The sequence below is a fragment of the Anguilla rostrata genome, chromosome 4 (assembly GCF_018555375.3).
Source record: "Anguilla rostrata isolate EN2019 chromosome 4, ASM1855537v3, whole genome shotgun sequence".
NCBI classification, from domain to species: Eukaryota; Metazoa; Chordata; class Actinopteri; order Anguilliformes; family Anguillidae; genus Anguilla; species Anguilla rostrata.
The window spans coordinates 4,482,354-4,554,442 of record NC_057936.1 but is presented as its reverse complement, the minus strand read 5'-3'; the positions used below and the strand labels follow the sequence as shown (position 1 = coordinate 4,554,442).

Sequence of the window (72,089 nt, the reverse complement as noted above, 5' to 3'; positions counted from 1 at the left end):
GTTTCACTCTTAAGTGAGTCTCAACTGAGTCTTAATTGAGTCTTAACTGAGATGGTACGTCATCCTCAAACAAAACCGGAAACTGGCACATAAGAGACAGAAACTTGTTTACGGTTGATGGATATATGTGTATACGTCTCAGAAACGTGGAATGAAAGAGCTGTCTGAAAAGGTTACTTCTTCATATCCCCCAGTGATAAACTGCAATGAAAAAAAAAAAAAAAAGATTTATTCAGGCTGCACACACACACAACAGGAACCATTATCACATAATGAATAAGAACTGCAGAAACGTGGTAAAACTAGAATGTTCTGGGGAAGAAAAAAAAAACACTTGAGTCACAGTGACCCAGGAGACGGTAGTCAGACAGAGTCAGAGCTCGACTGCTCCAAACGCACTTTCATCGCTATAAGATGGCACCTCTGGCTCTCCGTAACCACGCTGGAAAAACTCTCAAACCGTCAGCCTGCTCCCGGGATGTCCCAGCTCGCTCTGTATTAGCGATCGATCGATCGGTCGCGGAGCGAGCTCGTGGACCGGGCCGGGGCGCGGTCGGTCCGAGAGAGAGAGAGAGAGGCCGGAAGGGTTCCGTCTCTCACCGACGCTCCTTTAAGCTCCGCCCCCTTCAGGGCGTGCGGTGCCGTGCCGTTAACCGGTAGCGAGACACAGCCGCCCATCTCTCAGGCCACCGACCCACTCACTCCATTCCAAATCAACGGTTAGACCCAGAAATCACGGACACCCCGAGATCAGGCTGACATCGCGACACCCCGAAATCAGACTAACATCATGGACACCCCGAGATCAGGCTGACATCGCGGACACCCTGAGATCAGGGTGACATCACAGACACCCCGAGATCAGGCTGACATCAAGAGCAATGGAGGGGAGTACTGCATTGCGCTGCTGAAAGCCACCTCTCAGACGAGATAAAGGACGTCCACTATTTTATAGTTCGGCAACAAAATCGTTTATTTCTTTTGTTCGAGTGCTTTTTTTTTTTTAAGGCTTGGCAGCAATGAAGGAATTTAATTTCCTTGAGGGGATAATTTTGGCACAATTCACCATCTCGTTCTCTTTTATACACACGGTGGGCTAAACGCCATCGGCGCAGAACATAGCGCTCATAGCGCGTTAAAGCGTACGGCGCAGAGCGACCGCGTTTGCGCTTCACACGAGAGGACGCACAGTCAGAATCCTTCGCAGCGTTAAAGCAGACAGAAAGAGAGAGACCGGTTTCAGTGGAGCGCACACAGGAACGCCTCTTTAAACAGCAGAAACAGGAAGCGCATGCAACTGCCACCGTATGTCACATCCTGTTTACCGCGCAACGGCGCGCTTCGCCCCCCAGACCGCAGCAGGTGTCGCCGAACGAGCGCGAACGTGACTTGGGAAAACCGCCGCTCGCACATCTGCTCGAGCCGAAGCTCTCTTTTCCCGCCAAAAATAGAAGCGAAGCCAATTACGCGGCGGCTTCCTGCGGAGTTTATTTCCAGCGGAAGCCCCTCAGGGCTTCGGCTAAATTAGCCAGCGGTTCCCCTGGAAACCGTAAGTTCATTTTCGGGGGGGGGGGGAGAAAAAAATCACTGACGGATTCTCGTCCTTGTCCTTAACGTGCAATAGGAGAAGGCCAGACTGAAAGTTGCTAATTTAAAATAAAAAAAATAAAAATAAAAAAAATGGAACAGAAATGGAACAGGGACTTACTTGTTAAATGAATCGTCCTGGAGGTTCAGAACCAAACTGTCTGCGCTCAGGTACACCTTGTTCTGTGATGCCGCCACCTGGAATGTACACACACACACACACTTAATACACCACCTGCTAGGGACATTAAACCAGGTCTGCAGTTCCAAGCACTGCCTGACACAAGCGGGACAAAACTAGCTCCAACAGCAACACAAACACGCCAAGTCTAATACATCCGGAGAGCAGGTGCAATCCCAAAAAAAACAATGAATATGAAATGGGGTTCTGTCACACTGCAGCCTGCCTTCTTAAACGGAACTCGAGGCATTCATCCCGATTGCCTGGTTCCTTCGTCCTCATCTCCTCGGTCCTCACGTGACCCAGAAAGCGTTTCGAGTCTCGCCATCTTCAAGGACTTTCCAAATCTTTCAAATGCTCCTTGGAGGAGCGAGGAGGGTCCTGGAGGATGCTTCAGTGAGGAAACACGAGCGGGAGTGTTTTTTGTCAGAACGCGTGACGTGTAAATGATCCACTTGTGGGTCCGCCTGTCCACACATGCGATTGACGTTTCTTCAGACTGACACTCGACTAAGCAGGGACGTTCCATTTGACTAACACCCGTCGCCTCGATTCCACCGTCCTCTTCGCCTCTCTTCCTCGTTGGGTGGAGCGAAGGAGCGAAGGAAAGGACGCGAGGAGGAGACGCAACGAGGTAAAATAAGCGACGGGAACGAACCCAAGCGGGTCGAAAGCTTTACAAATGGCCGCCTTCCTCTGGGGCCCTCCGACGGCGTCAGCAAAGGGACGGCACTCGCAGGCGTCCCGTTCGCGTAGCTTCTCACCGCTTCAGAGAGGAGGACGAGGATGAGATTTACGGAAGAAAGGAACAGAGTCGTCCCTTTTTCCCCCTCCTCTTCCAGTACTCGTCTCCTTCGCCCTTTCGCTCTCTCCACATCGCTGCACGCGGCCTCGTTTCCGCCGTGACGGGCGGCGCTGAAAGGCGTGTAATCCACTCCGCCGCGTCACGTCAAGGCCCGGTCCCGCAGCCTTGAGTTACGGCCTTCCGACGCGCTTCACCCGCCAGCCGGCCGCTGGGAACACCCGGGCCCTCGCAACAGAGCCGCGAAATTCCGCAGGGAATCGCATCGCAATCCCTCGCCCCCCCCCTCGAAGAAAGAGAAAACAGCTGGAGAGAGCCGGAACAGCTGGAGAAAGGTTACGCCGACTCACCGTGCGGATTTCCGACGGGACTAGTTAAAGGGAAACGAACGGAGAACGCTACCCCCCCCTTGCGCAAAACCGCAGTCCGCTCAGTTCGACAACTTCACAGGGCCGAGAAAAAAAGTGAAGGTTGGTATTTTAAGGAGCAAAAAATAAATAAATAAATTTGAATGACAAAAGAACCGATCTGTTGACAGCACAAGCTCGGAAATAAAAAGACCCGTTTTCATAAATGCCTTTAAATAACAACAAAGCGCTCTGCGGATAAAAGAGGGAAAGAAAAAGAGAGAAGGAGAGCCGTGAAAGGAGAGAGAGGCCGGGTCTGAACAATGACACACACTCAAGCTTTCAGGCACCAAAGCAATTAATGAAAGTCATTTCAATCTAATCTGATCTCATCTAATTCAGCGCAGGCAGAAGGACGGCCCTCACACACGTCCTCTGGTCTCTCGCTCTGCGGGAAACGCAGACGATAGCGGTCCCAGTTTTTTCCACTTTTTACTTCTTAGCGGGACTGGCTTGAGGGGGAGCTAACAATCTACGGCTAAAGTTTCCCCCCCCCCAACCCCTCCCCGGATTCCTAGTCAAAATCAAATAGGTCCTGCAACATGCAGCCCGGCTGGGATTAGTCTGGGCCCGCCGAAATTAATCAGACCCTCGGCGTTCCTTATTGGCCAGGAAACCATCAGTTTCCCCAAAAGAAGCCTGGCAGAGCGTCTTTCACCCGTACCTGAAACAGGAAGCTCAATTTGATTTCTAAATGTACACGCCCGCCCCGTAACTCCATCTGCGATCAACTCCGAGACTGAACTGCTGACTGCAGATTTAGATGCGCTGTTTGTTTAAGAGGAAATGCATTATATAGAGTGATATATGGGGGGGGGCATCATAAAAAAACAGCAAGGACAACCTATGCAACGACATTCAAATGCACTTCAACAAGCAAAAAGCAACATATTGACTGCAGCAAGAGCAATTTACACGGACCCACCCCAGGAACTGGCAAACTGCTCTGTATTTGAGTAAAAATGACTGGACTGCCGTCACTCTGCGATATTTGCGGTTGTACTGTAAAGCAGAGTTGGAGGCCACCTCCAGAGGCGGTCCCTACGTACCGTCTTGGCGATATTCTGGGCTGCTCTGATTCGTCGGAGTTTCAGGTAGCCGGGGTTCTTGGTCACGGCCTCTCCCAACTGTCAGTCAAAAGAAGAAGAAGAAGAAAAAAGAAGCTTTAATTCCTTTAACTCATTTCCACATTGAATATAAACCGTCAACGTCCAATGAGGGACCGGTGTTGGTAATGAGCACTATCTGTAAATACAGACAATCGATATGTGCAATGACAAAAGCTTGTCTCAGACACATGAAATAATGATCAACATAATTTCTGAAAGTTATTGTTATTGACGAGAACAGTTCCGGGAGGGGGGTTTGGGGGGGGTAGGGGCATTTACCATTTTGGCAGCTTCAGCCTCTCCCTCAGCCTGGATGATCTTCTGCCGCTGGTCCTGCTTGGCCTTCTCCACATAGAACTGAGCCCTCTGGGCCTCCTGCTGGGCTGTGGACACACAAACATGCAGTCTCACGAATGAGCAAACACACACACACACACACACACACACACACATACATACGCACGCACACAATGAACGCAAACACAGCACACACCACACAAACACACACATAGCGCACGCACACTGCACGCACGCATGCACACACAAAACACTCTCGCACGCACACGACGCACGCAGCACACACAACACTTGCACACGCACACAGCACAGACAACACACTGCGGCACACACCACACACATGACACACACTCACACACACATGCATGCACACACGCACACACACACACACACAGCTGGGAGAAGCCTGGAGTGTGTGTGCCAGGTCTCTGAGCTCCAAGAGAGCTCCAATCACGCACCTTTCATCCTCTTAGAATGCTGTGCAAAATCACTGGTCTAATCTGCCACACAAAACACCTGATTCAGGCATTATAGCGTTACAAAATCATTACTGTGCTCCTTTTACTGCTCGTTTTGCAACCCTTTTTGCTCAACCAAAACCTTCATTTTAAGGTTCCATTGTAATCTTCTTTTCAAAAGAAATTCTACAACAAAAAAAAAACCCCTTTAAATTGCATGGTGCTAACAATGCCCTATCAAGGGCAAAGCTCTTTGTAAAGTCAACACAAGTTTAAGTTGAATTACCTAAAATGACAGGAATCGAGGCAGAAATTTTACTCCCACCGATTAGCATTATCGTCAAAAAATACACAAAAGAAAAAGCCACCGAAAGACGAGCCATCCTGAAGCTGCTGGGTGGCTCATTCGGTTAAGGCGCCATGCTGTGGCGCATGAACAAACCCCACAGATTCATATCTAAACCGGACTGCGCCAGAGCCACTGCGGCCGGTAGATCCACAAGGGCAACCCGCTGTTGGCGACTGCTTTGCCTAAGGTACGGGAGGGTTCAGGTGGTTAGGGGGTCCACGTTTCATTGCTCTCTAGCGACCCCCGCTGGTCGATGGGGCGCCTGTGGACTGCATGCTAGAGCAGCATATGAAAAGTCTTCCTCTGGCTCCACTCTGCGAGAGCTTAGCTGTAGTCTGCGATGTGCAAAGAAGCAGACTGACAACACCACGTGTTTCGGAGGAGAACCGCGAACGCCTACACTCTTCCAAATCGGGTGGGAACCGCACATACTCAGCCCTGCGTTGGGCACCAAATTAATTGTTTTTTTAAAATGAATAAATAAGCCATCCAATTAAAGTATATATTACAGACTGAGGACATGGCATACACACAAGTTCAGAGCACCTGATCACTGGACAAATCAACTTCTAACATAAATTAATGTTTGATGCATGCCTCCAACAAAGCACACCTTTTCAGAGAAACAGCGACCTCTACTGGTCAGAAATATTATCTGCACCCTAAATCTCAAGACCTGGTTTTCAATTAAGACCTGGTTACAATCAAACACACACATATCTGTATTAATTCAACTTAATCGAAACATAAATTATTTAGTATTAGTTCATTCTGGAATTAAATATTTTATGCTTTGTATATTGCCCATTTCTTATTAAATAAGCCATTTGTTCACTGTAACCCAAGAGAAGATCACATTTACCACATTTAAACTAACTCTTTTTGCATGCTTTATTGTGAGGGGGGCTGTTTTATAGCTTGTTTCAAAATGAATTCTTATTTTTTAGGAAAGGAAATTGAAAATGGTGAGGATTATTTCTCTTTGTAAACACTTCCCTTTTCTTGTAAAAAAAAACCTTTTCAATCAGTTTGTAAATATTTACATTGAAAAATACACAAAGCAAGTCCAAAAAGAAGGAATTTCTTGTATTTTGCAGAGGGGGAGAGCACCTGCACTTCTACAGAAATGTTTAACCCTTTTAAAGAATTTTCATTTGTACATGAATGCATTTGCATTTGTATATACAAATGCATTTGAGGCCAAGACAGCTCTAGAGAAGAGCAGGTAGAGAGTACAGAACACTGCACCACTGATCTTATTTCACATGCTGTTCATGGCCTAAAGTAATCTGAAAAGAAACTTGATTTAACCTTGACTTAATAGACGCTCGAGTAAACTCCAGTAATTCTTCCCAGATCTGTGTTAATCCACTCAGTAAAATTGTTTCATGTTCTTGTTTGAATTGACGACTATGAACTGATCACTATCTTGTGTTATAAACAGGAACAACAGGGCATCATCCAGGGCATCATCCTAGTATATGAATGTAGGGCTAGCAAGGTGCTAACAGAAACACTATTACATGAATGCAGGGCTAGCGAGGTGCTAACAGAAGCACAGTCCTATATGAATGTAGGGTTAGCGAGGGGCTAACAGTAGCACTGGTCTATATGAATGTAGGGCTAGCGAGGTGCTAACAGTAGCACTGGTCTATATGAATGTAGGGCTAGCGAGGGGCTAACAGTAGCGCTGGTCTATATGAATGTAGGGTTAGCGAGGGGCTAACAGTAGCACTGGTCTATATGAATGTAGGGCTAGCGAGGTGCTAACAGTAGCACTGGTCTATATGAATGCAGGGCTAGCGAGGGGCTAACAGTAGCACCGTGCGCGGTTAGCATAAGCGAGAGAGAGAGAGACGCGGTCACACACCGACTTGCTTGGCCTCCACGGCGGCCGTGTACTCCCTGCTGAAGCTCAGCTCGGTGATGGCCACGTCGTCCAGGATGATGTTGAAGTCCTTGGCCCGCTCGAACAGCTCCCGGCGAATCAGCAAGGACACCTGGGGGGAGGGGGAGGAGGAGGGAGAGTGAAGGACTGTGGGCCGGCCAGCCAAACCCAGCCCCGCGCCTCTACGGCTCGATAGAGCCGTCTGCAAGCGGAAAACAGAGCAGCGAAAATACACGCCAGGGACCAAACTGGGTGGAACACCACCAACATTCGTCACCAGACAGATGAGCCTTAAAAAACATCAGGAGGATTAGGATGAGAGAGATCCAAGCAACACACTTAGTGTAAACCCCTTTTCTTCACATCTTTTAAGTATGATGCCATAGTACAGCACACTGTGGCTTTTCCACATTATACTCATGGCTTTTTCTTTTATTATTCTTTTTTCACCTCTGTGGCTGGCTTTTTGGAGTTGTTTTGCATTTCCACTGTAAAGCATCTTTGTGACAGTGCCTCTGTCAAATGAGCTATACAAATAAAGTTGGACTGAATTGAACTTAAGGTGCATCGAGAAGGTATGCTAACAAAAAGTTAGTGGATACATTTTTACTTGCACTTGCACACAATAAAGCCACTTTGGTTCCCCCCGAGCAACCTCCTTCTACAGGCTACCACCTACACGTAACTCCAAGCCATCCTGAATGTAACTTTTTTTCCCCTTTTACTTTCTAAGGGGACTGCACTTTGCTATTTTTAATGTGTTTAACCAGCTCTGGTTGGACTTGAAACTGTGTGCTTGTGCAGTTATTGAGTAACAAGCATTGGCGGGTGCGGTTCGAGCAGACTCCATAATGTTTGCCGTCATTTCACAACACTCTGACCCAACTACAATGGACCCTTGGGGGAAAAACAAATGTGTATTTTGTTGAGCTGAATTACATCACAGGGGCAGGATTGCTTGGACAGAAGTCCAAGTTTTTCCAAAGTCCAGGAAAAACAGTGACCCTAAGATGGCGGCAGCGTGGCTGCATTTTCACAGTCAGGTCAGCCAGGTAGAGCGGACAGCTCTGGCAGGTCTGTGTTTAAAACTGAGTGCCCAAAGCTCTTGACTCCTGGCCCAGTTTGGGCCTCGGAGGTGCCAGTCGGTCTAAATCCCTCCCGATGGTGCATTCTCTCAGCGAAACAGCCACGTCCCACAGTAAAATGGCAGCTAACTTACCCCACCCTTGGCCATAACCACGCCCCTTAAAACCCCGATTGGCCCGGAAGAGGACCCAGTGGATAAAAAATGCCATGCATTTGCCGGCGGTGGACCCACAGCTAGCCCTGGCGTTGCAGCCCAGCTAGCCTCGGCCGCCCCCGCCACCCCCCTGTTTACCTGGGCTCTCTGCGTGATGAGCTGCGAGGCGTTGAACTTGGCCACCACGCTCTTCAGCACCTCGTTGACGATGGAGGGCAGCACGCGCTCGTCGTAGTCCTTCCCCAGCTGCTGGTACATGGCGGGCAGGTTGGAGGCCACCGGCCGGGACAGCACGCGGAGGGCGATGTTCACCATCTGCAGATCTGCGTCAAACACCGCCAGCGTTCAGCGTTCAGCGCCCGCGCTCGTCCCTCAACGCCCACACAACTTACATTCCTAACACGAGGTCCGTCTGCACAGCTGGGTCAACCAGCAACCCCAAAAAATCCCCAGCTTCCTACATTACTTTTTTTTTTTTTTCCTCACAAACCCTAACCATTATATCACACTGCCGCCACACTCACCTTTGCTTCCAGTGAGGGAGGAGATCTTCCTGGGCTTGGCCCTGATGTCATAAATGATGGGATACTGGAACCATGGTATCCTAACAGGCAAAAATAAAGCACAACACAAACACTTATCCCAAGTTATTTTGCCTGTGTACAGTCACTGCTGATGTGGCTGAAGTGTAATGTCAACCTATGTGAAACATACAGGCCTAAATCCTGCATCTCTCACCAACAAAATAATATATAACTTAAGGTTTTCAGAACAAATGTGTAGAAAAGATGGTTTACAGTCGGTAAATGCTTTTTCTATTCACAGGGTAGTGTACGGTTAACTTGAAGTGAAATATTAATTTTATTTTGAATTTTCACGTGTGAAAATTTGAATTCTGCACTTAGGACCTCCACAGCCAATGCATGAGGAATCCAAAACAGAACTGCAAGCCAACATGTAGCGAGGCCTGAATGCACAGGGTCTAAAAGACTAAACCGTGGAAAAAACACGCTTGTCAGACCATACCTGAAGTGCAGCCCTTCAGCGAGGACAGTGTCCATCTGCATCCCTCCGATTCTGTTGAAGATAATCGCCCGCTGCCCACCTTCCACTGGGAACGAATCAAAAACAGCCGTCAGTATTCCAGACCCCACTGGGAACCAATCAAAAACAGCCGTCAGCATTCCAGACCCCAGAGCTAACGGTGGAGCGGCCCTACCGAGAGTCCACCCCCTGAACAACGCGTCTGTTTCAGCACATTACATTCCATAAATGGTAAAATGGTAAATGGGCTGCATTTATATAGCGCTTTTATCCAAAGCGCTTTACAATTGATGCCTCTCATTCACCAGAGCAGTTAGAGGTTAGGGGTTAGGTGTCTTGCTCAAGGACACTTCGACATGCCCAGGGCGGGGTTTGAACCGGCAACCCTCCGACTGCCAGACAATCGGTCTTACCTCCTGAGCTATGTCGCCCCCTTACATTACAGGCATTTAGCAGACGCTCTTATCCAGAGCGACATGCATTGTATCCAGTCATAGAGCTGGATATATACTGGAGCAATGCAGGTTAAGTACCTTTGCTCAAGGGTACAACGGCAGTGGCCTACCGGGGGAATCGAACCTGCAAACTTTCGGTTACAAGACCAACTCCTTACCCATTATGCTACACTGCTGCCCACAGATTGGACTGGGGGGGTCAATTCCTGTCCACTGACGTGGCTCAAGGGATTAAATAAAATCACTTTATACTGGGGGGGGGGACAACCAGCAAGAGCGTCTCCACTACTTTGTGCTTAAAGTCATGATTTTGTGCCAGACCCTTCGGAGTCGGGAAAGTGCAAAATTGGTTTCCTGCAATTTGATTGGTTCATGTGAGTCTCAGCCAGTGCTGCATTGTTAGGTCAATGGTTAGCCTCAACGGCTGTCTCCAGACAGATTTCCACCAACAGAGGATTCTGATTTGTCAAAACAGGTAACCAACGGATCGTTATTAAATAAGCACATCCCACATTTCTCTCTCAGCAATGTCAATAGTCAGGCTCATAATACCCAAGGTCAAGTAAAGGCAAGCAGGACCATTACTGGTGTACTTCCTCCCTTTAGAACAAGACTACGCTTTGTGTACCATTGTGTGCTCGGGAACACTAGTGCCTTTTCTTTCACTGACAGCTGAACATCAGGTGCATGGAGTGGCAGCTGGCAGCATACTGCTTGCGCAGATGTTGCAATGCAATAGTGTGCGCCATTAGCAATCATTTTATAACCTTACTTTATAACTTTACTTTTACCGTGCCAGGTCTGTCTGAGTCACAGAGAGCAGCTTTACACATGCACGATTTCCCTAAACCTGGATTTCTAAAATTTACTTTTTTAATGCTTTACCCTCATCATCCTCCAAATTTGGAAAGCCCAGTTTGTGGGTCCTTGCCCTTTGCATTGCTCCTCTGCCGATGCGGGAATGGTCGGAAAATAAAGCTTTCGTCTCCCTTGACGACGAGGCACTGCTTATTTTCAGTCCACGTTCCACCAGCTCAGCTCGCACGTAGACTGAGGAAGAGGAGGGTACTACCCCCTGGTGTACCCAGGACAAGCCGACCGCGGGCGCCTAATCTACCAGAGGGCTGTCGCTGGTGTTTAACGAGATAAGGGCGTCTGGTCCACTGAGATCTCTCTGTTACCAGGGCGATGCCACAGCCAGCCGCGGAACAGTCCGGACTCAATACCAGACCGTGGGGACCGGCCACACACTACAACAGGGCCTTCAATCAATCAATCAAATTTTATTTATATAGTGTATTTCACAGCAATTGTCACAATATGCTTCACAGACAACCCCGACCTAGACCCCCACAGGAGCAAGCCTAAAGCAACAGAGGCAAGGACAAACTCCCATCTGTGGCAGATGGGGAAAAAACCTCTGAAGAAGGGCTACCCCAGAAACCACAACCTTTTTAATCTCCTGTAAAAAAATAAATAAAATTTAATAACCGAAAACAAACGGCGCACCGGCCATTACCTGTATACGTGGCTTCTTTGACCCCATACGCAAGCGCGCCGGCCCCAATGAGCAGCTTGACTCCAAGGCCAGCTCCCCGCGAGCCGGAGGACATCCTGCTGGCAATGTCCCGCAGGTGCTGCAAAAATCTCTAACAGGGAGGAAGAAGGTTTTAGTCACCAATCCTTATACACTTGACATCTGTCCAATAATTAACTAAAGTGATCACAGTCCCTCCTATGCTCATTAATTTACCTCTAATTTACCTCTTTCACTAGACAGTACGGGGAAGCAATATTATTCCAATTCAATTAAGTATTCACTGATGAAATCAACGATTTCAATAAGTGATAAATCGTTCTAGAAGGTTTTGTTTCAGCGATGACCTGGAACTATTACCGAACTACAAGAAACACTGGCGTGACCGAGTACCCCATCTTGCGGTCATTATTTATACTGAAGAACCAGTTGCTAGTGGCCATCTCGAACTTTCTGCTATCTGTCCTCTAACACTGGTTATGAAAATTTGGATTACATTATTAGAGGCACAGTAAAATATAAGTCAATATAAACGTCAGACACACAATTTAAGTCCGTTGGGTACGCTAATTCAAGTTAATACTAGGCCATTCTATGCTGTCACTGAAATGCGCCAGTTAGCTATGCGTTTTGTGCAGCTAGCTAAAGCTGATAAACACGCGTTCTCGGTCATACAGTAATCAATCACTATAAGACGAGGTACTGCTAAAGGCTGTCAACAACAGCTTGCTATGTTAATTATAATGTACAAACATCTACTCATCAGGTAATGAAAGATTACACAATGTCAGTTTGCCGGCTAGCAGTAGCTATCTCGCTAACGTTAGCTGTCTAGAAAGAAATGATTATTAGAGAAATAACGGGTCCCTCCAAACAACAGAACATGCCAGCACAGGTCCGTTTCTACATACACAGACAAATGTTTCCAAGAAGACCCCAGAACTAACATGTAATATTTCCAATTAGAGATCAACTTAAACACTTACACTGGGCTCCTTATTCGCCATGCTGGTTCATGCAGTAATGAAAAAAAGATCCAAGGTCGTAAAGGACTTCCTGTACTAGACGAAATGCTTCCTGGGACTTGTAGTTTCCACTTGTAACAGCGTTCTCAAGTTCGCAACTAAAACCTTTCCGTGGTCCGCTTTCTCTAGATTGAAATATAAATACCGAGACATTTGACAATAGTTTGTGATTATTTTAGTGGAACATAATTTACCTTTTTTTATGTGTATAGACATTTCCTACTCTAAATTCGACATTTAACTTCAAAAGGGAAACAAATACCTGGCTGCAATAGCAGGTTTGAAAGGTTTTGTATTTTTCAGGTAGTGATCTTAACTTCTTAACTTTCATGTCTATGAGGTTTTTCTCATGTGTGTTGAGCACCCATATGGTATCTGTATTCAGGGTGTGAATGATTAAAATTCAGCAGTTAAATTATCAATCCAATACCGATGCAATAAACTGCCAGATGCCTTCAGAAACATGGGGTCAAATTTAAACCATCAGTAATGCCACCTAGCATCATTAAATTTGTTTCCATTCTACCCTTACATCCGGCTGGCCAGCGGAGGACGGGCTCCCCATCTGTAGCTGGGTTCCTCCTGAGATTTCGTCCCTTTGGGGTGTTGTTTTTCTCCTCACCGGGGGAGCTTTCATTTTTGGGGGTTCAGGCCAGTTATCTGCCAAGTTTTCCTTTAGTTTTTCTGCAAGGCGTCTTTATGACAGTTCTCTGTAGAACACGCTATACGAAGTAAATTGAATGGAATGAACTAAATTCAATCATTCAAACTGAATTGGATGATTGAATTTTATAGCTTCATTATAAGTTTTATATACTACGTTCATAGCAGTTGCATTCTCAATCTTGACCCAGCAATATTGGAACTTATCAAATAATCTCCAACCCATGGGTCTTCATGTATAACTAGCGTGAGACCCCACATCTCACCCTATGCAAAAATGTGTATTAAATCAATGGGCAAACTTGCCGTTTCTAATCGTTAATTAGTAGGCATGCAAATCTAAAACCAGTTTGGTCTTCAAGCTCTTGGTGAAAGAAAGTTAGGATACGGACGAGGGAAAACCCGGTCCTAGATCAGCACTTCTGCTTTCAAATGCTTATAAACACAGTCCCTGTTCTGGGATCAGTTTTTCCCTTTGATGTAATATGGATGAGGTAAGGATATGGACAAAGGAAACCTGACACCAAATCAGCACTCTTACTCATACGCATTTAAAAAATAATGGCCCCAGAGGTTTCATCAAGGCCCCAGAGGTTTCATCAATGATCAATGATAAGAGCGTCTGCCAAATGCCTGTAATGTAATGTAATCACCACTTAGACAAATGATGCACAAGCACCCCAGACCCTATCCCTGAAGATTTACTGTCCTGTAGGTTTTACTCCCACCCTAACAAAGCACACCTCATTTAATAGCTAGAGCAGGGCTGCCCAACCCTGTTCCTGGAGATCTACCATCATTTGGGGCGACATAGCTCAGGAGGTAAGACCGATTGTCTGGCAGTCGGAGGGTTGCCGGTTCAAACCCCGCCCTGGGCGTGTCGAAGTGTCCTTGAGCAAGACACCTAACCCCTGACCCCTAACTGCTCTGGCGAATGAGAGGCATCAATTGTAAAGCGCTTTGGATAAAAGCGCTATATAAATGCAGTCCATTTACCATTTACCATTTAGGCTTTCACTCCAACCCTAACAAAGCACACCTCATTCAATAGCTAGAGCAGGGCTGTCCAGCCCTGTTCCTGGAGATCTACTGTCTGGTACGCTTTCATTCCAAACCTTACAAAGCACACCTCACATTCAATAGCTCCAACCTAAGGGGGCGATATAGCTCAGGAGGTAAGACCGATTGTCTGGCAGTCGGAGGATTGCCGGTTCAAACCCCGCCCTGGGCATGTCGAAGTGTCCTTGAGCAAGACACCGAACCCCTAACTGCTCTGGCGAATGAGAGGCATCAATTGTAAAGCGCTTTGGATAAAAGCGCTATATAAATGCAGTCCATTTACCATATAAATGCAGTCCATTTACCTTTGTTCAACAGCAAGAGGTCTCCTTGAGTTGCTGCTCATCAGTAAAATCAGGTGTGTGAAATTATGATTGAAATGAAAACCTACAGGGCGGCATATCTCCAGGAACTGGGTTGGGCAGCCCCGCCACAGATACACTCACCTTTATTAGCACGTGGCCTGATGGATATTAAGCTCAACAGAGGATGAGGCTGGGTTTCAGCCGGCTAAGCTGGCCAGCTCAGGTGGCCGAATGCCACTGAGCCCCAACATGCTTTTGAAGTTAGTGACAACACTTGCTTTAAGACTGTGGGAGGCTAACGTGACTATGCTACAAGACTGAAGGGACTTGCACAGCACACAGACTCAAAAGCAGAAGACAATAACCTCTGTAAGAACAGTGAACAAAAACATTTTACTGTATGGGAGCTTCAAATTTAGGGCGCTGAACAATATTATCATTTGATTTTTAATATTAGGGTTTGTTTTTCTTTTTTTAAAGATCTTTAATCTGTAATAGTGCATTTGCAGTGCATGAAAATAAAACAATAATAATTACCCCACATTAGATTCATTGCTTTTCCTTCCCCATTTGACTGGGGGAAAAATAGGCAGTAATCAGAAAGAAACGCTGAAATTGCTTTTTCAACCAGACCTGTGTTATCATGAGAGATGCAGTGATTCAGATGAAAAAACTACCTGTTTCCTTTCAAGTAAATATCAGTCAGTAGGTAACCCCAAAATGTCAAAAGCATGATGTCCTAAGGAAAAGGATAATTTAACTGTTATAGAGGAAATGACCAAAAACAACACCTAGACAAGATCACATCTGAGAAGGTCCAAATTTATCTACAATAACGCACATCAACTCGTGTGTTGGAAATATTTGCAAACAAAATACAAATAAACAGTACTGCTGTGAACTCGCATTGGTGGCTATGAATATTTTAATTCATAAGTACATTCAGTATTAAACACAACCTATTTTACAGTTTAGTTACAGCTAAGGGCAAAACAAACAAACAAAAAAATAACAACAGCATCCACAACGACGACGACAACAACGACGACAAAAGCTGGAAGCAGACGAATATTTAAAAAATACGGGCTGCCAATGAAGCAGTGTACATTGCGAGCTGAGATTGAGGAGAAAAGGGGGAATGTACAGTTAAATAATTTACAAGGTTGGAAGCGAGGAGCAGCGTGGCTCGTTTATATACAAAGTCTTTGCCTGCGGAGAGCCGGTGATATCTTCAGAACTCGCCTCGAGATTAGGGTTTCTGGCGTCGTTCCCTTTCAGCGCGACGTCGTCACGGTAACAGAAAAATTAAAAACTATTCGCGGGCGGTCCTCTCTGACCAGGTATAAAGTCTTGCAGCTGTGAGAGACTTGTTCTTTTCCCCTTCAAAAAAAAAAAAAAAACTAGGATAAAAAAAAATTAAAAAAAAATAAAATAATAATAATAATAATAATTAAAACGTGTTCGACTTCAGACGTAGAAGAGCCGTACTCGGGAAGTGCTGACGAGAAGATCGTCGTCGTAGAACTTGGTCTCTATCACGACATTGCCGCTGTAACGAAGGAAAGGGACGACAGTTAGTTACGTTAGTTAGAAGTCCTCGCGCATTCCAGAACAAAGCTTGCCCAGAAAAGGCTGCTTGTCATTGGCTCGGTCACGTCAGCGAGTAGCGGATCTGAGACGACGGCTTGAACGAATCGCTGGTTCAGAAAGCGAAAGTCCACCTCAGTATTTTGTTCCAGTCGTCACCTGGATTCGCTAACTGGCCCAATTCTTCAGCCAGGAGGTGGAACAAATCAGTGAAATCACCTGGCTGAGTTCATGGGTGGAATAAACACGATAGGACTTTTACTTTTTTTGGACCCCTGGACGGTCTACCTGTGCTCAGAACCGGCAGACACAGCAGCCCCCTCAGGCTGGACTGCAGAGACGCACATTTCAGACTGACCAGGTTCACCGCAGGAGGAGTGAGGAAAAGGGAACTCACGTTAAAACGTTGGCGGGCATCATCTGGGACTCCGGAGCCGCCTCTATCAAGGACTGCCACGTGTTCGTGGAATTAGGAATCACGAAACCGAACTCAAAGAACCATTCTGCAGGGGGGGCAGACGAAAGACTCAGTAACACTCACACAATATTTCTGCAATGAATGAATTTAGAAAAAAGAAAAAAAAAGTTCCAAAATGACATGTTGCCTGGCACTACAACACCAGATTCAACTAATTAAATTATTGTGGTCTTCTCTCCCTTCGAAGAGTAGGTATAATATTAGAATATTTTTTCAAAATTCAAGTCAGTGTTCTTTTGTTCTAAAACAATTTAATCATGTATTTGTGATCTTACAGCTTAGATTTAAGAGTCAAATGGACATACACACAGTGATTTAAAAAACATTTTAATTCAATGTCTTGACATGTGTAAGGCAGACTGTTAATTTGGGTCACAGACTGCATTTGCTCACTAAGTGGGCTGAGAGTTAATTTAATGAACCACTGGTGTGAATCACTCTAATCCCCCAATATAAACACTCTGTTCAGGCAGGAAGAGCGCCACCATGTGTACACGACAGGCAGCACCACCTGCTTCCTGAAATAAACTTTAGTCTTCATCCTGCATGGCACAATTATCTCAGAAATATGAGATCCATCCAGAAAAAATGGTTAACCCTTAAGTCAGTGTTCTGGAACTCGCTTTCAGTTACCAGTAGTGATTATCACATCAGCATTAGAATGTTCAGTTACCAGTAGTGATTATCACATCAGCATTAGAATGTTCAGTTACCAGTAGTGATTATCACATCAGCATTAGAATGTTCAGTTACCAGTAGTGATTATCACATCAGCATTAGAATGCTCAGTTACCAGTAGTGATTATCACATCAGCATTAGAATGCTCAGTTACCAGTAGTGATTATCACATCAGCATTAGAATGCTCAGTTACCAGTAGTGATTATCACATCAGCATTAGAATGCTCAGTTACCAGTAGTGATTATCACATCAGCATTAGAATGTTCAGTTACCAGTAGTGATTATCACATCAGCATTAGAATGTTCAGTTACCAGTAGTGATTATCACATCAGCATTAGAATGCTCAGTTACCAGTAGTGATTGTGACATCAGCATTAGAATGCTCAGTTACCAGTAGTGATTGTGACATCAGCATTAGAATGCTCAGTTACCAGTAGTGATTATCACATCAGCATTAGAATGTTCAGTTACCAGTAGTGATTGTTACATCAGCATTAGAATGCTCAGTTAAGAACATTCTAATCACACATTTGTGACCTCACAGCTTAAAGGGTTGAAAGAAGACGAGACAAAGAGGAGGAAGGGGGAAGTGGTACCTTCTAAACACTGCCCCTTGAAGAAAACCTTTTGTTCAAGTCGGAACTTCTCCAGCTTTTCTATAGAGGAAAAATTCAGCTCTCTGGACACGGCCTTGCACTTCAAGATCTTTTTGGGAACTCGAGCTGCAAAAAACAGAACAAGCCGGTCAACCCGGTTGCTTTTGGTGTGAACACACAGACACACAGGACAGAGTATTTTGAAAAGAACCTTCGGTTTAAAACAACCTGTCGCTCACTCCAGACATACAAATCAAACAAACATATATTCAGAACACGCATCCATTATTCCCCTCCAGGCTACAATGCCAGCATACGCAGATTCACGCTCTTAAGAGAGGCTGTGACGTCATCGTCGGAAGGTCTGAATGAGACTGGCGCAATCCCCCATTCAGAGTAATTCAAGAGAAGCGTACACACTCTCACACTCTCACACACACTCACACACACTCACACACACACCAAAGCAACACGGCTCAGGCAGCGAGCTCTCGCACGTAATACCAGGAATATTAAGCGAATGGAGTTCTGATGAAAACCGCGGAGGAGGAAAGCGTAGTTTTTGAAACGGTGCTAATTTTCATCGGACGCGGCACCGGTGCGTCACCACCCCGCTCGTCCCTTCCGCACGGCCGCAGAAATGAAGATCGTAACAGGTTTTTCACCGGAATCGTAACGGACCAATTCTCATAGTCAAGGACGCAGATTGCCTGGCGTCGAGAGAGCCTCCTGGCGGCAAGGGGGGGTAATCTTTTACCCGAAACGGAAATTCACTCGCGGCGCATTTCGCAGCCTGCGCCCGTACGCGTGGAACGCTCAAGCCTAATTGGGTGACGTTGGCCTGGCCCCTCCCCTCCCTCACTCCCTCACTCGCTTGCAGGGGAGGACAGGTGAGCCTGGAAAAATCATCGGCAAGAGACCGGCGAACACATCCAAGGGCTGCTGCATTAGGCTAGAAAAACGCACCTGGATAATTAAAAACAGTCGCGGCGCGTAGCGAGACAACAAGTGATGCAATCATCAGGACAGCGTCTTCTTCGCCACATGGTTGACTTGTTCCAATTAGCTTAAGGCCCTTTACCTTTAAACACTTCCCTCTCATCAGGTGTTCAGCAGGGCTCCTGATTGTTCAACTGAACCATCTACTCGTGAGGAGTGACAAACTTTGAGAAGAAAAGCGATACATTTGCAGCCCGCAATAAAACAGATAGTGATACCACAATAAGTCATGAAAATAAAATAAGGCCAAACTTCATAATGCATTAGGTGTTACTCCCAGAGGAGACTTTAGTCCCTGTTTAAGGTTTGAGGAACGTGCATTGGCAGCGAGGCAGATCATTTCAGGTATTCCAACATGGTGAAACACTCGTACTTCGGATCCCAAAGCCGCCGATTTAGACGTCAGCGGAGCTGTGGCCCCTCCACGTTCCGCGTGGAACAGGACGGGTGTTCTGGGGAACAGGACGGGCGTTCCGCGTGGAACAGGACGGGCGTTTCGCGTGGAACAGGACGGGCGTTTCGCGTGGAACAGGACGGGCGTTCCGCGTGGAACAGGACGGGCGTTCCGTGGAACAGGACGGGCGTTCCGTGGAACAGGACGGGCGTTCCGTGGAACAGGACGGGCATTCCGCGGGGAACAGGACGGGCGCTCCGCGCGGAACAGGACGGGCGTTCCGCGCAGAACAGGACGAGCGATCCAGCCGCGAGCGGGTCTGTTACCTTCGTGCTCCACCCCAGGTAGAGAGAGGTCTTCCGTCCCCTGCCACAGGACCTTCCCGGTCTCCGCGTCCCGCAAGTTCATCCAGTTTCTGATTCAGCGCAACTTAAGGGAAATGGATTACAGGCTGGAGGGACGAGCTGGCTGAGCAGGCCGAAATCTTGAAGCAAATGAAAGCCTGTAAATGCAACAACCCCCCACCCCCCACCCCCCACCACCCGCCCCCCTTCCCAAAAAAACAACAATCCAAGCTTGAAGCTGCCCCCACACTCACCCCCACCCACCCCCCTCCTGGAGTTTGATACGTGCTGGACACAAGTACCCCCGCACAGCTAAAAGATAAAAACGCGCCACAATTTCATTGTGTCTATTATTAGGTATGAATCTATTTTTAGGTACAGCTTTTGTGTTACGAATCAACTTTTAAAACATTCAATTGTGAAAGTTCTCGTTTCAAAACTAGACAGGGTGTAATGAACTGAAACAATAAATCAAAATGCCGTAGCCAGGCCTACTTGAAAGGAATAAAAATGGGAGCACTGTAAAGGAAAAGAAATTACTGTGGAGGGTCTGTGACCTTCAGTGAGCGGGGGGCTACGATGGCGGTTTCATTTCTGACCTCACGGTGAACACAGCGCGGACCGCAGCGGCTGACGCAGGCCAATCAACGGTTTACGCACTCATAATAAGCAGCCACACACACACACACACACACACGCACGCGCATGCACCCACACACTAGACTGTGTCAAAAAGGATAAATTAAGGTGGCTTTGTGATGCTTCTGGCAGTAGAGGGATGTGTGAAGCCCTTATAAAATGGCAAGCCCAAAAAAGAGGAGAAATCTACCAATTAGACGACTTCTCCAACCTCCCCCCGCCCCCACCCCCATCCTTTTTTTGTGGCCAGAGTAATTTGTGCTCATTCGCCTCCCCCTTTCACGGGCCATTTCTATAGCCACTGTGAAACATCAGCACTTTCTTTTTTACACCTTTTCCCAAAGTACCTGATCCAGGTTTGCGTTTCTAATTGTGTTCTCATGCACTTCTGCTCAGATCTATTTTGGACTTGCACCTGGCATATCTACTTGACCTGGACGTGACTGAGAAGCAGCCCCTTTGATTCCTTATCCGTTTTCAAACCAGGCACAGACAATTCACGGAAGGTTTAAATTTCACCCCCACCACCCTTTTTAGCTATATCATGGTTGTCGGTCAGTTTTTTGGAGCAAGGCAAGTGCTGAAAAAAAAAATATTCCTGTTATAGGACACCGGGTATAGGTCAGGGATGGGCTTTTTTCCTGATTGGACACGATTAATCAGTAAATACTTATTGGCCGGAGTGGCCTGTATCACAAAGCAGGATTATTGAGTTAGCTGGATAACTGCACCAAATAAAACCTGGAACACGCCTAAATCTGGAACATGGACTGTAATGTAAAAACAGCTGTTCGGCGCAGTTATCCAGCTAACTCCGTAATCCTGCTTCGTGATAGGCCCCTGGACTCTAAACGCCTCAAGCAGAGGCAGAGGTCATGGGTCATAAGCACACACACACGAACAGCTTTTTCACTCAGACAACCGAGAGCAGGGGGGATTCAGCTATAAAGCTAAACGCTAGTGGCCCCCCAGACATTTCACAACTGGGGGAGGAAAGAAAAAAAAAAAAAATCAGTGTTTCCAGATTAATGAGGAGACGGGCTGCATCCCTGACGGAGTGACACGCCCGCACTGACCAGCCCCCGCCCCCCCGCCTCCCCCCACCCCTCAAAAGGGGAGAACAAAAGCCAGTGACAAGCCCAGGTACTTCGTGTCAGCAACACCTGAAGCCCTGGCTTCCCACCACCCCCCACCTACCCCACCTCATCCCTGCCCCCCACCCTCCCCCCACTTAGAGCCGCCCCCAAGCTAGACACCCCCCCCCCCCCCCAATATGGCCCGTCACAACAGAGCTCAGCATGTCAGCGTCAGCCTTCGCAAAAAGCACCTGATACACCCCCACCCCGACCCCCCACACCATGGCCCCCAACCATCACGCCCTGTGCCCCCCCCACGCCGAGCCTGCTGTTTCTGAAGGAACCGTGCCACGCCTAAAAAAGGCCTCTCTCCGTTGCCGTGGAAGCCCGGCTCCGTTCGGCTCCTGCCGACCACAGCGCCGTGAAAAAGTATTTGCCCCCCTTCCTGATTTCCTCCGTTATACGGCACATTCTGTCACACGCTGAATGGTTTCAGATATTTTGACCAAATGTAATATTACACAAAAGGAAAATGAGTAAACACAAACACACATTTATAATAAAAAAATTTTTAATTTCATTTTTTGTAATGAAAGTTATAAAACACCCAAATACTTTTTCCACGGCACTGTAAACACACAAAAACAAACCAGCCTGGTGCCGCAAGCACAGGGAGTGAGCGTTAGAGTCCCGATTGCTTCTCACGGATATCCTGTGTCAAGCACAGCCAAGGTAGCATTACCGCAGCCCAATAACAGAACGATAAAAGGCTGGCGAAGCAACAACGACAGCAATAACAAAACGGTCATGTTTTTAACGCATGTACACACACTTACCCCTCCTCAGAACAAGAGTAATACGCTCTGATGAAGACCTCTGTGTCAAATCCGTAACCACGACTGAACTAAATACAACTATTGTTTCGGTGAACAGCGGGCAAGTTTTCATTTAGAATAATCTAATGTCGCACTACATTTCCCATGATGCAAGTGGGCAAGCCTTCAGAGGGTCTGACACCATCACAAACGGGGGGGGGGGGGGGGTGGCGGGGGGGAAGAGGAGGACGCTGCTCAAAAGTGCGATTCGTTGAGACACAGATTTGCATGAGTAAAAAAAACTCGGTTTGGGAGTCCTGCCAGGAGGAATAAGGACATGCAAGAGTCAGAGGAAACCGAGCAAGCCTCATTTAGGGCTCATTAGGAGTGCAGCACAGTGGGTAAGGAACTAGACTTGTAACCGAAAGGTCGCAGGTTCGATTCCCGGGTAGGACACTGCCGTTGTACCCTTGAGCAAGGTACTTAACCGAAATTGCTTCAGTATATATCCAGCTGTATAAATGGATACAATGTAAAATGCTATGTAAAAAAGTGTAAGTCGCTCTGGATAAGAGCGTCTGCTACATGCCTGTAATGTAATGGCTGGATACTGAAACTCAATACCACTACGGCACTGGTTCCCATATGACAGGCACCTACCGAACCGAATCGCAACGCAGATTTCGGTCCCACACGCCTTCACCAGCAAATGTCACACCTGCCTCTGTCGTCAGGAAGTTAGGCAAAGTTAAACTCTGTGCAAATGCCAAGAACAAAAAACGGTATACATTATGAATACGAAGTATAATTTAAACAAATTCTTTTTCTTCTTCCTACATCAACTACCAATATTACGGTCTCTACGTGTTGATGGGAGTATGACCTCAGCTGAAAGAGATTTTACACAACACTCATAGCACTAATACAGGCAACGGTAACGCCTGGCCTCGATGACTACAAGGTCTCCGGGTGGATCTTTCTTTCTGGAATGTTCCATGAGCTCTTCCCCCTCGTGGGAACTCAGTTGCCAGGGCCTCCCTCTTGGTGCCAGTCACGCAGATCAGATTACCGCCGTATTCCATCCCACCGGCCCAAATATGCATTAAAAAAACCCACAACCAACCCACTCAAATCTACATCAGAACCCACAACCCACCAGCTCACACACAGATCAAAACCCACAACCCAACAACCCACCAGCTCAAATCTACCTCAAAACCCACAATTCACCTGCCCAAACCTACACCAAACCCCATTACATGTCAGTCCTAATGTTCACTGCGCTTTCAACACCTCTGCTTGTTCTTACTTTGAGCAGGGCTTCCACTGTCTGACCCCTGGACATTTCACCTGTTGGTGTTTGTGCACAGTGCTTTCTACCACCAAGCTTCAACAAGTCTTTATAATGAAAGACTGGAGATGAAGAATCCTGATACCATCACGCTGAACCACTTTGTTAGAGCTTAGTTTAGGACCAAAGAGATGAAAGAATTGGTCAAGAACTGATTGTGATGATGATGATGGTGGTTATTATGCTGATGATGTATCTCCAGAGGGAGAGAACAAGGAATACCTTTCATTATAAAGACTTGTTGAAGCTTGGTGGTAGAAAGCACTGTGCACAAACACCAACAGTAAGGCTTTATAGCCTAACTCCTTTCCAAGGCTTCCTCCCGACGGGACAGGTTTTGGGCTTGTCCTGGTTTTTCGATTTAACTGGTGGCATGCAGTGCACCAGCCTACACTGGTGCAATCGTCTCCACATCGTCAATATTTGGTAATTACGAAATTGTGCACATTTTATCGACATTATTTAAAATTATGGACACATGTACTCTTCCTTCTCCACACTCACACCGAGAAAAAATACATGGCAAAAATTGGAAATGCAAAGATTGTATCGTTTTTAATCTATCTTGATATTCGCTTTTTGGATGCTATTGCTCTTGCACCGTTTATTGTAATTTACGTGTTTGCAATTGGCTCCCGGTTTGTGATTGCTGCAAACAGCTCCCCCCTCGCCTTTTGAAGAGCCCAACAGGTTTCTGTAAAAGACGTGTGGGACAGCCCACCCTCCTTCTGTATTTCACCCCTACTTTATAGAGACAGGGGAAATGCAGAGGGGGGTTAAAGGGAGAGAGAAAGTCGGTTGTCTTATGAACCGAGCGCTGCAATCCACTCTCACAGCTTCACGGTACACATTCATTCACACAGCTGCACGTTTACTGAAGCACGTCCCGCCAGGTGCCTCGGTCAGGGTACAACGGCAATGCCCCAAATGGGATCTGAGCCTACAACCTCCCAATTTGAGTTGGAAAACCCCGTACCCATAACCAGTTTAGAAACACCACTGGAGTTGCACTGTCCCCTTTCTATTCTATCCAGGATTCAGCGAAGATGTCGGCTATGATAATGGCTGGAACAATCACGAGAGAACTGGCCAACAGCAGTAACCTGCTCTCCCATTTAAACTCCTCCCATTTGCCCACTTAAAGGGACATGCCATTAAAAAATGATGTCACTGAAACCACCCAGTTCAAAGTAACGCAGACAAGCCTCCAACCATAATACTTAAACAGATTAACTGTAGAACTCGCATACACTCTCCCTTCACACAGAAAACACACACTGACCCTGCAGGATCAGAGCCCTAACTGACAATCAAAATCCATCGTGTAAAAATACACTGAAAAACAGAAACAAAGACTGTCAAATTATTATAGTACAGCGATACTGAAACGAGAAACAAAGAGATCTTGTTCAAAAACCTGGGGCAACTTGATTCTTAAAAACCGGAGCAGTCCGTCCAAGTCTCCTCCAGCCATTCACCAAAATATTATGGAACCCAATTTAGACCCATCCCTGCTTCTTCCACCTTCCAGAACATTCTGGTGCCCCAGAGCACTCAATCACCTTAATTGGGTAGGATTAGCAAGCTAATAGCAATTAGACGAGCACATTTCCAGCATGTTCTCCCTGGTGCATTCTACGCACCATGCAGTCTAGATGACTAATCAACTAAATGACATTTAAAGACAAATGAGCACATTAAACGCTAGGAGTTACCTGGATCTCTCTGAGCTTTAAAATCAGGGTTTCCGTTGATAAAGACAGCATTGCAGACCTATACTGTACTTACAATAGTTAATTTCTCACATGACGAGTAGGCTATACAAAATGCTTTGCTTGAATAGCAATCTTAAAGTGAGCAGAGTTTTACAACTCCACATGTAGATCATGGACAGTCTCTGTGTCCGGTATAAAAATAGCTGGAAAAAAAAAAAAAAAAAAACGTATTCTTAAAAGACATGCAGAGCAAGAACAAATGAACGTTAGTGTGCCAACTCATTTATTACAAATTATCTTAGCGCACACTCACTAATATTAATGGGCAAAGGTGTGGTCTGTAACTGACACAGGTGAAATGTCCAGGGGTCAGCCAGTAAGAGCCCTGCCATACGTTTCCTCCACCCATGAACTCAGCCAGCCGATTTCTCGAATTAACTCTACCTCCTGACTGAAGAACTGTGCCAGTTAGCATATCTAGGTGACTGGAACAAAATATTAAGGAGGCCTGTTACTTGCAGAACTTGAATTTTCCACCTCTGGTAACCGATAAAACCTAAAACAAAGTTTCTTTTTTTATTCCTTGAACCCCCTCCCTCTGACCCCACCACCCGCCACCCCCCCCCCCCCCCCAATCACAACTGTACTTCAGCCACTGATTTACCCACTAAGTTACATCTGCACATTTCCAGCGACAGACCGCAGCACAGACAGGCAGTGAAGTCACCTGAAATGCTTCTGCTGGCTACGCTTGGTTTCTGATGCTCAGTTTGAGATTCGCAGTGACAGATGGCTGTAGGATCACACCTGCTGACAGGAGGGGGGGGGCAGGGCGGGGCGGAGGGGGGCGAGGGGGGGCGGGGCGGGGGCAGCCACAGGGGGCGGGACACTTCAGCTGACGGACACAGGGAGCATCTCCTTAATTAGCACACCGAGCACCGGCTGCTTCGTGCCAAAGCCAGGCTTCGCACATGCATTTTTAAAAAGGGAGCCCATTGTTCAGGAAAGCGGGCGTCCTTTGTCACAAAGTCCCGCGTACGTTATCTCTGCAACGCACTTCGTCTCCCAAAGTTCAAATGGACCAAATCAAACTTTGTTGGATATTTTAAAGCACAACTTCTCAGCCGTGTTGGTGTGCATTAAACTAAAATGTCAGGCAAGAAAAAACTGAAACATACCTTCATATTTAACAGATAAAGATGGTGAGGACAAGGTGAGGTCAAACTGATGCAAAACTAAAGCTCCCTTGAGCCTCATCTTCAATGTCATTATCAACAGTATATCAAAAAAACAACTTCATTAAAAAGCAATAACAGCACATCTACTCAAAATTTGGGAATATCTTTGCAACAGTTCCCACCACAACACTGAGTGCCTAACAGATACTATAGTAGTGGCAATCATTTAGGACAGATTATCTGACATCTAAGCAAGTGCCCGTCTCTCTTAAAAAACGTCTCTCGAGACGTTTCTCACTAGCACCAGTGCGGTTGGATCCAGTATAGCTCTTTCAGCCACCGTTTTCAATGCATGTCAATGGTACCAATACAGTAAAAATATGTCAATCATTTTTTCCCATTTTTCGCAACTGTTTTATTTGTTTTCTTTGTTTAATGTCTCCTCATGTGCTGATTTGTCAACCTATTGTGTCTTTTGGACAATATCTTGAGGACGACTCGGGGACAGCTTGCGTCACTACAGAGTCACGCGTTTAGTGGACGACCTGGACCCAGCCCGGACTTCACAATCATACAAGAGTCCTCTTTTCCCTACAGCGCACCCTCTGGCTCTGATTTGAACAACATGGCAATGTGAAAACCACGCTTTCCGCAGTGTCAAAACGCTTTTCACAAGCGAATGCAAAGTCAATGGGTGATATCACAATGACTTTCTCTAGATTTCTTTCTACAGTCTATGGTCTCAACAAACTCCATAATGTGTACTGTAGTGCATTTTACAGTGCATAAAAACTGCAGGAGTCAACAGTTATTAATGACAGGTCTGGCCCTGTCACAACACTAAAGGAAAGCCTTTAGAACACAGTGTAAGGTCAAAGTTCACACAGTTTGAACTGGCCAGAGTTTAGGCTCAGCTGTCTCATTGCATGTATTCGGTGGGCAGCTGTGAGGTCACAACTGCCATAAAGGAATTTTGGACAGCTCCATTCCAAACTAGTACGGAAGAGTTTTGCAAGCTAATTTGTAACAATAGCATCCTGGTCAGCACAGAAAGTACTCATTACAGGAAAAAAGGAAAATCTAAAATAAATAATCCCTCAAAAAGTTGAGCGAGAGCTCTACTGTGGCAACGGCGGATCCTCAAGTGAGAGTTTACGCAGACACTCTCGCAAACAGAAACCACGCAGCAGACGCAAACGGGATTCTTGAGTCGCTCGTCCTCGGCATCCGTTGCTGTTGTCTGAGCCCCTGCACCAACAGCACGCTTCAGAGATCCCGTTTCCAAGGGACAGGCGGAGGAGAGGCTCCGCTCCACCCAGCAGAGGAGTCTCAGCACATCATATTCACCCCTGGGGTCCCACAGAGAGAGAGAGAGAGAGAGAGAGCAGTCACCAAGGACCGGGGGGGGGAGATAGACAGAGAGAGAGGGACAAAGAGAGATGGAGGGGGAGGGAGAGAGAGAGGAAGAAAGATACAGAAGAAAGAGACAGAGAAAGGGACAGAGACAGATAGGGAGACAGAGACAGATAGGGAGACAGAGACAGATAGGGAGACAGAGACAGATAGGGAGACAGAGACAGATAGGGAGAGAGCCAAAGGGGAGAGATAGAGATAGAGACAGGGACAGGACAGGAGGGAGGGAGGAAGAGAGAGAGAGAGACAGAGACAGACAGAGATAGTGAGATAGAGAGACAGAGAGAAAGAGTGAGACGGAAAGAGCAAGTGAGAGAGACAGAGACAAAGAGAGAGGAGAGAGAGTCTGAAGCGCAGTGCTTTTCTCACTCGAAACCCTTAAAATCACTGGAAACACCAATGTGCCAAAAACGTTGCTGCACTGCATTTATGGATTTCCGATGTCAACAGAACTGATGTCACCTCTTGCAAACAAGGGTCCAAAGTTAACATGCACCATACAGAGTCACTACACCGACAAAGCTGTAATGACAAAAACAATAACAATAATAATAACAATGCAGTTTTATTGCAATGAACCTTATTTGTATAGCACCGTTCATAAAATGTTCACCAGCCACCACTGCTGTCAATGGAAAGAAATTACACAAATTACACGTATTATATGACATTACAGGACATGAAATGAACAAGCAGTACATTCTATGGTATGCCTTGTCCCTGCCATAATAGTTAAGCGATGAGCCTCCTCTGGAATGTACAAAAAAAAAGAACATCTTGAGACTGCAATCAGTGCCAGAAGCTTACACCAATACTAATCGCCAACATTGCAATATAGGCCACAAGAAGCATAATGTTTGGTGCGATGCATTGATACATTACATTACATTACAGGCATTTAGCAGACGCTCTTATCCAAAGCGACTTACACAACCTTTTTTTACATAGCATTTTACATTGTATCCATTTATACAGCTGGATATATACTGAAGCAATTTCGGTTAAGTACCTTTGCTCAAGGGTACAACGGCAGTGTCCTACCCGTGAATCGAACCTGCGACCTTTCGGTTACAAGTCCAGTTCCTTACCCACTGTGCTACACTCCGTCACTGATACTTATGTGAAGATCTAGAACTTAAGTTTGAACTCTGTACAGAATAATGGCATCTGTCATATTACACTAGACACAAGTGGAATTGAATGAATCATCCACATTTTTTCATTGAACCAGGTCATTAAAAACGAACACTGCATTAATCTTTGTGTATGTTTTTTGGAAATGCTAAATCCATCTACATAGCTGAATGCCCAGTGAGACTTGGAGTTATATTATGCCTTCATAACCCTAACCCAAAAAATCGTCAACACATACATTCCTTCAGATCACATGGGACCGGTACAATTCACCTGACGGAATGTACCGAAAAAACTCGTACCTGCAACAGTAAATTATCGCCATTCCTTAATACCGCCCCCCCCCTCCCCCCATCATTTCCCACTAAACTAATTTTTCAATAGGTGCTGTCAGCGTGAGTAAGACCCGGGCTCGCCAATTTAATTTAAAATATGGACAAAATCCAAGGAAAGGAAGTATTTTCAGCTGCATTAACAGACTCAAGAGGCATGTGCAATTGCTCGAAACTAAATTCAATCTCTTGGGTATAAAACGAGTACAGTCTGAGGGAAAATACATTCCTTTCGTGACCCCGGTCACCGGTCAATCCGTTTCTTACAGCCACTCGCAACTACTTCTGGAACATACTATGTTTATCCGCATTACGTAACGGGTCAATAACCTGCTCGTGCACGAAAAGGTAAGAAGGCACCTTACTTAACGGGACAGTGCGTCAGAGAGTCGCTGACACAACCCGCTGGCATTAAAATACCACAAGCCGCCGGAAGGAGAACATCATCTACAGTGGCTCAATTTACTCTGAGTACAACACACGCAGATAAGATGACCTGCGGCTGGGCCGTGGCCATTCTTACGTTTCTGTGTAGGCTTGGTCATTGCTTTACAATAAAAAACCGTTGTACTATAATAAAATGTTTGTTAATTAAATTAACACTTATTAATGTTCATTTTACCACCATCTCATTCCAAATTAGAAAAAAAGAAAGAAAAGAAAAAAGAGAATTATTGGCCATTCGCTGCGGGCCCTTTCAGCTACTCGGTCTTCACGCCACGCAAACTGACGGAGCAGCGAGTTTCTGCACACAGACAGCTCCCTTTGCCCGCGATTAGCATATAAAAGCGAGCCAAAGCGCTACTAGAAAGGCACAAACGCGGACTTTTCACGCGTTGTCCCGGGTGCTGAAATGCACCAGTCTCGCCTACCAGACCAAGGAAAGCCGTAGAGCAGCAAATCCCTGTCCGTGTAAATCAAGGATTTAAGAATTACCAGCCTAGAGAAAAAAACTCCCTCGTCTTCTCCAACAAGGTCATGCACAAAACCAGCAAGAATTGGAGAGAGACAATATCAACATAGCCATGCTAAGGGATGGCAGATCAAATGTCCAGGAAAAGTTGTTCGGCTTATTGTAAATCCATATGATAAATCAGTTACAGCATTGCAGGTGTGATAACTCCACTTCGTATGACCGGGACCTATTTTAAGCACAGGAGCCCGCATTATGTAAAGGGAGCAGACGCAACTCACGGGGTTTGGTGAAACTGGTACTTTTAAGTGCACTTTTCTCTCAAACTGTCCCGTCACCTTTCTATGTCTCATATTCGCCTTTATAATAACAAAATCAACCCACGTAACATCACTAAATGCCAAAAAACAAAACGCATTGATAGTAAATGTTAATAAACGATTAGAAGAAAATGGTATGGTTACACCTACATTTTAAACAAAACAGTTTGTAAATCCTGTAAAAAAATAAATTGCAAGCTGCACCAATGGCATCACGTTCTTTAACGTTACTCACCCGTTAGACAATCCAGCATCTGTATTAACGGCTCAAACTTTTTGCTACACGCCCAGTAACGTTAGATATAACATTTCACCAGTAGTGATGCTGTCCATATTGCCAGCATTGGTCAATATAAATACAGTTAGTCCTTGCTAACGTTAACTTCTAACGTTATACCACAACGTACACTCATCTTAGCTAGTAACAGCTCTGTGTTGCTCAGGTATTGTGATTAATATATTTGACATTGGCAAATCTGAAAGCAGGCCCCATCAAACCAGTTTTTTTTTGTATGAAAAATGTTGGCGTCCCATACAGTAAATTTGATGGTTAGACTAGCCGACTAATGTTGGCAGGCTAACACTGCACTAATCACAAAAGGTAGGTGGCTAGTTGGCTACAAGAGTGCACTGCAGAATTGTTTTTGTCGTTAGCTCCCTGGCTAACGTGAAGACCCTAGCCAGCCATGTTAGCTAGCTTGCTTATTCAGTACATCTACGACAAAAGATCAACTCAAATAACTAACTTGGTTTAAGTTACTTGTGTCAGCCACGTCTGGGCGCTTGCTAGTTACGATAGCTACCTATCATGCCAGTAAGATAACACTTTAAAAGACACGCTGTGAAGCTAGTTATCCCTCTCGACATCTAACTAGCAAGCCATCCATAAGATTTTTTAAAATTATAGCAGAGTTAGCAAGACTGCAAGCTAGTAGACTGCACGGTCACACTTAGACATTGCCTGGGTAGCTTGGAAGCGAATGCATTTGACTAAATTTGCTCGATATACTCAAGACAGTTCTAGATACATGTTGAATTATCAGCTCAAACGGCTAGCTAGTTGACAACTGGTCAAATCCCCATCCACTGCAAAGGATACAATTTAAACCCTTTCAGAATCTCCTTGGCTCTGTCTTCGCTTGAAGACATTATTTCGGAAATCTTCAGCTTTCTTGACTGGGGAAAAAAAGCAAACAAAACAATCCAAAAGCTTAACCTGAAGGGTGGCTGGACCTTAAAACGTCTTGGACCCAAACCACAATATGCGAAAGGGTAATTGATGCAGGTTTAATCTCAACACCAATGCTTCTCTTGAGCCTTTAATCAACCTACCCTAAATAGATTTGTTTTTGATTGAAAGCACATTCACCCTAACACGTTGCAAAGAAGCGAAGGCTAACACGAAATAAACCAATCAGAGACATGGACTGGATATCTGGGCGGGAAATTTGTGAGAAGGGACGCGTCACCGGTGGCAACCCCCAGCAACGTGACGTCCCCTAGATACCGCTGTATGGAAGCCTAACTGAGTCAAACGTAGCTCCCACGTTTCGTCTTTCTTTCATCGACATTTATTTTTTAGAATGGCATTGGTTATTTTACTGTCGAAGGAAGCTTCTACCATTTGTTTTAAGCATTTATGATCTATTCAAATAATACTATATTTATAGTTCCAGAATAAATTTGTTAAACGTGGTAAAAGCAACATTTCATTATTGATGGTTATAGTTCATGGAAACATAGAACACAATTGGAAGGACAGAAAAACAGTGGATAAAATGTATCTAATCTAAATGATAAATCACAAAAATATTACATTTACTTGGAATGAATTAAATGTGAAAATATGTCAGATCAGTGCAGCGAAACTCTATTTTATAATCTACAAACCACAATAAAGATATTTTCAAACAGGCTCCAAACAGCATATGCAAATCATTAATGCATCTTATTTTTACATTACATTACATTACATTATAGGCATTTAGCAGACGCTCTTATCCAGAGCGACGTACAACAAGTGCATTTCTCCTCCATGCGACTCAATGGTGATTAATAAAAGAGGAATATTTTTCTACTTGAACACAATGACATTGGCAGCCAAACATGTAAAAATCCAGCAAATGACCAGTGATTACAGCTGCAAACCACAGGCAATTTTTTTTTCATGCCAAATTTTCATTAAACAGAAAACATTCAGGAAAGGCTGATGTCATACATTATCTGACAATTATAACACAGACTCACATCATTACAGCTGTAAAAAATGAAAAACCCAAACTAATTCATAACATATCCCTGCGTGTTTGTGCAAGAAAAGCAGGTATGTGCTAATATAAGCAAATGCATAAGCAAAATTTATGTATTAGAATTACTGCCTTGAAATCCCTGGAGAAAACTAGTGTCTAGCTTTGGTTGTTTAGCGTGAAGAATTGGTGAGCATGGGTAAGTGTTGCTTAATTATGACAGAGGGCATGATGAGTATTTTCGAACATTGGATGTGTGCAAGATGCAAAACACTTTGCAACTTTAAGCCACCATTCACCTTGTGCACTACATTTACTGTAAACTGTTTGCAACATTCTGGAATAATCCTTGAGATAGGTTTGCTTCTTTTTGGTGTGTGTGCGCTGGGGCGCTTTGGTTAAACCATTTGTGTAAACCAGCTGTTCTTAAACTATGGGTCACGGAAATGTATGTAGTGGGTCCCAGAATGAGTCTGTAGTCCGCTGCTAGGCTATGCGGGTATGTGTATTTAATGGGTCCCTGAAAGATACTAACTTTCTAACTTGGGTCCCGAAATGAAAAAGTATTTCCAATTTGAGTCCCAGTAGTAAAACGTTGAAGAAGCAGTGATGTAAACAGAAGGGGAAAGTGACATTTGTGGACGGAGTGTGGCACAGTGGGTAAGGAACTGCACTCGTAACCGAAAGGTCGCAGGTTCGAATCCCGGGTAAGGACACTGCCGTTGTACCCTTGAGCAAGGTACTTAACCTGCATTGCTTCAGTATATATATCCAGCTGTATAAATGGATACAATGTAAAGAGCTAAGTAAAAGTTGTGTAAGTCGCTCTGGATAAGAGCGTCTGCTAAATGCCTGTAATGTAATGTAATGTAACATTTCTAAGAGGCAGTGTCACACTGTAGTGTGGCAGTGACAACTGCACTGCACTGCAACAGACTCATAGTTACACCACCGTATCAGTTTATAAAACAGTTTGTTTGCAATGGCTTTCTTATCTTGAACATAGACATGGAGACAAGGTTCCTATTAGTCAGAGAGACAGAGAATGTGCGCGTGTGTGTGTGTGTGTGTGTGTGTGTGTGTGCGTGCAAGTGTGCGTATTGAATATGCGTGTGTGTGCATGTTGAATGTGTGTGTGTGTGTGTTGAATATGTGCGTGTGTCTGTTGTGCGTTGAATATCTGTATGTGTGTGTGGGTGTGTGTGCATGTGAATGTGTGTGTTGAATAAATGTGTGCATATGTGTCTGTGTGCATGTTGAATATGTGTGTGCGTGCGCGTGTGTATGCATGTGTGTGTTAAATATGTGTGTGTGTGTGAGTGTGTGCGTGTGTGCATGTGTGTGTTGAATATGTGTGTGTGTGTGTGTCCATGTGTGTGTTGAATATGTGTGTGTGTGTGTGTGTGTGCATGTGTGTGTTGAATATGTGTATGTGTGTGTGTGCACGTGTGTGTTGAATATGTGTGTGTATGTGTGTGTGTGCACGTGTGTGTTGAATATGTGTATGTGTGTGTGTGTGTGCACGTGTGTGTTGAATGTGTGTACATGTGTGTGTGTGCGTGTGCATGTGTGTGTTGAATATGTGTATGTGTGTGTGCATGTGTGTGTGTGTGCATGTGTGTGTTGAATATGTGTACATGTGTGTGTGCATGTGTGTGTTGAATATGTGTGTGTGTGTGTGTGCATGTGTGTGTTGAATATGTGTGTGTGTGTGTGTGTGTGCATGTGTGTGTGTGTGTTGTCCCAGTCAGGCTTTGACTCGACTGAGACAGAAAGCCTGCCTCACCATGAGTGGCTGAGAGATGTCCAGAACACATGCTGATCCCTAAACAGCCCTGTGGATTAGGACACACACACACACACAAGCACACACACACACACGCTCGCGCGCACGCACGCACGCTCGCGCGCACGCACGCACGCACACACACAAGGACTACAGAACCACCGACATTACAGCGGAAATATTCATATAAAACAACACATCATCCAAACGGTATTTCTCACCTGCTGCAGATGAAGTACTTATGTAAAATAGGTGCATAATATTCATTTTATTCATTTCATCCTACACCCCCCCCCCCCCCCCCAAATAAATGTGTTTATATCACCAATCACAAATGTACTTATTAGAATCATGAAAAAAAGAAAGAATCGTAAATGTTTTAAATAAGTGACTGGAAAGCACGGTTTTCTGTGACTGAGAATGGGCGGAGCTACCACATGCGCCAATCATTGCGCTTTGCTGTGGAGAGCAAAACTTTCCGGTGATTGACGCGTCATTATGGCTCCACTCATTATTGTTCATGGAGCCTTACTCTTACGTCACTGCTATAAACCCTCAAATCCGATTGGCACGTACACTGAATTGTGTTGGTGTCCCCTTGACAGAAATACACGATGGAATTAAAGATTGGCTCATTAATCAACCACCCTGCTCTATTTTTTTTCCTCCCGACTCCTTCCGCACCATGCTGTGCAATCAGGAATAAGGATGATGAACTATGCGAGGAGCAAGCATGTGGTTATGAGCGAACCCAAACACGCTGCGTCTTTAACTAGGAAAGTACACTTCCTCATACACGGAGGAAAGGATGCTTATTTTTATGATGCCTTACACACAAAGACACTACTGTCGCACCCGAGACATGATGATGTAGTTTTTCCTTGCTGTAAAAAAATATATTTCCTGTCCATAAACGTTTATCATAACCACTGCCCTTGAATAACCCTGACTGGCGGCTTGGGTTATGAATACTGCTGTACGTAATGTCGCAGACAAAATGGCAGTAAAAATTAATTGCCAACAGTTTCTGTGGAGGCACTCATTAGAGAAAGTCCCACACTGAGAAATATACTGGTTTAGCGATGTATGTTTGCAATCAAAGGTCGTCTGTTACTTCTCAGGTGTAGCTCTGCCTTCTTCTCAACATCTGCAGCCATTTTAGAGTTCCAGTTACACAATTTTTGCTCTAATAATATTTAGACAGCATGGAATTAGACAGAGGCCTTTCAATACACGCAAGTTCTTGGAAAGCAGGGAACGTTTTTGTTTGGGTAAGGATACAAAGGGAACATTGACAGGCCAGTCACACTACGGTTCCTCACCGCAGTCATACACTCTGCATGAGTTTTGGCTTGTATTTTTTACATTACATTACATTACAGTTGTGTAGCAGACGCTCTTATCCAGAGCGACTTACACTATTTTTACACAGCATTTACTTTGCATCCATTTATACAGCTGGATATATACTGAAGCAATGCAGGTTAGGCACCTTGCTCAAGGGTACAAGGACAGTGTTCCTATATGGGAATCAAACCTGTGACCTTCGTTACAAACCATTTTAGGTTACTAAATAAGTGTGATGGCCCAGGCTTCATTCTTACGGCTTGGCGCTCTATCCACGACTACACACTAGCATCGACATAGTCTTATACAGCGGGATTAGAGAGGTCCTGCCCGAACAGAGCTCTCGGCAGGGTCCTTGCACCTAATACGTAATTACAGGCATTTAGCAGACGCTCTTATCCAGAGCGACTTACACAACTTTTTACATAGCATTTACACTGCATCCATTTATACAGCCGGATATATACTGAAGCAATGCAGGTTAAGTACCTTGCTCAAGGGTACAACGGCAGTGTCCTACCCGGGAATCGAACCTGCGATCTTTAGGTTACAAGACCGGCTCCTTACCCATTACACCACACTGTCGCCCAGTACATTACATTACATTCTCTTAGCAGACGCTCTTATCCAGAGTGACTTCAAAAAAAGTGCAGAATGTCAAGTGTTGGTCTCAGAAACACAAAAGTGCAACTTGAAAAGCCAGGTGAGGTGAGGTACTGTACTAATATAATCAACTACTTTAATTAGGCAATTAGATGCTCTCCAGGACGAGGGTTGCAGACCCCTGCCACAGACTATTCCTGAATGTCTGATAACGAGGTCTGTTCTCTTCCCACTGCTTCTCCAAAAAGTATTTTGTGTTATTTTAATAAATGTGTTTTGGTCAAGGCTCTTTTCCGTCTTGGGAGTCATGCAAAATTCATCCACCTGGGACTCCAAGCTTTATGTAACTTCAGCTTGAGTTGCCTACCAAGGCACCACAGATCTCCGTTGAATATGCTCCAAACATCAAAGGAAAACAGACTGGCAAAACAAAATAAAATAATTCCTTCATTTATTTACAGCGATGTGTCCTTATTTTTAGCAATGTCTCCTGCAGGAGAGCTGGACGTACTTTCACGTAATTCTCGCTGGAAGTTTTGACGGCAGACGATTTAAAGCACGCGCAAGGGTACAGTGCCCGTCAAGAGATCACTAAAACTATTTTTAACTCTCAGAAGACATTATTTTTTTTCCAGAAAATGGCTGAGCTGTTTCCTCTCTCTCCCTGGGGGTTGATGTCTTTTAATATGCAAATGATCCTGTCGCTCTGGCCCAGGGGTGGTTTTTCAGATTTGATTTGGGCACTGTTTCATGATAATCTGCGGGCTAAAAATAGCCCCGGCGTGTGGAAATTAATCAATGCTTGAGATCCAGTAACCGGGGGCCTGCAGGGGGAAGTCGTGTGGCGTTTGTGCGGGCCTACAAAGGACGACACGCTGGCTCACAGTCGATGCAGACGCACTCCATTTATCCAAGTCACAAGCTCACGTACAGCCCATTTCACTGCACAGGGCCCCTGCCCACCTTTCGCCCAATCAGCAGCAGCTTTACCCTGGGAGGAGGAGCAAGAGTAAATATGTTAATTTAATGTAATTTCCCCTTTTCATGTTTTTTATTTTATTTTATTTTATTTTATTTTTTTACATAGTTAGAGATGGTGCAAGATTTTGAAAGCAATCTTTTAAACAGAGACAGCCAGAACACCTTTTTTGTTAAATAAACAAATAAATATATAAAATTTATCTCATTTTATCTCTGGTAGTAGCCTCTTCCCTTATATATCCTCTTGAAAGTGAGTGGAATGAATTCTTTGGTTCTGAATTCCTTCTTAAAGCAGGCATTGAGCCACTATCTCCAGAGTAGGCATCATATCATGGACTAAAACAATTTATAAAAAAAATTCAAAACCCACAGTACCCATTTTTTACATTTGTATTGTGTTTATATATGCACTGGAGCCACAAACTTCATATTTTCTTTTCACTGGAAACATTTCAGTATAACAGCACATATTTATGGTTATGTGTAAAATGAGTAATTACAGTGGACATTTGAACAGCATGGAAGCATCCTTACTGTTTAATATATTATCAGTTCAATTAGTCTTGTTAATCAATGGTCCTGCATGTCTGTATCCTTCACAGTGACAAAACTACTTGCTGTAAGCATGTTCATATCACCCATTTTTGTCTAGATCACTTCCTGCCTGATCATTCATGAACTGACCTCAAGTCTCCTCTTTATGACGAACCTTCTTGAGACTGGCAGATGGTTCTACAACTGGCAGAGTCAACATAGCACACATTATCCCACATCTGTAGTGGCGGCACCAAGCCAAATCTGAATGTGATTCTGCAAGCTCCCTCCCTACCCTACAGAGGATGTGCTGCAGTGACCCTTCCACTGTGTGGAATTGTGAGTGAACACCCTATTTTAGTCCTGCTACATTACATTACATGTTACTGTACGGTTAGATACATACTGAAGCAGGTTAAGTACCCTGCTCAAGGGTACAATGACATTGTCCTACCCAGGAATAAAACCAGGATTCAAAACCAGGTCCTAATCCATTGTACTACACCGCTGCCTACTATCCCATGCTGCAGTCAAAAAAATAATGAAGTAAGGATAAATCGTACAAACCAAAACTTCAATGACCAGGTATCACCAGGAGAGGGCGATATGCTACTTGATTTAGCACAGCTATTAGCCGTTAGCGGCACAGATCACAACTCGGGATTCAGCAGAGAAAAGGTGAACATTATGCAGCACAAGGACTTTGACATGAATAACACGCGGCTAAATATAGCTGTAATTATTCCTATTACGAAAAAAAAAAAAAAAAAAACGACAACTATTTGTTTAATAAATGCAGAGTAGAGTAGTTGGCAACTGTGGTACATTGCATAATTCATTATTCACGCATATTGAAACTACAGGGCGTAATTAAAGTTTTAATCATTAAACAACCCCCTGATGAAGTAGAGTTGTTACTGAATGAGCTGAACTGAAAAAAGGTCTCTTTGCATCTAATTTGGGACGTCTGTGGGTGTGACTATGCCAGGCAACTGATAACATAAATTCTACTGTCAGTGCCTTTTCAACTCTGGCTGACGCAGTCCAGATCTCTGCCTGGGGTGTTGGCATTCGGTCTATCTTAAGTTTAAATATAATCTGAGGTTGATAGGCTGCTGATTCTTTCCTTTGATTACTGTCAGGGGGGAAGGCTTTTTTGGCTGTAAATGCCAGTGACTTCAGGCTATACTTTATATAGTATATAATGCTGTATCTATATCTGAAATAGAATGAAGCACTCTGAGAAATTTTAGCTTGGATGTCAGACACATTTATGAAGATCTCAGCTTTTCCCTTCTCTGGGCAATGTCATAATTTATTTAAGATTTTTAAACTCTAAATAGTTTTGGACTCAACAATATTCAAAAAGTAATACATTCTAAAATGAGCCTAAAATAATTATGAGCTGCTTCTCAAAATTCAGTAGCAAAGAAAAATGTGGTTGAGAGACACTGCATTAAGCGCAAAACTTTTCTCGGTTCAAATCTAAAATTTATTTTCTCTTTCACATATGGGAGCATCCCAGTGGAAATCGGTCAGATGTGTTTGTGTAATTAAGCGTTTCTTTGTCGTTCACTTAATGAAGGATAAACACAGCTGAACGTTGGCAAAATGGAACATCTTAAAAATAGCTCACATCTCGTTTTTCTATTTTTTTATTTGTCAGAGGCCGATAGAAGCGATGAACTCCCGATGGACTCTGAGTGGACAAAATCAATGGCATTGGAAAAAGTGGAGACTACTGATTGGCAAGGACTACAGGTACCGGCAACATATCATCACTCTCTCATCACCCCACCCCCAACACCGTTTTCAAGTCAGGTTAACTAGCCAGCAGGGGGCGCTGGTGTGTGATGAGATGCTCCCATTCCTGCTGACCAAAACCCTCCCGTCCTTAGGAGGCGCTATAGCTAATTGTGCATTGCCCTGCAGGGGCTGCCAGCGACAGTCAACACTGGCACGGAGACAGACAAGCACCCCGAGTTGATCGTTCAGCCGAGCAGATCGTAAACTAACACCGGATCCACCACCAGACCGTAGGCCCATTCAGGCAATGGAATGGTGCCTTAAAAGGGCGAGCCACCCAGAACTCCTCCCTGCCACCCTCTCCATTCGTGAGTCAGACTTAATGACAGCACAGACCCAGGTAATGGTCTCCTTCCGTGGATTTTGGCGGTGAGGAATACGGATAACAACGGCACATTATTATGGCAGGAGCGCTATGTGCCACCGGCTTTTTTTGGAGCCTTAATGGATTTTCCATTGCCAGCACCGGTACTTGGGTTTAGGCACAACCGGCGTAAAACAGACTTCATGTAAACACATCTGCTGAGTCTCACAATGCCTTGATACTCAGCAAAAAAAAAAAAAATTCACTGATTGTTCATCTATTGCGTAAAAAAAACACACAGTTGCTTTCACTGGCTCACACACTTTGAAGAAAATCTCAGAATTTTCCGTTACCGAAAGCAGTATCCATCCGGCCTCTTTCTCCAAATCAGAAAAAAAAAAGAAGCAAAGCAACGCACTGGCTCTAAAGCCTGCTAAAACAACAGCATTTTTCCTGGTATAGCATTTGAAAAAAGATTTGAAAAAGCCTACTGTGTTTGTGTCCATTTTTTAGAGGAAAGAACGAAAGAAAGAAAGAAAGAAAGAAAGAACCCAGTCCCCCGTTCCTTCATTCTTCTCCTTTCGCAGTGACATTCAGTGATCAGGGTCACCTTTAATTTTACAATGGAAATATAAAGCGTGCAGCGCTAAACACGTTACAGTACAAAAACACAACTCCGCTTCTCTACGGTGAAGTGCCGAATGAGTTTCCTGCCTCTTGTTGCGACAGTTGTAATTCCCTTTCTTTTCGGCCTTTGTGCATTCAACAAGACTGGCGGCATTGACCCGTCAGTCGAAAAGGAAGAACAGTGTCATGGCATAACACGTGCTCGCCGCTGTATCGACGACAGTCCACAGTACTGAAAAGAGAGCTATCGTTTCAAAGGACACGGGATATCATGAATCAGTATCCACGGATACGGAAGTGGGTATTCCGATAGTGAACAAAACACCAAGGCACATGTACCACTTATGCAGCGTTCGCCCAGGAATTCTAAACCACTTTAAAGCTGGTTTTAAACTGTGTTTCAGACACTTCTAGCTGGTCACAGCTGGTCTGCGGCTGGTCAAAGTGGGTCAAAGCCGGTTAAGATGGTAGGCTAGAACAAGCTGGTGATCAAACGGGTTTGGACTGGCAGACTATATAGGCTGGTCAGATGGTGATCAGTTGGTTGACCAGCTAAAAATGTCGAAAACACAAGCTTTGACCAGCTTAGTGAGGTTTAAGATGGAATTTTCACCCGGGCACCTGGATCACGGTAGACGACAAACTGGATGTCATTGTAATGGATGAGAGCAAAAGGGTACAATTTGGTCAGGACGGCAAAGAATCCCATCGATTGCAATGGCAGGTGGCACTTGCCGTCAAAGTTAAAACCAGATGCGGCGTAACACAACACAATGTGGACATGGAAAAAGAAAAAAATAAAATAATTGTTACCCTTTTCCCTAACATAGACAAAGACCAGTAGCAAGCTGTAACAACCATCCTTTTACTACCCACTGTTCCTCAAGACAGGAAATGAAATCGGACATGGATGATGGAGAAGGAAAAACCCTGTCGCAGGCTTTGTCTCGCAATAAATAAACGCTCGGCTACGTCCCGATCCGGTGACCGAGAAAGGCCATGATATATATACGGATAATGCCGGTGCCGCGTTCATCAAGCCAGCAAGCGGATACTCGCGCTCTGAAGACCCGGGGAATTGCAATCACGAAAAACACCCGTCTCTGCGTGAAGGAGATGATTTAACATTGAGAGAAGACGATCATTCAGTACCAATGATGCTGACCGTCAAATTATATGAGCGCACGAGGTAGCCGCCCTTCACCGTTATGGAACCCCCCAGAAACCTTCACTGTCAGAACACTCTCGTGTTTCTACTTTTTGTTTATTGCCAGTGTCAACCAGCCACTCTCAGGCCTGTATTCAATCAATCGTTGTCCTTAACTTTTCTCCCCAGACCACAGTTTGAATAGTACGCGGAACTAGCCAAACTGCGTTTTGTGTCTGTGAGAAATTCTTGCTTCTAACTCATAGTCAAAATTAACAAGTGTTTATTGAATCCCAGCCTGCCTGACCACTGATTAGCTCAAGCTAATCAAGATTCCTTGGTTTTTAGAGTTATTACAAAAGCCTGATACAAGGAAAAAGCAGCACTCTTAGAAAAAAAACCACTGAATACATTAGATATAGCCTACGTGATCAAACTTACTGAAAGCGGATTATGACGAACTGAAACCAGTGGGTGACTGGCCAACCTTGTGTTACTGTGAAAATTATCACTTGAAAAAAGGTTCAAATAAGCGACAAAGCATTCCATTACTACCAGCCACTGTCGTAAGCTGATGTGAATGTGTGACTGTGATGGAAAAACTTTTGAATTCCAAGACTCAGAACCGAACTCAGAGATGTGTGCGGAGGTTTGCTTCTTTTTTTTTTTTTTTGTCGGCTAGTGAACCTTTATTTTATATTTATTTATATTCATTTACCCTGGTAGGTCAACTGAAAAATCACTACACATAGTTCATGGTTCATAAATGTATTGTGTATAATTTATTGTCGATATGCCATTTATGGTGATTGATACGATAAACAGAGCAGGCCCTTACAGGTTTATGGCCCCTGTTACAGTGCCGTTTCCACAGCAACGTCAGATTTGATTGACAAGCGGAGTTTTGACGTACCGCTCATTTTCCTGAGATGCTACTGACTGTACGTGGGAGGCTTGTCAGTCTAGTACCTTGAGGGGGTTTGAAAATCATCTTGACTCAGCAATGCCTGAAGACAGGCAGACATACTGCTCTGTCAGTGTGTGCCGGTGTGTGTGTGAGAGTATTTATGTGTGTGTGTGTGCGTGTGCCTGTGCACGTGCGTGTGCGTGTGTGTGCGTGCGTTTGTGTGTGTGTGTGTGTGTGTGTGTGGCCTTATTAACTGCTTCATGCACTTAAACCTCAAGCTAAAAATCACACAATAGTCTAGTTAGTTCTGATCCAGTGTCAGTTCATGTCAAGTGATACCTTATTCCCATGTAGGGAATCCAGTGTAGTGGCTGTTTTCATGGCCTAAAAAAGCAATCACAAAATACCAATTCAAAATATAAAAATAGTACATCAACACAGCACTACTAATTTAATTCTCACTGTAAAACTTTGAGGATGAAAAAGTGAATGAGTCCCCACATACTCTTTTCGCTTTGTTTTTTTAAATTATCATTATGTTGCTCTGTGGCTAAGATCGCCAGGGATTTGTCTGTCCTTAATGCTTATTAGACGTTGCTTTAGCAAAGCCGCGGTAACTTTGTGCTAATTATCTTACTCGCTCTCCAAACAGCCCTGTCTAGTTCGTTTGCGTCTTGTTTTCACACATTATCAAAAACACAAGAGAGGCAGAAGGGCAATGATGCTTTGCAATGCACTTTTATATAAGACCTCCTTCAAAACCCCATGAGAATTTAAGTAGATTAGCTGCCTTATAAAGTAAAATCATTCCTTGAATTTTGACTCACAGGTCCTCAAATTCAGATTACTTGATGTCTCATCTATATCTAGCACCCCCCCCCCCCCCCATGTTCCAATCGATATAATTGTAATAAGCCACAGTTTAATTAAATTAAATGTAACAAAAATATAATAATAAGCGACAGTAAAAAAAAAAGAAAGAAAAAAAAATGAATTATTATATAATAATAAAATATTTAAAAACATAAATGAAAAAATACTTTTAGCCGGAGGATATTAATACTGTGCAGATGCATTACCCTGTAAAAGCAGGTGAGATGAATCAGAGTCTGTCTCCAACAACTCCCACATAATGGCTCCGCTTTCGGCTTGCTTCTCCTTTTTCAATGCTCTGAGTCACAACACAGAAGCCCTCAGGGTTGGAGCTAACTCACACAGGAAGCCCAGCACAATCCCCAAACACAGCTGGACTTTGATTGTGCGGCACTAGCGTGCGTCCCAGGCGTGACTTCATACGTCGTAATTCAAGTGTCAATAAAGTTCAAAAATCTTTTAATAAAAAATGTAAGCTATACAGAAGAAATGCCTGCCTCTGTTTAGTCTTCTATTTTTTTATACACTGTAATTCAAACTACCTTATTTTCTGAATGGAGCGTAATGGGTAATTGTGTGTGTAGAAAAAGTCTTAAATTGAAAAAAACACGGGAAAGTGAAAAAATTAAGCGAAGCTCGTTAAATGTAGGTGTCGCTGCCGTGAGATAAGGGGGACTGTGACCGATCTGTTCGACAGCTCGTTAGCTGGAGTTATAGAGCCGCATTGGGCCGATAATATTGACAGCCACCGCGGTATTCTAGTGAAGATAGATTAGCGCTGCGATAGGCCGGAGCTCTGAAGCTTTGAACTCCCTCGTGACGAGGAAGGAAGGGTTCGGTCTCCGTTCGGTCTATTAGCCGAAACGCAAGTGACACGGATTGCACGGTAGATTCTCTCGCTAGCCCTTGTTAGCTTTATTACCTGATGCCCGTTCATATCGGCGAACAGCGACTGAATGAAGTGGCCTAGGATTATTGACCAAAACAAAAGAAAAAAATATTTATTTTAAAACTCCATTAAATCGACTCAAAGTGATTAATAATTGTGCCCCTTATAAGATTAGGGAAAGAGATTATAAGGACATTTGTCCCCATAAGGACAATTAGGTCAACATTTGTCACCGTTGATTTTACACTGAACGGTCTTCCTGTCTCCTGTCAGACTGAACATGCATTCCTCTTTGCAGTTGAAACAAAAACAACCGCGGGAGACTGGCCGGTAGCATGGCAACGTTTTGCCCGGCATTTTTGTATTGTTTCCTTTAGTCCGTTGATTTAGGACTGAAAGCACCTAACTAGTAGTATGGCTGCCTGAGGTGAGATGATTGGCTGAATATAATTGGGAACGCACCCACTGTCCTCTGGTTGGGTGTAGACAGGCGGTGAGAGGATAGAATGATGGGACATCCGTCTTCTGTGCCTCTTTTAAAGGCACTTGCTTTTAAAATTTTTATTTTTGGCTTTATTTTTGTGTTCTTGCTTCTGTTGTTGTTATCTCTTGTTGTTTCAGTTGATTGATTAGTCCTAGGTGAGAGTACTATGAGCCCTGTTGGGGTTTTTTTCTTCTTCTCACCTGCACAATCAGTGGGTGCCTGCTGATGTGTCTGTCTGTTTGTACGTTTTCCTCTTGCAAATAAATAAAAAAAACAAAAACAAAATATGGAGGGAGATGTGAGCTGTGCGGGCACCTGCGTTTGGGCCTGGAGTGTTCTTCCCTTCTCTTCTGTCTTATAACCCCTGATCTTTAAATTTGGAACTAATTTATGGTTTTAAAGGATTTAAAGGATTGATTTTATTGAGAGCTATGGCCGCATTAAGAGGAAGTAGACCCAAGCTAGTATCTAGTAGCAGCCTTGGTCCAGCTGACAACGGGAGCTTAAAAAAAATGATACATATTTTGATTTGCGTGAAGAAAGGAAGATAAAAACAGACCAGTCAGGCAATGAATTTTGCTTGTTTTTTTGTCTTATCTTCTAATTAGTGACAGTCGCTAAGCTGTACACAGCATGACAATTGCAAACGGCCCTACTGCAAATACTAAAAAGGCTTTATGGCAAGGTCACTGCACTTATGAGTTAAAAATAAATCTGAATCAGACTGTCAACAACCACTCACGACTGAAATCACAGATCCACTTAGATGGCAAATCAAATTAGATTTTCATTTGATTTCGAGTTGAAAATAGTGGTTGAAAGTAATCCCCCATTGCATTCAGAAAAACAAAATACTATTCAAAATGCTGACAAACAAAGCAGTGGTGCTATTGGATGTTTAACAATGAATTTAGCATTTACTGGCATTCACTTCAAAAAAGACTTACCTTATTGATTTATCTGTCCATCTATCCTTCCATCCATCTATCTATGTCACCCCCAAATATTTTCATATGAATTAATTGCCTCTCCCCCCCCCCTCCCCCCTTTGGAGACTGTATGGTCCAGTAGTGTCTCTCCCCCAAAAGCTGAAATGAAACCTACGCCTATGCGTAGACTCATCTCTCAGCGACACCCTGCCTAAAAACCTGGCTTCTGAGGAGAAGTCGCAAACACCTCCTCGGTCACGTGTCTGGAGATGAGAGCGGGTGATTTTCGGGGAGACGGGGGTCCCCACGATGCGACGCCGCCTCTAAATGTCACCACGAGAAATCAGTCTTTATCTCTGGGAACAGGAAGATTTGACGGTTGTAATGGGCAAAAGCAGGCCAGGGTAAAACACAAACGGGTTTTCAAATATTTGAAAAACCGTTTGTGTTTAGTTTGCCAGTGACATGAGGATTACAGAAAAAGGATTGTCCTGCAGTTTATATTGCAAAAAAATTGACTTCTTGGAAAACATGACAGTAATATATGCGGGTATTTCACAGCAATGTACCAATAATATATATAGTTGCCAATATACTGATAGCATTCTATTGTAATATATTGCATTATTGTCTACTTCCCTGAGAATTAAAAATTTTAAACATTTAACTAGTCAAAATGTCCTGGCATATGAAATATATGTATATATTTTTTACATTGAATATTCGTAAGAATGGATGTTTCTTCCGAAATTGTCAGTAATCTGCTGGAATTTCACCAGAAAGTTTTTTAAATTATTTTATTAGCCAATAAAGTAGCCTATTTGATCCAGGTCTTGGCACCAAGGCAGATTTTAATGCATTAGCGAGTGAAGAATGTCACTTTTAAAAGACAAAATTGGCTTTCGTTGTTAACTTCCTGTGCCAGTAGTGTTAGGTCTCAACATCAATCAAGATCACTGTTCCTGTCATTTCAGCACTACCCCCCCAGGCATGTCTCAGATAATGTCTCAACCCCCTTCAGAAACCCCATCTCCAGAGTTACACAGTAAAATAGTATTTATTAAATCAGCTCTCAGAGAGAAAAACTTTACTCAGATTTTTTTTACTGTGTTTTTAATTCTACTGTGTAGGAAACAATTATGTGACCAAAACCAAAACAAAAAAAAAATCAGTATCAAACAAACTCCAAATTAACGGAGTCAGAAAAGTTCTTTTAAACCCTTTTCATTTTCACCCCGTTGCACTTTCGAAGAAACCCTTCATTAAACAAGCAAATTAGAAATTTGATTCTCTTAATGAGCTGGAAAAAAAGTAAACACAGGGGTTTCACATTTAAAGTAAGGACACACCACACGCACGTGTGAGGTGTGTTATTTGTGTAAGTGACGTACGGGCCTTACCTGACCCCGGTGCTGGAGCTAACATTAAAGGTACCTGTGGGGGTTGGGGGTGGTGAGGGCAGGTGAGGTAGCTATAGGGCATAGCTGCCTTCACTGTGTCACCTGGCCTCATTCACTGAGAGTTTTATATTAGTTGATGAAAAAAAATAAAAAATTGACAGGGACAACGCACATTAATAACATTACTGTAAATGTGCCCGTGAGGCTAACTTCCATGCGCAGGCTAATGAGCTTTTTTTGGGTCTGAGGGATAGGAGCGCCCAGTGGAAACACAGGGAGGCTCCGGGCGGGGAGGATCCTGGCCCGCTCGAACCTCCTTCCAGCGAGGCGACGGTGCTGACCACAGTGTCACCGTGCCAGCCCTACTTTACATTACATTACAGGCATTTAGCAGACGCTCTTATCCACAGTGACTTATACAGCCTTCCACACAGCATTTACATTGCATTCATTTATACAGTTGGATGTATACTGAAGCAATGCAGGTTAAGGACCTTTGCTCAATGGTACCGCGGCAACCTTCCTACCCGGGAATCGAACCTGTGACCTTTAGGTTACAAGACCAATTCCTTACCCATTATACCACACTGCCACCCAACCTGGGTTCGAGTAGAAAAACAAATCCAGGCAGAGAAGCTGATCGAAAGGCATATACGTTAATTGCCTTCAGGGGCCAATGTCCTATTGATTTTATCTATTTACAAAGCATTTCTCATTTTTACATAGTATCCATGTACCTCTGTGTTTTAAATGGGACGTGTGTGACCACATGAATTTCCTCTTGTGGGATAATAAATTTCACCTTGACCTTGACCTTGATTTACACTAGCTGGATATATGTATATGGAGCGGCACGATGGTGCAGTGGGTAGCACTGTCACCTCACTGCAAGAAGGTCCTGGGCCTTTCTGTGTGGAGTTTGCATGTTCTCCCCGTGTCCGCGTCAGTTTCTCCAGGTACTCCGGTTTCCTCCCTCAGTCCAAAGGCATGCAGGTTAGGCTAATAGGAGACTCTTAATTGCCCGTGTGTGTGAGTGAATGGCGTGTGTGCCCTGCGATAGACTGGCGGCCTCTCAAAGGTGTATTCCTGCCTCTGGCCCAGTGCACCCTGGGATAGGCTCCAGCACCTTCCTGCAACCCTGCCCAGGATAAGCGAGGTATACCACTTGCTCAAGGGTACAACAGCAGTGTCCTATCAAAACAGCAACCTTCAGGTTACAAGCTAATGATACCACACTGTTTTGCATTTGTTACAATGCCGGAATTGGTATTGCTAAAGAAAACAAACACTTAAACATAACATATTAAAGTCCAGAATTTCCAATATATGTTCTTATTTTTTTTTCTTGTTTTCCTTAATTGGGAAGAGATACATCCTGAAGACAGCGCACCACTGAGCCTCTGTGTGAAAGGGATCCTGTGTAACTTTGTATACTTTGTTGGACATATTGGCATAGGCGGTTGAAGCGATTTTCTTGTCAGCGTTTACTGTCCTCCGAGGAGCTATTTTATTTTCAGGGTGGAAGCGGCCTGTAATGTGACATTCGCCGGGCCTGAGATGTAAATGGTACAGCCCTGTGGGGTCTAAAATGTGACGTTCCAGCAGTTCTACTATCTGAACCACTGACAAAATGCGTCAGTGTAGTATAATGGCTATTAGGCGCAGATGTACTGTATGCCGAGAACTTTTAATTTCCTTTTAATTGTTTTCCGGGCTTGTTTCTGGACTTAACCATGTCAGCCCATCCTTGCTATATTTCTGTCATATCATGATTGTCATTAGGTTATGTTGCCAACATCCTTTGACATGTGTATCTTATTAGCTGGGAACTGAATCATTTTTATGCTCTGAATTTACATTTTTAGAATACTTACAAAAAACAACCACAGCAAGTAACTGTGCGTGGAGACAAAAGCTGTGACACTTGCAGGAAAATATACATTTGTTATTAAAATAACCGCAGGGATCCTCCAGGCACAGTATGCTAAAAAAATTTTTTTTTATTATTTTTGTTCATTGAATGAGCAGACATGCCCTTTAATTAGCAGATCCCTGTTTCCGGGTCTGCTCCAGACCCAATCAGGCTGCGGCCTCCATATAGGCTGGCGTCTGTTCACCGGTGGGGCGGGGGGGGAGGGGGGGGGCAGCTGCTGGGATTATTTTTCCGCCAGTTTCCGCGGGTAACGAGGGCCCGCCATGCGCCGGTGAACAGGTTTCTGGGGCAACCGGAGGCGCGCGGCGAAGAGAAGACCCGCGGTCGCGTTTCGGTCGCGTGACGCCAGGAACGTCGTGCTCCGTGGGGCTGGGGGGGGGGGGGGGGGGCGGCTGGTTAAGCCCGTATGTTCCCCCCCCCGCTGTTCACCTGGCAACCGCTCCACACCTCCACCACACCTCCAAACCGTCCGTCCCCCCCTCCCTCCCCAAACCAGGACCAGCCTCACCTGTCAAACAGCCAAATACACACGTTCCACAGACCCCCCACCCCCAGGCCCTACTTCTCTAGGCCAAGTCAAACTGTTTAGATTTCAATGACAACCCCACAGAACCATGTGACGAATCCTTTAAGGTATGTGTGTGTGTGTGTGGCTTAGATCTTTATCCCAGAGTAACAGTTCACAACAAGCTATAAAACAAATACTAAAACAACCATAATACCGCTCTGTTTTTTGGAGTCTTGCCAAAGGCCCACCTTCTCATTGGAAGCGCAGGTGCGCAGGTGGGTGCGGCAGGTGCTGTAGGGGTCAGCCAGGCAGTTTGGCCCAAGGAAACGACTGCTGGAGAAAGACATGGAAGTGCGATTATTCAGCGTTAGCAGGACGCTCACTGTGCTCTGTCCCTGATTTAAGGCCCCCCTGACAGATATAATTCACCCGTGTCTTCGGCCCCGCCCCGTTTTTCGGGGACAGCTCGCAGGAAACAAATAAATCGCTCGTCCAGAGGCCAGGTTTAAAGTCAAATTAAACGGAAACCGTGAAAGTTTGAGAGCCTCTTCACTCTTAATGTATCATAATTTATAACTTACGGTGCGACGCGAAGTCTGAAGCTTTCGAAAGCACCGACTGCCTCACGCGCCGCGGAGGACGCAGCTAGCGCGTTTTTAAAACGGAATGGATGGCGAAACTAATTCACGGAAACTTTTACTATAAATACCCGTTAGAAGATAAATGGTTTCTCAGCGTACCAATTTAAGAACCTCCTTAAATTGCATTACAAAGGGATAATTTAATTAACGAGAAACTCTAGCGGATGTACGCTGGCATTAATGAGGCTATAGGGGTGGACTGGCCGTGAGCAAAGCTTAAAAAACTCAAGAGTTGCCTTAACTTGCCTTTCAATTTTCTTTCATAATTATTAAATTAAGGTTTGCTCATCTTCTTTTTCCACAGTTCCTTCGTTCACAGCACTTTAAAATAATCTCAGTCATAACAGAGAGATCGGCTTGCATTTCATTATCCTGATTACAACAGAAGAGATTGGAAACTGGTTTTAACTTGCATGGCTTGCCTCTTCATCGCTATTAAAAATTCATATTTCACATGATGGGAAGATAAATAATGACATCGCAATAGATAGCATTGCAATAAAAATAAATCGTCTGTCGATGAACATTGTTTTTTTTCTGCTGAAAATTGGCTTGACTGCCTGTGATGGTTATCAAACAGAGTTATCTGGCACACTCTCTATTTGTAGAGAAGCTACCACTCAGTAGTGCCATAAGAATCTTTCACATTTTACCACTCAGATGCAAAATCACATACGTACCCGGGTATTAAATAACAGCCCCCCTCCCCACCTTAATTTTTTTAATTGTTCAACGTGCAAACATGACTCCTGAGTTGGGACGCCAAGTTGCCTCCCTAAATCTTCTGTGTGAAAACACTGCACTGTGGATATTGTCACTGAATTAAGAGGGCAACGTAACCGATCCTCGTAACAGACAATAGGACTGGGCTCCGTCGGGTAAAGCTATCCTTCTGTTGTCTTTGCATCTCGCCCGAGGGACAACGAAACTAATTACGCTCGACGAAAAAACCCCGGCCTGTATGGAAGGAGAGAGGGAGAGAGAAAGAGAGCACAGCTACTGTCAGTCTGAGGATCAGGCTGAGCAGAAGCTGTGCCTTTGAAGAGCCAGGGTTTTTTTTTTTTAGTATGTTTTTCAGAGTTTTAGAAGCCAGTGTTCTAGAACTCAATTGTTTGCAATTGCCAACAGTGACTGTTACTGCTACATCAGCAGCAGAATGTTCCGTCCTGAACATTCTAATCATCATGAACTGTTCTTGCATTATTTTCTCTTTACATCCATTATTGTACATTAATGTGCTGCTTCCCAATCACTGACTTCTAGCTTAGGATGCTGAGGCACAGTTTGATAGTGTACAGCTGCTGACCAGACCTGAATTAAGTACCTAATCCCTTTAAACAGCTGCAAAATGTCAGGAGGTTAGGTCTGACAATTTCAAAAGAGCCAACCATCTTCGCAAATATTCAGAAAAAAAGTGATTTGGTTTTATTGTTAGTAGCATACATAATAGTAAGTATTGTTTTAACGAAAATTCCCTGGAGAATTTTCAAATTTTACTAGCACGAAAATGGTTAAGGTATTTAAAATAATTATTTGACCCCAGGCTAATGCTAATGCGCCGTTAGATTACTCAGTGTAAGTACGTCTCCTCCAGTCTGATTTGCTCCATTGTTGCTGAGGGGATTTCTAATTTGTGCACTGTTGCATAGGGTTACCATAGTGACCCCGACAGCACATCAAAGCTGGAATATTTGTGAATACACACAGCCCACAAACCACGACTGCACAAACGAAAGATTAACACTGGTGACGTCAGAGCTCGAAACAAGCCGTGGCCCTCACAAAGTAAAAAAAAAAAAAGGCGGAAACTTGATTTGAATCCTTTCTTTTGCATCCCTGGTACCATGGCAACGGCCTGCATAATTTTTTTTTTTTTTTTAACACAAAAAATGGCAGTTTAAGTTGGCAGAAGCAAAGAATAACCGCCGACGTTCCGAAAAGTAAGCACAGACGGTCTGCGGCATTTTGCGCTGAAACGTTTTGCCGGAACATTAGTTTCCGCGCACGCATTTTACGACAAAATGGCTGAATGCAATTTGCACTGTCAAGTCAAGCAGTGTTCTCATCTCCAGCAACAGAAATCATCCCTGTGGTCCTTGGGGGAGGGGAGGGGAGGGTAGGGGGGTTGGAGGGGGGTGGGGGGGGTGATACAAACACAGCCAGAAATACAGGCAGTTTGCCCAAGTGCCCCCGGTGATCCAGGGCCAGACAGTGCAATCACTGCTGCATGGTAGTTTGCCTTGACCGTGGGGCACACAGGTGGGGTTGAGAGGGGAAGGGGGGAGGGTCTACAAAAACAGATTGCTGGAGAGAGACCGTTTCAGCCAGCTCTCTCTCTCTCTCTCTCTCTCTCTCTCATTTGCTCTCATCTTTCTCTTCCTCATTCTGTCTTTTTCTCTCTTTTGCTTTTATTCTGCAAAGAATAAAGGACCTTCCCTTCCCTTTCCCCTCTCTTCCTCTCTGTGCTCTCTCTCACATAGTCTGTCTCCAAAATCAAAAGGGAACATAACATAACATACTGTAGTATAACATGAGATGCAAAGAATCATAGATTTTTTATTGCTATACAAAAAAATGGTTTCCAGATGCCATAACAATTATGCATATTTCATTCATCTGAGATTTTAAATGGTTCAGTTTTTAACGCAGAGAGCGGCAAAGATCTTAAAATGGCCACCGGAAGAGAATGTGTTGTTGTTGGTCTTTTGGAGACTATGTTGGTTACTCAAGAGACATTTCATCCAATCAGCCATCTGTTTAGTGGGCGGCCAATCAGAAGTGAACTTCATGTTGGAATAATAGCTGTTAATAGATTTTTTTCTTCTTCTTTGCAGTTAGGGATGCTCCTGTAGATACATCATTAAAAAACATTAAGTTTGAATATATTTGCCATTTACAACATCACATTTATTAACAGTGTATTACCAGTGTATTAACAGTGTATTAACTGTTTTAATTGCACAGCACACACAGAACACAGCAAAATCAATGGGAAAATCCAACAGGGTGATTATGGTTTAGGTGCACTAAAATGACATTTGTCACGGTCATACAATAACAACAACACAAAAATGAATGGGCTCAATGGAATGGAACATATGGAGCCATTCGAGACCAATGGCATTCATCCTTAACTTTAACTAAAAAATTCAAACACACATTTGCGAGATTAGCGATTGCCAAAAATGACTTGCCAGTGTGAGTCTTAAGGCTTGCATTTGCTCAAAATTAAGGGCAAACGCTGGTTGATATACAGGCCTCCATTTCCCCACCTTTTTCCAGTAAGATATTCCTAAAACAGATGTGAATGCCTGAGGGCCAAAGAGGAGCTTTGGACCCCTAATCACGTTTCCTAATTTCATTATGGAAACATGCTGTTGCAAAAAATTCAATTAATTTAGTTTGTAATAACAGCTTACTGTACTCAGCAGGAAGATTTGTGGATTCTGTGGCTACACTGCACACATAAGACACAAGAAAAGGAGAGCAAGAAATTGTACGAAGAAGATATATCACTGTTATTTTTATGGGTTTCGAGCAAGTAAGTACAAAATCTGTTTATGAAGTTTGCAGGAACTGTTTTGATAAATATTTCTACAGACTGCTGACCAAGTCATACAGCCTGGTCCACAGCTGTTGCACTGAAAAAACATCCTTTACCGAGATTGCAGCCACAAAACGTGCAACTGTGCAAATTTCTGCTTGGATCTGAATGTGAAAATAAATCACCACAACCCCTTTAAGTCACTTTGGTTAAAAAAAAAGGATGAGAAATTTGCCACCATCACCCATTCAAGCCTACACCTCATACTTACAAATAGAACATATGCAAAACTGGCAAAACATAAGTTTAAATACAGTAAATTCATATATTGATAGATTAGATACTGTACAATCCAGTGATGAATTTCTGTGATATAATGAAATATAAAATTAAACAAACTATATTAATGCATATACTACCAATGGCACTATAAATACATGAAACTGTGTATTCAGTGTTGTTAAAATCTTGTTAGAAAGTTTGCATTTATTGATGCTTCATGATATATTACCCTCACACAAAGCTATATATTTACAAAGATTTTCAAGACTAGGCTTGGTACGGTGTTAGATTCTATCTAGTCTGGAGGTAATCAGAGCACTGATTTAGTCAGGAAAATGGCGAGCATTGTTGGGCTGAATAGCCTGTTCTCGTCATTATGTTATGTTATGTGATGTTATGTTAAAGACTATCTGCATTCGGTCCTTTGCTAACTGCTACAATGGCAGAGCCCCTCCCCATGCTTTCAGCCTCCAGTTCATGAGTCCAGGTGCCTGTTACCTGTTACCTGTGACCACACACCGATGCTTCAAAGGTGCCCGCTATTGGAACGTTGGGCGGAAGTGGGTTTAGCGTAACGGTTCCAAGGCGGGAAGTTTGTGTTGCTGGCGTGAACTTGATTGGTCGTTCCAAATCGGGAGGAAAAAAAAAAGGGGGAAATGCATTTTTTTTTAATGAAAAAAAGGTAAGGATGCCAACAGTAGCTTTTGAACGGATATTAAATATTAGTGACAAAAAGTGGCTCTTTAAGCGAGGTGCACAGAGAGATTCCGCATTAGAAATCCATCAGCGCAGATTACGAGCGCACTCTGAGCTAATTGGGCCTTCGTGAAAAATATTACAGGCCCTCGAAATTCATTAAAGGAGCCAAAGAGGGCCAAAAAAAAAAAAAAAGAGATAAAAAAACGAGAGCGTTGCGTAACCTTTTTTGGAAATGACTCCTGAAAATAAACCCGCGGCCGTGTGACTGTGAGAAATGTGAAAAGCCCCCCCCCCGTCCCCCCCACCCCACCCCCCCACGGTCGGATTAAGTCTGCCTTAATGAGCACAGGGCCTTCTTGGGCAGGGAACCAAAAGACCGCTCGCTCTCGTCCTCGCCGAAACGGTGACGGGGGCATTCATCATGGCGACAAGACCGTCATCGGAGGCAATCCCTCATTGTCACAGGATGGGAGGGGGGGCTTGGGGGGTGGGAGGCGTCCTTGCCCGAACCCTCTCCATTATTGATGTTACCTCCTGTAAGGAAAGACACAGGGGAGATTTTTTTTTTCCTTTACATATGTCTTGACGTAGAAATGGATTTTTGTAGGCATGTCATGTCATACAGTAGGTATGGGCGACTTCATCATCGTGCAAAGAGGATGGATCAACATTATCCTGCATATTTGACGATACAGATTTACGCTTAGGCTTCTACCAGACGCTCTAATCCAGAACGATATACACAGTTCACATATAATCCATTAATACAGCTGAATATTTACTTCTCAGTGACTGCCTTGCTAAATGGAACAATGGCTGTGCCCCGCTTAGGATTTGAGCACCGCAACCTCTGCAAGCCCTGTTCCTTAATCTCCATACTGCCGCTTGATGACGCCTTATAGACATACCTGACTTATCAGAACACCACTGTAAGAAAACGTTAACATTAGAAACAGAACAAGTGAATATAAATGATTAGGCATTAAGGTCAAAGTTAACACAGGTGTGATACAAATCAGAGCTAACTGGTTACCTGTGAAGTGTGTAGTCAGAATTCCTTACAGATCCCTCGCATTGGCTTTCATCATTGACTGTAGGGATCTCAGTCTCCACTCCTGGATCTCAGACTCCTCTCCTGGCACTGCAGTGTCTGCAGGTATCGGTTTAGGCCCTGGAAATGAGGCGCTGTGGACTCTTCGGCCAATCAATGGCTTCAATTGATACTGAGTGCCGAAAGACGCCAAACCCAACAGACCCGAAGGCCCGCCAGGACTGGGGTTTAAGATCCTGCTGTACAGTAAGATATATTTTCATCGAACCCCGTGGGGTAATTTGTCCTCTGCGTTTGACCCATCCCAGTTACTTAGGAACTCCAGTTCTGAGGCCAGTGCCTTAGTCAAGGGGTAGTAGCAGGAGTGTCCTGTACCTAACATGACATGCATGTCTTTCGGTGTGGGAGGAAACCGGAGTACCCCAAGGAAACCCACGTGAACGCAGGGAGAACATGCAAACTCCACACAGAGAGGATCCGGCCGGCCAGGCCGGGACTCGAACCCAGAACCTCCTTCACTCCTCTTGCTGCCGTCGCGCCTCACACACGACGTTTGCTCATTTTTTCTTTTGAATCTCAGGCGTGATAATAACTGCAGCTCAGGAAGCGTTCGTGGTTGTGACGGACGATTGACCTTTTACCTCTGATAACATGCAGTACCGTGTGCGCTGAAAAAAGTTGAATAATTGAGCAGAACATCATCTCCACAGCACAGCCCGTGTAGAAAAAAAACATCTTTGCTCCAGCAAGTTTCAATCAAAAGAGCACGCTCCTTTTTTAAGCTTGGTTGCCCCCCCCCCCCCATGAGACCCTAATGAGTCATGAAAATGAGTTTAAAAAAAAAACGCGTCAACAAATCTTCGACGGCGCATGACAGTCACAGAATATTCAACAGCCTTCCCTGTTACCCTCGTCTGATATATTAGCTTTGATCCGAGTGATTATGCGGCGAGGCGGGGGGGCGCGGTATGATTTTGAAAAGCTTGGCTGCCCCCCCCCCAACCCCCCAACCCCCCACCACCCCGAAAAGCTGATGAAGACATTTGAAGCCTGGTCTATAATTCATATCGTCACTCCGCATCTGTCTCTGTGAAGTCCCGCGGAGCGGGATAAAGGGAGGGCAGGTGGCGGGACTCCAAACGCCAAAACCGCCATTAAACGCCTTTCTGAGGATCACAACAGGAAACACAAACGCCAAAGCCGCCATTAAACGCCTTTCTGAGGATCACAACAAGGCTTGTATTCATAAAGCATCTCAGTCTAGGAGTGCTGATCTAGGATCAAGGCTTGTATTCATAAAGCATCTCAGTCCAGGAGTGCTGATCTAGGATCAAGGCTTGTATTCATAAAGCATCTCAGTCTAGGAGTGCTGATCTAGGATCAAGGCTTGTATTCATAAAGCATCTCAGTCTAGGAGTGCTGATCTAGGATCAAGGCTTGTATTCATAAAGCATCTCAGTCTAGGAGTGCTGATCTAGGATCAGGGCATGTATTCATAAAGCATGTCCGTCTAGGAGTGCTGATCTAGGATCAGGGCATGTATTCATAAAGCATGTCCATCTAGGAGTGCTGATCTAGGATCAGGGCATGTATTCATAAAGCATGTCCATCTAGGAGTGCTGATCTAGGATCAGGGCATGTATTCATAAAGCATGTCAGTCTAGGAGTGCTGATCTAGGAACAATTAGTTTTACCCTCCATCCATCCACTATTAAAGACAGATCGAAATAAGTTCCTGTCTGACTGTGTTGGAGGTGTTTATTAGCTGTCCACCCAGTCTGTGAGAGCTAAGTGTCCTTCGAAGTGAGAAAAGGGAAGTTCCTGTCTGACACTCCGTCCTCTCTGACATGACATTTTACATTTTCCCATTTAGCAAACACTTACAGAGTGTGCTGTTTGTTCCGGCTTCCTGTGTGGACACTTCTGACAATTACAGCCAACAACCGAAAGCCATTATTCATTATATATTTGTTTCCGGGTTGGAACTAGGGATGAGTTTGTGCGTGAGTTAATGGAGTGAGTGTGTGTGTGTGTGTGTGTGTGTGTGTGTGCCTGTGTGTGGGTCTACGAAGGACTGGCGATCTGTCTTGGGCATATTCCTGCGTCTCTCCCAATGCATGCTGGGATAGGCTTACAGCACCCACCGCGACCTCCACCAGAAATAAGATATGTTAGATAATGGACGGATGGATATTTGTTTCTGGTGCGGACATTTCACAGACATTATTCATCATGCGTGTTTAAGCTGCTGTTTCAATGGCACTTCATAACTGACTAATTCAGCTACTTTCAAAGCTGAGGGATGATTATTCAGCGTGTTACTGTCCCCAAAAAAAGATGTCATGTGACGTATCATGTTAGCTGACATGACAGGCCTGCAAAAAAATAATAATAATAAAAAATCCACCATTAAAATGTCTTGCCTCCCACATGGCATGACAGAATTCAGCCATTTCATCGGGAGCCAGGGTACCCATGTAACCTTTGAGAACTGAAACCACAGCAAAATATAATATTTAAATTCTACTCTACTTTAGTTGTTCCAGATTTCAGACCACTGGTGCGCAGTATAACAGTATAAAATATACATTTGGGAATCAGTGGTGTATTCCTGCCACTGCCTCAAACTTTCTTCCATGGACAGAGTAATATTCTTGCCTAATGATTTCATCAGATGGCAGATGTTTCTGTGAGCTGTATCTCAGTTTTTAAACAGCAGATGCTCATCAGAGATTCCTTTTTTTTTTAATGACAAGCGTGACAGAATGGCAAAGGGAAAAAAAGACACTCACTGCCTGCAAATAAAGCAGTATAAACACACCAAGAGCAAACAGAGAGTTCTTAAATGTTGGCTGTGGAAACTTTGTGGACTGACAGTACATTTTTAATAAACTTTTCTCAGCTCAAATCTATTCATACACCTTGGATTTTAAAATAAGCCTTCATTCCATGAATAACCTCTGCTGGCCTTTAATTAGAATTTTAGCATTTCCTGAGCTTCAAACAGTATTCTAAATGTGTCTTTTATAGGACTTTATTTGACACTAAACATTTTATACGGCGCTCCATCATTCTCACAAAAAACAAAAAAAAACAAACTGCTGTCGTCATTTCTGAATGTACTGGATACTTCTGACTAAGAGCATGAGAGAGAGAGGCTGCTAATATAATTGAGACCTTTCACTCTGCACTCTGAAAAGGGCCCCAGTAAGGCCAACAGTAATATAATAAATTTTTTTGTTCGCAAGAAAAAATATGAGCCAGGACATGCCTCGCTATAAAAAAGGTCCTGTTCGTGGGAGACCTTTCGTTGTTATTCAAAAATAGTTTGGCACAGGTAAATTTAGCTCTGCGTGGGGACTTGTGCAGGCTTGTTCTATAAATTACGCTGTGATTTGTTTTCAGTGTTTACAGACATGCACGAGGATCCTTTTAGACTACACGTAATTGTTCTTCTGACATTGTTTTGTGAGATCTCAAGCAATTCTATACACAGGTACCTGTTTTTTTTTTTGGGTTGCGTTGGCTTCTTTCATTGGCTGACAAGGGTCATGTCATGTCAGAAGACAATGCGCCAAACTCTCATCTGAAATCATGTCACAGGGGAGATCGCTCTTGAGGGGGTTTATTGAGTTAACATAAATGGGCAACATCTGTCCAGCATTGCACAGCAGCCCTGAGCTGCAGTCGCTCTGTTTTCTCATTAAAATCTGCTGTGATGCCAAAAATACTGCTGTCAGAATTCCGTGTTGTCGTACCCGGGGAGGCATTTTGAAATTTGTTTACTCAAAGCTTCCTTTCAAACTTTTTGTTTTATTTATTTATTTATTTTAGCAGTAAGAACCTGTGCCTTCCAGGTTAGTAAGTGAAATTTAACATGAAATCTGTGCCTGAAAGTTTCAGCATGGAAAAAGTGGACTTTTTACGGCGACGTTTATTATCGAAGTTAAACAAGAGCTTGGCCTGGACACTGGGGAGCATCAGTTTGTCAGGCTCCTTGCTTTTACCTCAGGGGTGTCAAGACTCCAGAGCCATAATGGCTGCTGGTTTTTTATGTGTTTCCGTACTCGAGCACTTAATTTAAGGCACTTATTGCCTAAAGAAGTCTGCACACCTCGTTCCCGGGCCCTAAATTGGCTGTTGATTGAAAGGAAACTACAAAAGCACTAAACAATGCGGCTCTCCCGAAATTGAGGCTGACACCCCCCTGGATTTACATCCGTACCTTGTCTGGGTCGGTACACTGCCCACCCCCACCCCCCCACCCCCCATCCACCCACCACCAACTCACCTCCACCAGGAGGATGAGATGATGTAAGGTCTCAGGTCTTTCTGTCACTCAACTTTACTGTTGACGCTGTAGTAAAAAGGGGAGGCGGGGGATTGAGATAAGCAATCACATGTACTTTTCCACTCAACGCAATCCGACTGGCAACCCAGCCCCTCTCAGTTCTAATCATAAATTTCATCAAGCTGGATGTTTTTTTTTCTCTATCTCTCGCTCTCTCTCTCTCTCTCTCTCTCTCTCCCCTCTTCCTCTTTCTCTCTCTATCTCCTCTCTCCCACCTCCTCTCCCACTAACTCTCCTCTCTCTCTCAGTTTCTGTCTCTCTTCTCTCCCTCTATCGCATTTCCTCTCTCTTTCTCTCTCTCCATCTCTCCCCCCCCCTCTCTCCCTATCTCTCCTTCTCCCTCTCCCTCCTGAAGCTTTTCAATCCAGGTTCTCGGGGACAGTGTCAGACAGGTGCCAGCACACCCAGGCAGGTGAATTATTAAATTCAGCACAGGTTTTGGTAAGCGCTCCCAAAATGAAGGACAGCAGCTGCCAAAATGGGACCTAACCCCACCCCCCACTCCCCGCCCCGTCGACAGATCACATATAAGATTGGAGTGCTTCAGGTTTAGTCATCACACACTGCCTCTCACCTGTTCTGAAGGCAGAGGTACTTGACCCTGGTCTTACAGAGGCACAAGGTTTACAGGTTTTAATTCCCACCCTGAGCATTTCAGACCCAATAAACCGAGGGAGTGGAGTTAACTATGCAATCAAACTGCTTTAATAAAACGGATGAACTGCTGAGCGACAATGAATCTCATCAGACACCCTGTGACCCTTCAGCTCCAGGGGCTGAGTACCGCCAAAGACGGAAAAGGGATGTTTAATTTATTAGACGTGGCTCACATGTGATGATTATGAACGCTCCCACGGGCATCGCACGCACCCTTGTCTTCCAACTCCCCAGTTACGCATTCCGATTAAATAACGATGTTTACATCACGTTTATGATGTCACAGATACAGCTTTAGAATCACCAGATGCTCATCTGCTGGAATGTTCTGAACCGAACCATACTAATGAACCATTGTGATGCAACAATCACGGCTGCCAGCTGAAAGCGACCAAGTTCTGGAACACGCAGACTTGGAATTTTGAATAGACATTCCAAAAAAAAAAAAGCCCCACTTTTCAAAAGGGTCAACGATCGGGGGAGATCTGGTTGCTAACAGTGGTGTCCTCCGCTCCGCTGCCTGATTATAGTTACATTCGTTGCCACGGCGTTCTACCTGGTCATCCGCCCTCGATGAGTTTTTCAGAAAATACATGAGTATCGTTGGCAGACAGAACCTTCACGGTTAAGAAGGGAAGAGCATCCGCTGAGTGTTTTCGGATCTGAATTTCGCAGCGGGTCTGAAGGAATCGGAGATGATATTTAGAGGACAGCAAAATGACAGGGACGTACACAGGATACACCTTCCAGGGGGGGGGCCGTCACCAGGAATCCCGTCTGAACCGTAACCCGACAGCAATCAGCAGGACAGATCTGCCGGTGAAGCACTCGCACTGACAGAGCCGCACCCCGCCCTGCTCCGTGGGGCGACGGTATCAGCTGGAGAGCAGCAGTGAGCGAACTGAAATGCACTCATGGAGGATAATGCTGAGGAAATGCTCCCAGAATTCGGAAACGGAATCAGCGGTGGGGTTCCCGGGGGTGCGGGGCACCCCTATGAGCACCCATGGGGGGGGTCCCCCTGAGTACCAAAACACAGCCACTAACTTGGGCCTGATTCACAAAAAACACTGTGATGAAAGTTGACAAGTAACATTTTGTGTCGTTTGCATTGAAAACAATTTGTTAATGTTGAATTACATCCCACGCCATTCACTCACACACTCATACCTATGGGCAATTTAGACTCTCCAACTAACCTAACCTGTATGTCTTTGGACTGTGGGAGGAGACCGGAGTACCTGGAGGAAACCCACGCGGACACGGGGAGAACGTGCAAACTCGATTCACACGATCCGAATCCACACGATTCGATCCAAAGACCTTGTCTTGCTCTGAGGGAACAGTGCTACCCACTGCACCACCGGGACACCCGGTAAAATGTACTGTATCTTCAAAAAAAATGGACTCACTTCCTTTGCGTTGTTTCAAGCATGACTCCATTTCCCATCATGCCTCGTGCCCAGATGTATGACAGGTTAGCTCCGCTCCTGCTTCCAGGTGTTAGCATTCATCTCATCTGTGGTTACACTGGATGTCATCCCACGAACACAACAGACTGACTCAGCAGTGACACCCATAGAGCTGGAGCGTGCAACTTATGCAGCATTCTTTGCAAGAATTTCAGGTCTCGTTTTGCTTTTTAGAAAGGTAGCGTTTGCACAATTTATATTTGTAGCACAGGAGCAGAAAGTATTTTTTTAAATGTTCCCGCACGCTGTCTCCTTGAGATTCGTTAAGAGATGCTGCGTGTGAGAATTTCTTTATGCCGTTATACAAGGTTTCACTGTGCTGCTGCCATTAGAATTAATGTTTTTTCAGGGGCGCTGGACGGCCCGTCCTGTTAATGTGCTGCTCCCCTGCGTAGAAGGACCCTGCAGTCTGGTGTCGAACTTGGACAGCTGCGGCCGGCAACCCCACAGAGTGATGCATGATTTCCCAGCCTCCCCCGTTGTTGCTTAACCCTTTTGCAGAGCAGGGTTTTTCTGGAATGTTTTAGTTTTTTTTTTTAATTCAAAATCAACACTCAAAAGTCAGCTTTCTAGAACTCTGCTGCTTTCAACTGCCAGCAGTGGCTGTTACGTCGGCATTAGAACGTTCAGTTAAGAACATTCCAGACACATCTTTGTGATGTCACACCACATAAAGGGTTAGACCTGCAAATGTAGCGTCTTCCTCTGTTCTGTGTGTGTGAGCTTAACTGGTGGGTCGCGGTGGAGAACGTGCAGCTTTGTCTGTGCCCTCCCAAATTAATAATGAAGGCTATGTTAATAAACTTTGGCAGATGAACATGACTGGGCAATCCAAACTAGGCGAAGCTTGGCCAAAGCATGTTAAAAAATGACGTTTCTGATACCAAGTCTTGAAAAATCAGTGGTTGTGATGGTTACCTCACAAACAAGGAGGTTCCGGGTTCGAGTTCCGGGTCGGTCAGCCAGATCCTCTCCACGTGCAGTTTGCATGTTCTCTCCGTGTTCGCGTTGGTTTCCTCCCGCAGTCCAAAGACATCTAGGCTTCCAGGGCTCACTTGCAAAAGACTGAGCCCTGGAATGTGACAATGTGACATCCCTGGTTAAATAAAGGTAAAATAAATCTTTTTTTAAAAGAGCATCAAACACCTTCAACCCCAACATCAGCTCCTCTCCTGGTTTTTAAACGAGCGTTGCAGCGACTGCAGGAAGACAGCTGGCACTCTTTTTATTAGGACAGAGGGAAATTAAATGGGGTGGGGGGCGGGGGGGGGGGGGGGATAATAATGCACAGGGCCCTAAAATTAAATCACGTTCCATGTTTGTGAGGAAGGGGATTCCAAGACTTGTGAGCTCAGTCTGGAAAAGATGTGCTACAACCCACTACATTACATTGCATTGCATTGCACTACATTACAGGCATTTAGCTGACAATCTCATTCAAAAAGACTTACACAGCTTCTACATAACATTTGTATTGTGTTCATTTATACAGCTGCATATACATACTGAAGCAATGCAGGTTAAGTACCTTGCTCAAGGGTAGAATGGCACCTACCTGGGATTCCGACACAATAATCGAACCCTTAGGTCACAAGATCAGTTCCTTACCCATTATACTACACTGCTAACCCACTGACAAACAAAGACCAACCAAGCAAATGAGGAATTTACAAACTGCTGCCTTGGGCCAAACATTTATTCAAAACAACAAAACAGCTCTTTAAAGTTCTGTAGATAACTGAAGCTATTAAATGAAACATCTATTTCGAACAAAGTCTAATTTCATGCCTTGTTGGAAATGGTCATGAGTGTCTTCTAATTTTATCAGCCACTGAAAACATCAGGGTATTTCAAGAATGTATAATACCCTGGTCTGCCTAAAAATAATCCATGAAAGAACAGTTACACACAAATATACAAGGTTTCTAAGAAACCCTTCAGTGAAGATTTCTTAATGATTGTCACTTAATACAGAGGCTGCTGTTTAAATTAATAAACTAACTGTCATGTGGTTTTTTTTGTGATTTTCAAAATGCTTTTTTTTCTTAATACTCAGGAAAATAAAAAAACTCCTGAAGCATCGTGCCTTTGTTTAGAAGGAGTTATTCTTGGCAGGACACAAGAGGTCGGCCCATTTGCAGAATTGCTACGGTAACAGCTGCTTTGCTGGACTATCTGTTTCTCATCGTCTTTATCTTTTTTTGCTCAGTCAGTTGTTTCAGTTTAGCGGAGAAAATAAAGTTTTCAGTTTGAACGACGACACTTTTAACTCTCTTGACAAAATGAATTATGCACAACTCAAGTTTTAGGACTAGAGAAGATTCCCAAATGAAGACAAAGCTGTCAAGCCAAGGGCTCGGCGAATGTCTGCTCAGGACACTAAGGTATAACTCTTTGAAATCTGAAGCCATCTATATTGGCTTTTTCAGGTTGGATGTGCGGTTCAGGTGCACATCAAACAAGTAAACCAACGGGGAAAAAAAGGGAGAAAGCATTTGTTCCGTTCGCAGTGAAAAACGTTGTTCTGATGGCCGGGGGCTCTTGAGGGAGGGCAAACTGAAACCGCTCTATTTTATCTTGTGCGATGCACCTCGCGGTTCTCCTTTCCGCCGTGAAATATCGTCCTCATTGTGGAGAGCGTCGGCGGTGGCGTCGGCGTCACAAAGGGCGGTCCAAAAAAAAATAAACCCGATTGTCCTCACGCTGGCATTCGATCCGTGCCAAGGCCCGGGAATTATGACCGTGCCAAGGCCGCCGGTGCCACCAGCGGGGGGGGTCGGGGGTTATGGATCGCCCGTCACCAGGGAGCTGCTCTGGCTGGGGCGGCGTGGTCAGCGCGGGTAAACAGCTGTTCGCGCCGAGTGGCGAAGGAGGCCGAATTGATCACAGCTCCGCTGAGCTGAGCTGAGCATGCTGGTCCTTTTTTTTTTTTTTGTGAATGATTAAGATCTGCGTCAGGGCCGCACACTGACTGTTTTTTTGGGGGGGTGGGTGGGGGCGTAATTCATAATTCAGAGCCGTCCCTTGACTTTTTGGGGGGGCCCTAGGGGAAAAAAATAATTTGGGGGCCCCCTCCAAAATAGTGGCACCTTCTGCTGTCAAAGGAAGGCGAGAAGGTGGCGTCCCTGGGCGAGAAGGCAGGGCCCTGGGGTGAGAAGGCGGGGCCTGGGGTGAGAAGGCAGGGCCCTGGGGTGAGAAGGCAGGGCCCTGGGGTGAGAAGGCAGGGCCTGAGGTGAGAAGGCGGGGCCCTAGGTGTAATCCCTGTGTCATACGCTCAAAATAGACATCTTAAATCTGTGGTGAGAATAAAATTCACTGCGCCCATTCACAAGGGCATGTTTGCTGCCTCGGGGCAAGGGGCACAGACTTTTTGGAGGGCGCATATTAGGGGCATGTAAGGGCAGGTATACTCCTGCCAGTGTCCACTGACCAAGTGTCCTTGGCCTCAGAGCTGGAGTTTCACCATGGCTGCCCACTGCTCCCAAGTAGCCAGGATGAGTCAAATGCAGAGGACAAATTACCCCACGGGGTTCAATAAAGTATATGTCTTATCTTATCTATATGGCCAAAATAAAACTTTCACTTTCACACTTTCAACCATTATCTGTACCTTCTTATCAAGGGCAGGGTCGCGGGGGTGCTGGAGCCTATCCCAGCACCCAGCATGCATTGGGTGAGAGGCAGGAATACACCCTGGACAAGCCGCTAATCTATCGCAGGGCACACAAACACCACACTCATACCTATGGGCAATTCAGAGTCTCCAATTAACCTACCTGCATGTCTTTGGACTGTGGGAGGAAACCGGAGTACCTAGAGGAAACCGACACGGACACAGGGTTCTCAAACTCTCAAACACACAGAAAGGCCCCAAGCTGAGATTCGAACCCACGACCTTCTGGCTGTGAGGCGACAGTGCTACCCACCGCACCACCCTGCCGCCCCCTTACACTTTCAGTAAGAATAAAAAATCACTGGAGCCATAAGCTTGCTGCCTCAGGGCAGGGAACATGTGCTTGAGCATATGCTGGTGTCTGTCTGTGCATGTGTCTCACCTGCACAACATGGAGGCTCAACCTGTCTGTCTGTGCATGTGTCTCACCTGCATTACATACAGTAGAGGCTTAACCTGTCTGTCTGTGCATGTGTCTCACCTGCATCACATACAGTAGAGGCTTAACCTGTCTGTCTGTGCATGTGTCTCACCTGCATCACATACAGTAAAGGCTTAACCTGTCTGTCTGTGCACCTGTCTGACCTGCATCACATACAGTAGAGGCTTAACCTGTCTGTCTGTGCATGTGTCTCACCTGCACAACATGGAGGCTCAACCTGTCTGTCTGTGCATGTGTCTCACCTGCATCACATACAGTAGAGGCTTAACCTGTCTGTCTGTGCATGTGTCTCACCTGCATCACATACAGTAGAGGCTTAACCTGTCTGTCTGTGCATGTGTCTCACCTGCATCACATACAGTAGAGGCTCAACCTGTCTGTCTGTGCATGTGTCTGACCTGCATCACATACAGTAGAGGCTTAACCTGTCTGTCTGTGCATGTGTCTGACCTGCATCACACACAGTAGAGGCTTAACCTGTCTGTCTGTGCATGTGTCTGACCTGCATCACATACAGTAGAGGCTCAACCTGTCTGTCTGTGCACCTGTCTGACCTGCATCACATACAGTAGAGGCTTAACCTGTCTGTCTGTGAATGTGTCTCACCTGCATCACATACAGTAGAGGCTCAACCTGTCTGTCTGTGCACCTGTCTGACCTGCATCACATACAGTAGAGACTCAACCTGTCTGTCTGTGCATGTGTCTCACCTGCATCACATACAGTAGAGGCTCAACCTGTCTGTCTGTGCACCTGTTTGACCTGCATCACATACAGTAGAGGCTTAACCTGTCTGTCTGTGCATGTGTCTCACCTGCATCACATACAGTAGAGGCTTAACCTGTCTGTCTGTGCATGTGTCTGACCTGCATCAACATGGAGGCTCAACCTGTCTGTCTGTGCATGTGTCTGACCTGCATCACATACAGTAGAGGCTTAACCTGTCTGTCTGTGCACCTGTCTGACCTGCATCAACATGGAGGGTTAACCTGACCTGGCAGCGACAGGGAACACATTAACACTATGGACTGTCACAGATCTTCTTTCTTTTCTTTTTTATTCCAATCAAAGACATAAGTTGATGACAAAGTAATCCTTGGTAAGGTACTCATTCCCAAAATGTAATCACAGAGGCACTTGAGTTGATGAGAAACTTGATTTAGGACACATTTTGCGAAGCATGTCTCTGTCACGGCATGGTTTGGCAACAGGCACAGCTATGGTAAAAAAAAAAAAAAAGACTTTTTTTTTTAAAGCAGCAGTAGTTCAGGAAATTACAAAAAAAAACATTCGTTATTTACAATAACATATAACGTATAACCATTGCGCATACTACGCATTATCACATTTCACATTATCGGATTAGAATAATACAACAGTGAAAGGATTCCGATACTGTATTAGCAATGTTATTACAATGTAATTACAATGGCGTAGCATTATCACTGAGTTAATTTGAATTTTACACCCAGGGCTTCAGAATACAGGGGCAAGTTATATAATTACAAATATATTAGGCTTATTAAAAAGGTCCAGTTGTACTGTGAGTTTTAACTGAGCAATGCCTTCATTGGGGGAAGCCACGATTGTGGAGTAGATTCTGTTTTATTGGCTTGTATTCTGAATGTGCACGCCCTTGACGCTCATTCATTCACAAGCCAGCTGGCTGGCTGAACTACCGTACACAGCTCATTTCACGCTGATGAAATGTTAAGAGGTGCAGCGCTTCATTTTAAAACGCTATTCTGTTTTAAGTGGCGCATCGGCGAATCGATGTTTTGCGAACGACGAATGCGGGAGGAAGAGGAGGAAGATGAAGAAGAGGAGGAAGAGGAAGGTGATGTTCTCCTCGCCACCGTGATGCTTTATAGCTCTGGCAGCTGTCAGCATCCAGCCAGCACTGTATCTCATAAGGACTGCACAGGGTTTAGACTAATGGGGTACAGACAGGCTGTACATGTTTAACTGCACTGGGGTTAGACTACTCCGCTACAGACAGACTGAATGTGCAACTCTACTGGGTTTAGACTACTGGGGTACAGACAGACTCTAAATGTGCAACTTTACTGGGTTTAGACAGCTGGGGTACACAAAGACAATAACTACCACATTAAAGTACCTCAAAGTACCTCACACAGAGAACACAGAGAACTTTGCCTCCCCTCCCCCCCCCAGCCACCCAACCCAACCCACCCCCCCAAAAAAGCCGTTCCATAGGCCGCGCCGGCTTTGAAAGATCGCGGTCGGCTTTTGTTCCAGTCAAACAAAAGGTACGGTGCAGCGGCGGCGGTATCTCTTGTTGCGCAGCTGGCATCATCCCCCCCCCACCCCACAGCCCTCCCACCCCAACACCCCCGCCCCCCCCAACCACCTTTGTTCTGGGCCTTTTCGCCTGGTCACTCTGCATAACATTAACTCTGCAAAAAAAAAAAAAAAAAACCTCACAAGTGTAATCTGCCCACGCTAATACACCTGAACCGTCTCCAGAAGCACAAGGGGGGGCAGGGGCGGGTTGGGGGGGGGGGGGAGCATGACAGAAAGTAAGAAAGTGAGAACAGTAGCGCCCCTGCATCACCAGAGGAAAGGTCTCGGACAGTGGCAAAAAAAACATCCAGCGTGCGTGTTTCGCTCAGAGTGAGCTTGCATGAGCCCAGGTGAGATCAGATCTAACTCTACCACGGCGACGGATTTAAAAACGAGCTCCATGAAAGGGCCCTGAGCTCATTAGGAACCAGCGGCCGGCCTCTCTGATGGGGGCGGGGGGGGGGGGGGGCGAGGGGGGGGGGGGGTTATTCTACACACAGCTGTGCCCGGGACCGGCCAGGCCAACATCAAATAAAAAAAAAGATCAAAGATGGGATATCCTCCCTCTTTCATCAACGGAAACATAATTTATTACATAACCGTCGATACATTTCTGTGAATGCCGTACGGGATGTACCACATCGCCCAGGTCTGTGCCATATTCATCCTCGGTTCGATATTTGGAAATCCTTAAGCAGGACACAAAACAAATTATCTTTGGTTGCATAAATGAGAGAAGGGATCAGATAAGGGAAGCCAAGAAAGGATAAAAGGTCACCAACCAAAACCCCCTCCCCCCCCCCACCCCCTCCCACCACCCCCATCCCGTTTGATCCTTTGGGTTTATAAAGCAAAAGGCAGCCTTGTGCTAATACCTGTTTAACGGTTCCTTAATCCCCGCTGGGTCTGCTTAATCAAGACAAATCTGTCAGGACTTTTTTTACTTTTTTTGACAGCTCTGGAGATTGAAAGAGAGAGAGACAGAGCGAGAGAGAGAGAGAGAGAGAGTCAGAGAGAAAACTAATGAGAGAGCAAGAGTGAGCGAGAGAGGAAGTGAGAGAGAGTTAAAGTGAGTGAGTGAGTGAGTGAGTGAGTGAGTGAGAGAAAGAGACAAAGAGAGACAGAGTGGGGAAGAAGAAGAGTTGTGCTTGTAGCAGCAATGTCTACTTCCAAATTAAAAAATGTCGCTTTTTTTGTTGAACAGGAAGCTCACTTCTGCTGAGGAACACAGATTCTGTCCGGCAGCACTTTTTACAGAATTTTTAAAAAAAGAAGAAAAACAACAAAGCAGCACATCACTCATCCCTTGTTTTTCTCCCATCTCAGTCCCTGTTCTATTACTCCTGCGGTTCGGAGTTACACAATCACCTCATCCCCACTGCGGAGCGGGCTCCGACCTGGGAAGACCTCTGCCAGCCAGTATTCCCAATCAGGATCAGGAGACTGAGCTGGGAAGAGATATGCAGGCCAGTATTCCCAATCAGGATCAGGAGACCAAGCAGGGAAGACCTCTGCCAGCCAGTATTCCCAATCGGGATCAGGAGACCAAGCTAGGAAGAGCTCTGCAGGGTAGTATTCCCAGTCAGGATTGGGAGAACGAGCCGAGACTTACTCTGCAGGCCAGTATTCCCAATTCGGGATCAGGAGACTGAGCTGGGAAGACCTTTTGCCAGCCAGTATTCCCGATCTGGATCAGGAGGGCGAGCTGCACAGTGTCCATGAGCTGGGACCACAATGTCACACTGAACTCATCCTGACCTCTGACCTTGCACTCATTCAGCTGGGAAGATGAGTGAAAACTGGGAACACAGAAGTGGTGAAAAAGAAATAATAAAGAATTATGCTATCAGGGTAGGCAGCCTAATATTTGCGGCATTGAGTGGCGGTCATAGATATATATCTTAAAGTCATGTAAAATAATGACCGTCACACGCGCGCACACACACACACACGCACCTAGACACAATAAAATGTTCAGTGTTAAATCAACTCTTATAGAGTACATACGGTCCCTATGAACTCTGTCAGAGTTGAATTAACACTGGACATTTTACTGTGCACCTCAGCTGTCCTTCTAATTCACAACATTAAGTTGCGGATTTTCCCGCTGCATTTGTCATTAGCGCACAGGCCTAGCGTACATTAGCGCACAGGGCTAGCGTACATTAGCACACAGGGCTGGCCTACATTAGCGCTCAGGGCTAGCGTACATTAGCGCACAGGGCTAGCGTACATTAGCGTACAGGGCTGGCCTACATTAGCACACAGGGCTGGCCTACATTAGCGCTCAGGGCTGGCCTACATTAGCGCTCAGGGCTAGCGTACATTAGCACACAGGGCTGGCCTACATTAGCGCTCAGGGCTAGCGCTACTTCCCAGCGACCCGTCCCCTCATAAACCCGAGCAGACTCATTAGATCAGCCATCCCCTGTGAAATGCAGGCTGTCCGTTTAAAAGGTCTAATTGTGACATGTGGAGCGTAAAGATGGCGGACGGGGGTGGGGGGGCTATGCCAGCGGCAGTCGGCACGGCTCGTCCAATCAGCTAAGTGACACAATAATACACACAAGTCCAATCTAATCCAATCAGAGATTACGCTCCTGGCGTTTGAGTTGAGTCCTGCAGCTGCTACAGTCGGCTCTTTAACGGGCTTCTGTTTTTTCCCGCTGCTGAAGGCCCACCGCTCTGCTACCGTTTTACCCACCTCCACCGCCACCGCCGCCATCACGGTTTCACCCTCCCCCTCCCTGCTCGGCCCCTCCCCTTTCAGAAGGGTAGCGGTCCCTTGAGGTACAGGCACTGAGTTTGGGGAGGGGTGGGGGTGGAGAGGGAGGGGTGGGGTTGGGCAGGGTGGGAGAGGAGGAGGGGTGAGGGGAAGAGCAGGGTAGGAGGGTTTGCCATGTTCAGAACAACGGTTTTGTGTCCGGAAGTTTCTATTTTGAGGGTGGAAAAAAAGCACACAAAAAAAAAGACTGACATTAAGAAGCCACAGAGATTGCCTTCCTTTGGGCTATGCAGCTGCGCTCCCAATGCTGCGACTGATTGGCTAAGAGGTTCTCTCTTCTTTTCCTGCTCTCCCTGTAACAGTCTTAGAGGTGGGGGGGGGGGAAGGGACCTCAACTCTGCTGAAGTCTGTATAGGACCACATCCCAACAGATTCTTTCAAATCACCAGATGCCCAGCTCCTTCTGCATTTCTTTCATCATCTCCGCTTTTAACTATGGGAAGTTCCGGTTGGTAACATAAGTTTCCGGTACTGTTTTGCCAATACAGAGCGTCCATTGGTACGCGCCCCCC

General features: G+C 45.0%; 2 protein-coding genes and 1 long non-coding RNA gene across 3 annotated transcripts in view; all 3 read right to left on the bottom strand.

Moving 5' to 3' along the window:
* phb2b (prohibitin 2b) overlaps nucleotides 1–12,497 on the bottom strand; it is a 13,042-nt gene extending 545 nt beyond the window's left edge. The window contains exons 1-10 of the mRNA XM_064330149.1: nucleotides 12,341–12,497; nucleotides 11,337–11,466; nucleotides 9,345–9,429; nucleotides 8,843–8,922; nucleotides 8,457–8,641; nucleotides 7,061–7,190; nucleotides 4,366–4,469; nucleotides 4,027–4,104; nucleotides 1,709–1,785; nucleotides 1–201 (exon numbers count right to left, since the gene is read on the bottom strand). The exon at nucleotides 1–201 is cut by the window's left edge and continues 545 nt beyond it. Coding sequence (XP_064186219.1) covers nucleotides 174–201; nucleotides 1,709–1,785; nucleotides 4,027–4,104; nucleotides 4,366–4,469; nucleotides 7,061–7,190; nucleotides 8,457–8,641; nucleotides 8,843–8,922; nucleotides 9,345–9,429; nucleotides 11,337–11,466; nucleotides 12,341–12,361 — 918 coding nt within the window. The 5' untranslated portion in view covers nucleotides 12,362–12,497 and the 3' untranslated portion in view covers nucleotides 1–173. The remainder of the gene's footprint in view (nucleotides 202–1,708; nucleotides 1,786–4,026; nucleotides 4,105–4,365; nucleotides 4,470–7,060; nucleotides 7,191–8,456; nucleotides 8,642–8,842; nucleotides 8,923–9,344; nucleotides 9,430–11,336; nucleotides 11,467–12,340) is intronic.
* A 2,816-nt stretch (nucleotides 12,498–15,313) lies between these two features.
* pde6d (phosphodiesterase 6D, cGMP-specific, rod, delta) lies at nucleotides 15,314–31,709 on the bottom strand. Its single transcript, XM_064330136.1, has 5 exons — nucleotides 31,472–31,709; nucleotides 19,469–19,557; nucleotides 17,750–17,875; nucleotides 16,391–16,496; nucleotides 15,314–15,955 (listed from the first exon to the last, which is right to left on the bottom strand). Exons 1-5 carry the CDS (start codon nucleotides 31,519–31,521, stop codon nucleotides 15,874–15,876), a joined length of 453 nt encoding a protein of 150 aa, XP_064186206.1. The 5' UTR covers nucleotides 31,522–31,709; the 3' UTR covers nucleotides 15,314–15,873.
* Nucleotides 31,710–36,791: 5,082 nt separating this feature from the next.
* LOC135254267 (uncharacterized) lies at nucleotides 36,792–43,997 on the bottom strand. Its single transcript, XR_010329797.1, has 2 exons — nucleotides 43,740–43,997; nucleotides 36,792–37,345 (listed from the first exon to the last, which is right to left on the bottom strand). It is a non-coding gene; the product is annotated as an uncharacterized LOC135254267 (long non-coding RNA).
* Nucleotides 43,998–72,089: the final 28,092 nt, after the last annotated feature.

What these genes read in the sequence shown, in the direction of transcription:
- pde6d (XM_064330136.1), bottom strand. Translation starts at nt 31,521, where the DNA reads ATGTCTTCAAGCGAAGACAGAGCCAAGGAGATTCTGAAAGGGTTTAAA. An exon ending in ACCTGGGGTGGAGCACGAAG is followed by an intron (nt 17,876 to 19,468) that starts GTAACAGACCCG and finishes TGTTTTTTGCAG; the next exon opens with CTCGAGTTCCCAAAAAGATC. An exon ending in CAAGGGGCAGTGTTTAGAAG is followed by an intron (nt 16,497 to 17,749) that starts GTACCACTTCCC and finishes CCCCCCCTGCAG; the next exon opens with AATGGTTCTTTGAGTTCGGT.